This window comes from Ranitomeya variabilis, chromosome 3, assembly GCF_051348905.1.
Source record: "Ranitomeya variabilis isolate aRanVar5 chromosome 3, aRanVar5.hap1, whole genome shotgun sequence".
NCBI lineage: Eukaryota > Metazoa > Chordata > Amphibia > Anura > Dendrobatidae > Ranitomeya > Ranitomeya variabilis.
In genome coordinates, this window is record NC_135234.1 from 109436905 (window position 1) to 109508993 (window position 72089).

The 72089-nt window shown below is 44.8% G+C and overlaps 1 long non-coding RNA gene across 1 annotated transcript; it reads left to right on the forward strand.

Annotated features, from left to right (window-relative positions):
• The first annotated feature begins 26519 nt into the window (after window positions 1–26519).
• LOC143817987 (uncharacterized) lies at window positions 26520–54848 on the forward strand. The gene is made up of 3 exons (XR_013224242.1): window positions 26520–26553; window positions 46390–46597; window positions 54095–54848. It is a non-coding gene; the product is annotated as an uncharacterized LOC143817987 (long non-coding RNA).
• The last annotated feature ends 17241 nt before the right edge of the window (window positions 54849–72089 follow it).

A 72089-nucleotide genomic window follows, 5' to 3' on the forward strand; every position in this document is an offset into this window, starting at 1 on the left:
AGCACAGCCCCCATAGAGTGTAATACAGCCAGCCCCATAGAATGTAATACAGCACAGCCCCCATAGAATGTAATACAGCACAGCCCCCATAGAATGTAAAGCAGCCAGCCTCCATAGAATGTAATGCAGCACAGCCCCATAGAATGTAATGCAGCACAGCCCCATAGAATGTAATAATGCAGCCAGCCCCCATAGAATGTAATGCAGCACAGCCCCATAGAATGTAATGCAGCACAGCCCCATAGAATGTAATGCAGCCAGCCCCCATAGAATGTAATGCAGCACAGCCACCATACAATGTAATGCAGCACAGCCCCATAGAATGTAATGCAGCACAGCCACCATACAATATAATGCAGCCAGCCCCCATAGAATGTAATGCAGTCCAGCCCCATAGAATGTAATGCAGCCCAGCCCCATAGAATGTAATGCAGCACAGCCCCATAGAATGTAATAATGCAGCCAGCCCCCATAGAATGTAATGCAGCACAGCCCCATAGAATGTAATGCAGCACAGCCCCATAGAATGTAATGCAGCCAGCCCCCATAGAATGTAATGCAGCACAGCCACCATACAATGTAATGCAGCACAGCCCCATAGAATGTAATGCAGCACAGCCACCATACAATATAATGCAGCCAGCCCCCATAGAATGTAATGCAGTCCAGCCCCATAGAATGTAATGCAGCCCAGCCCCATAGAATGTAATGCAGCCCAGTCCCATAGAATGTAATGCAGCCCCCCCCCCAATAGCCCCACAATCCAGTTATCACTCAGTCAATGATATATAATAATAATAAAAAAACAAAAACACTCTACTCACTTTTCCTCTTGCCCCGTGCTGTGCGCAGTGCGCCTCTAAAGCCAGGATGTGTACACCCACAGGGCCAAAGGCACATGATGACATGCTGAGTGGGACAACTAGTCCGGGGAAACAAATGCCTCATAGACTAATCAAAAGATTATTTGCATATTAACCCCTTCATGACCGGAAGTTTTTCTGTTTTTGTTTTTTGCTCCCCTTCTTCCCAGAGCCATAACTTTATTATTTTTCTGTCAAAATGGCCATATGAGGGCTTGTTTTTTGCGGAACAAGTTGTACTTTTGAATGACACCATTGGTTTTAACACATCCTGTACTGGCAAATGTGAAAAAAAATTCCAAGTGCGGAGAAATTGCCAAAAAGTGCAATTCCAAAGTTGTTTTTCGGTTTTCTTTTACTATGTGCACCAAATTCTATTTTTATATTGATAGATCGGGCGATTCTGAATGCGGCGATACCAAATATGTTTATGTTTGATTTTTTTTATTGTTTTATTTTGAATGGGGCGAAAGGGGGGTAATTTGAATTTTTATATATTTTTTAAATATTTTTTTATTACTTTTTGCATGCTTCAATAGTCTCCATGGGAGACTAGAAGCTACATTTGTCTGATCGGCTCTGCTACATAGAGGCGATAATCAGATTGCCTGTATGTAGCAGAAATGTCACTTGCTATGAGCACCGACCACTGGGCAGCGCTCATAGCAATCCAGCTATGACAACCATAGAGGTCTGCTGGAGACCTCTGGTTGTCATGCCAATCCATCAGTGACCTGCGATCACATGATGGGGTCACCGATGGGTGGGATTTCTGGCGCGCTTACTGGAAGTGCGAGCTAAATGCCGCTGTCAAAGATTGACAGCAGCATTAAACAGGTTAACAGCCATGGGAGGATCGTGAATCCACCCGTAGCTGTTAGAGGCACATGTCAGCTGTTCAAAACAGCTGACGTGCTGGGAAAGATGTGGGCTCAGCGCCGGAGCCCACATCAAATGGAGGGATTCTGACATGGGTGTACTATTACGTCCAACGTCTGAAAGAGGTTAAAAACAGATTTTAAAAACACTTTTTTTTTAGAAACATCTGTTAATGTGTCATCCAGAATAAAAGTCTTGTTAAGTGGGGTATTTATAAAGGAATATATAAATGCTGGTGGATTGGAGGCATGGGGAACCTGATAAAATTCTCCAACATGATTTCTTAGATTCTGTGTTCTGATGTTATGCCTACTGAATACCTTTGAATAAAATGACAACTACAACTAGGAGTTCCATTTACTTTTGTCAAAGGGGTGTTTCCCTACGTGGACTGATACTAGCAGTCCTAAATGGACACTGTCAGTTTGCACGGGTATAGACTCTAGTGGTGACATTCAGTTGTCATTTTATTGATAAACCACTAGAAGGAGTAAAACATGGAACCACAGAGCAGAGTTCGAATGTGTTCCAGAATTCTTAGCTCATGAAGAAGTGAGACAGACGTCAGTAAGACTGTCAGGCTCACTTTAAATGGTACAATCCAGGGTGAGTGCATTGATCACCAAGTGCAGCTCATGTTTGGGTTTATACAATGGAATGGTACATGATCATTGATATTCTGATAATAAGGAACATTCAATTTGCATCAAATAACTTCAATACAAATCGAATGTCCTTGATAAAATTGTGTGATTTGCCGAATGTGGATCTTAGTAGAACCACTCACCTCTGGTCTCCATGTTTTGGTGCGGGACTGCTTGATCTGAATGAGCTTTTAGACTTCTTGAGAAGTGGGGAAATACAATCTAAGAATCCAGTGCAGTATTCTGCAGGCATCCATTGTCCTTGAGCAGTAAAATGGACATATGAGTTACCACCTGTGCAACTCAGTAAGCTAGCGGTTCTGCCACAATCTGTAAAAACCGTGTCGTCAAAAGAAGAACTCAGTATATACAAACCTCAAGGTTTTTAACCCTTTCAGAGGATAAAAATATAAGATGATAGTATAACACACATTTATTACTCTTGACATAGGTATATGACTGTTACATGCTACATGATGTATCAGAAGAATGATATATATGTCATCTGTGCACATGACCTTGGATGTGTGTTATAAGCTGAGTGCACATATTATCAATCTGAGCATCAGTTGTGTCACTTGTGAAGGTTAAAGCTGGAATTGCATCGGACAGAATATTCTGCATCTCACTGTCTCACATTTAGATGCACTTTCAACTTCCAACATCATTTTACAGTTAGAACAAATCATCTGCATAAAAAGTCAGAGAACTTTGTAAATGCCGTACGTTAATGGTTCCGAGTTGTAGGAAATCTGTCTGCTGTCATTGCTGGTTCAGTTTCTGTGCTGGCGATTTGCATTCCAGAAGTGCTCTCCAGGCAATTCCTAACACTGAAGTGATGTCTCCTGTAAGTACATCACAACCCTTCTCCTCTTAAAGGGTTTGTCCTTTTTAATTATTCTTAAAGGGAGTCAATCTGTAGGACCAACCCTACTAATCCATCTATATGGACATGCAGGTCATAGAAAGTTGAGTAAAATTATACCTTAATATCTACGATCCCATGTCTTATTCCAGACAAATCCACATTTTTCTTAATATTTCAATAAGCTGTTAAAATCTGTGCGTGGGACATAAATCTCCATAAGAATCTGCTTCCAGAGCTTATTTTAAATAAAACAGGGCATTACCAGTGTGAGACATTTAGATCAGGAGAGCAGACTGTCAGTCATTACATGTCTCACACTGGTAAATCTCCTTTCAGTTACAATTAGCTCTGGAGGCAGACTCTCAGGGAGATCTATGTCCAGCTTATTTACATATAAGAAAAATGTGGATTACCTTAGGATAGGTCATTTGATTACAGATATCAAAGTATAATTTTATTTTCTGGAATAAGACATGAGATCGCAGATATCATGGTATAATTTTATTCAAATTTCTATGACCTGCATGTCCATATAGACGGCTTGTGATGGTTGATACATTTACTTTAAGATTAATTAAAATGACTTTTAAACTAGTTGGGCGCTGTTTTTAGAAGAAAGCAACCATTTTTTTAAGTTGTGTGCAACCCGTTTTAAATTAAACATTTTAACATTAAATATTTTTTTCTAACCAACTTCATAATAATTTGTCTAATTACAAGAATGTAAAACCATTGTCTGCTGTCCTAAGAGTGCATTTCCACTATCTTTGAGACTAATGGCCATTTATTGTACCACTATCGCAGTTGACTGTCATTTTGAGTAGCACAGCTGTGTGGCTGTTTAACTAAGAAAAATCAATCCATAAGTCATCACTTTATGTCGCTTCAAGTGACATGTTGAATCAAGTTTCAGTCAACTGCTGAGGCTCCGGCACGTGCAGGTTCCCATTGTGTAACCTACCACTTCACAGCTGAGATGTTGTTGCTTTATTATTCCCATTTCACAATAACAGCACTTTCCATTGATCAGGTAGTATCTAGCAAAATCAGATAACTAGGAATGTGATATAATGACAGTGCCATAATCAAATAGATTGAGCTCTCCAGAATGACAAATATCACTGCTAAATACTAGTATATCCAGCCATCGAGAGCTACCTAGTATATACATGCAATGAACAGCAAGGCAAGTGTAGAAGAGGGAGAACATAGATCTGTGTTGTGCAGCTCGCTCAGACTTATTTGCACAGACCAGAGTCTACCATAGAAATGTTACCATTAAGATTTTGAGAATGATCCAACAGTCCACAGCTGTCAGGACTTGAGCCCAGCAGCTTCTGTGCAGCAGGTGGCACCTCTTTCCTCTGAGCTATTCAGCACGCTGGACAATTCCATGTTGACCCAAATACTTGTACCTGTGTTGTTTCTGATTGACTCCACCCTGAGTTCCTGATTGTCTCCACCCTGAGTTTCTGATTGTCTCCACCCTGATTGATTACCCTATTTAAACCTGGTATTGCACTCCCTTACTTGTGAGATTATTGGGTTTCCAGCCTCTAGTCAAGCTTTCTTTCACCTGCTCCTTCATTCTAAGATTATACTGCTGCTTCCGTGTACCAACTCCTTGGCTGTCCCTGACTACACTATGTACTGCTTCTTTAAACTACATTGCTGCTCATCTGTAGCGGCTCCTTGGCTATCCCTCACTATGCTACCTGTCGCCCCTAGTGGTTGCAATCCCACTATTCCACCCAGGTCAGTGCATAACAACAGCCAGTAGCTGAGTGCTACTCAGATTCCTTCTGACTACCTTGCTCCCAGTCCATCCAGGACAAGCTAAGTTTTGTTTGCTCATTTTTTGATCAGCAGTGTTTATCATGTTTTCTTGTCCTGCTTGCTAAAATGTGATTCCCTCGCTTGCTGGATGCTCTAGTGGACTGAGTTTCTCCCCACACACCATTAGTTGGTGCGTGGGTTCTTGAAATCTCAGGATGGATATTTTGTAAGGGTTTTTTATTGATCGCATAGACCCCTGCTCTATTTTCTGCTTTCTAGTACTAGTGGGCCTCTTTTGCTGAATCTGATTTCATCCCTACGTATGTGCCTTCTTCTTACTTCACCGTTAATATTTGTTGGGGGCTTCTATATCTTTGGGGATTATTTTTCTGGAGGCAAGCGAGGTCTTTCTTTCTCTTTAGGGGTAGCTAGTTCCTCAGGCTGGCTCGAGACGTCCAGGAATTTTTTAGGCACGTTCACCGGCTACCTCTAGTTGTGTTGGATAGGTTCAGATTTGCGATCAGTCCAGTTACCATCTCCCTAGAGCTTGTCCTTAGTTTATTCACTTGCTGGTCTATTCGTGATCCTCAGCCACTAAGGATCATAACACTTCTCTGGCCAACAAAAGTAAAATGTTACATTTTTTCATGAAATAATTAAAATGGAAAACTACTCTATATTCTAATGCTATAATTTAAAAAATATTTCCAAATTCAATAGTAGGCTACGTTCACATGATTGTATATTAGGTACAAGTGCTGTCCATGGGAAAACATGACATTGCATGGACTTTCACTAAGCCCAATTTTATTCAATTGGGCTTGAACTGTCAAGAGTTTTTATTTAAATGGACCAAGCATGCATGAAAATTTCAGCAGGTGCTAGTTTCTTCTACATTTCGGATGAGACTTGCCAATTCTAGTCTATGGTTGCACAAAAAAAAATCAGATCCCAAACGGATCAATCATATAGCATCCGATTTTTAATAGTGTCATTGCCATTGTTAATATAGAAAAAAGTTTTGGTCTTGTAAATTTTATTCACCTCTGATGTATAAAAATGAAGACCACATGGATAACTATACAGATGGAAAGACCATCCCTTTTTTCTGAATGAAAATTGGACAAATTTTTTATGTACTTTAGTGAACTTATCTGTACTGTAATGTAATTTCCAAGACTGCCCGCCTTCTCCAATATTTGGGCTTTTGCACAGACAAAGTAGGATACAAAACCTCACCCAAAACTAGAAACTATGAAGTTCAGGACTAAAGTACCAACCAATAGTCTTCATATATTAGTCTGAAGAGCCATTGGAAACCAGGATAACACCGTCAATCTACCATCATACACATACATGCTGGCATACTAGGGAGAAGAACGTTTAGCTGTTCATCTTGTGAGTGACCCAAAAGACCTTCCCCTGACAAAGCATATAAAGCAGACGGAGCCCACCATGAAATGTGACTATATTTCTCAACATTTTCTGTTATGCATGTAATTTTATGTCAAATACATTTAGTTAGGTGACTAATGTTTTGTATCTCATCCTAGAATACAATGAATTTTAAATAGCCCATAGGTAAAATCAAGTGGGCTGAGATCTAAATACCTTGGGGGCCACTCAGTAAAGCACAGCGACCTATTCGGGTACCCAAAGACCCATTATTTTGTACAGTAGTTTAAAGGTTAACATTTGAAGACTAGGTTTATGAAGCCCATTATTCCCCAAAGTATGGAGACCTCTGAATCACGGGGTAGATTGTAAAGGTTGTATTTTTTGAGTCCATATAGTACTAGAAAGGATTAGAGAGTTTTGAGAAGCTGAAATATCTTGAAGAAATGCAATCATATTCAGAAAAATCATATCAACTTTCAACAGATGTCAACCCTGGCAAATTATAACTCTGTTGTCCCTTTTGATGAAATGCAACAGAACTATTATTAACCACTACTACTGTAGATGGTGGCCCGATTCTAACGCATCGGGTGTTCTTGCGTATGTATGTATGTATGCATAGGCAGCATCAATAGTAAAAAGTTGGTCACACAGGGTTAATAGCAGCGTTAACGGAGTGCGTTACCTGCGGCATAACGCGGTCCGTTAACGCTGGCATTAACCCAGTGTGAGCGGTGACCAGAGGGGATTATGGAGCAGGCGCCGGGCACTGACTGGACGGAAGTAGGGAGGGACTAATTCTCGGCCGGACTGTGCCCGTCGCTGATTGGTCGCAGCCTGGCGGCCACGACCAATCAGCGACGTGGGATTTCCGGGACAGAGAGACAGAAAGACAGACAGACGGAAGTGCCCCTTAGACAATGATATAGTAGATGAAAGTGCTAGGTATAGCAGAACTGAGTGTGTGACACGGTAGAGCTGATTATGCAGGCATGCTACTAGATGCAGTAGAGTTGGATGTGTGGACAGCAAGTTGAATTTATAGAGGTAAGCAGACAGGCAAGTAGCTTTATGCAGCAAAGTTGCATGTGTGGATAGCACTCAGGAATAGCAGAACTGAGTAGAAAGTCAGGCACTTTGTTGTGGCAGATTTTGATGTGTGGTTAGCCCCCTTTAAAAGCACAGCTGAGTAAACAATCAGCCACCTTGTAGTAGAAGAGTTGAACATGTGGATAACATTTAGGAACAGTAAAGTTGCAAAGGAAATCAGGCAACTAGTTATAGCAGTGCTGAGCAGGACATGTGACTAGACTACTGGGTAGCATGACGGAGCAGGTTGAGCTTATTACCTCAATAACTCAAAATCCGACTGAGTCTGCCTTAAAAGGCATTGGATTCATAATATCCGAGGTGCGCACTTGTTTAGAGCAGCAGCACAAAGGGAGACGGAAAATGGGAACAGAGGAAGCAAAGCCCGCCACTGGAGTCAGGACAGGTCAGTAACAATGGCACCTAAAAAAGGGAGTCTGACTGGGGAATACTTGCAAGCAGTGTTTAGTATAAAGAAAATTAACATTACGAGGCGTAAATGTAGCGCCCCCACTGCCGCAGGGCCGAGGGGTACCCGGTACCGGGCCTCGGAGTCTCTGTTCTGGGGTTGTCACGGTGGCTAGACATGGTCCGTGACCCTGCTGAGGGGCGCCCAATGAAAGGTGTGGGTGGTGATGATGTTATGGTGCGGTGCAGGTCGCAGTAAATAACGAGGACACCAGGTTGCAGTCTCTTTACCTCTTTACTGAAGGCTTCAGGATCCTCAGTCCGGAATACGGTTAACCGGGCTGCGCAAGTCCGGCCGGTCCGATGGCACCTCCAGAGTTCCCTTTGCAGGTGGAAATCTGTGCCTACCTTCTAGCGCTTGTGTGTTGTGGTCCTCCCCTGCTGTACTTACGGGATAGTCCCCACAACTGTTGTGTCTGTTTCTGAAGTTCCCTCACAACTTGATTCTGATGTTCTTCTTCGTCCCCCAGATGATATGGCTAGGACGCACCCGTATGACGGGTAGGCTCGGAGCTCTTCCTGGACCCTAGTGTCGCCCCTCTCCTGTTGTTGCCCCCTATATCTTCTTAGGTGATTTGGGTGAGACAGCCCGCCTATAACTGACTGTCCTGCCGTAGGTTTGAAGTTAGGCCTGGAGCTCTATACTTCCTCGGCGTTCCGGCCACCGACTGCGCGCCTCAGTAGGATGTTGCCTCGTCTTACAGCACGACTCCTACTGGTGTTTCTCCTTGTTGCGTTGATCTCGTTTCTCACTCAGCACAATAAACCTCGCTTCTTGTCCTTTCTTAGGGTACCGCTGCGATCAGGTGCAGGTGCGGTCCCGTAACGTTCTCTCTGTTCGCTAGGCCTCTGTCAGGATCCCACCCCTGACAGGGACCCACCTGAATCTTCCCCTGCAACACCCTCTGCCACAGGATGTTGCCTGGATCCAACCCAGTCAGCTTCTGACTAACTTCCTATCCAACCCCCAGTTTTACCAGATTGTGAGGAGTGGCCTAATACATAGTACCCTTAGCTCCCCCTGGAGGCCAGACTGTGAAGTGTATTGGTGTCTGTGATACCTGGTCAGGTGAACTCCTTCAGTGCCATCAGACGTACCCCTTAGCGGCGGAGCATCAGTACTGCAACGACCAGGACTCTGGGGCGCTGCACTCCCCCCCGGTTAAATCCAGTACTCCTGGACTGGGAAGAAAACAACAATACATGTCAGCAAAAAGACATACAATTTTGAAATGCAATAACAATAAGTAAATTTGAACAGAGCTTCCCTTTATGGGAGGTGAGGACACTTGAACGTTACAAACATGGTTAATTACTTTAAATAACATATTATAAATAACTTTTCTTACCCAACCGGGTATTCTACTAAGTGCAAATTTATTTTTTTTTGAACAATAATTTAACATTGCCTTTAAGGACGTACACGCTGAATCCACTAAAGACCTTCTTATAAAACACTATAAGGCTAATCAACTTTTCTTCATTTTCCATCTTTACATCTGCAGGACCGCCTGTCTATCTGCCCCAGGCCTACTGCCTCTCGTTCTGTTGCAGGACCGCCCCTTTCCGCCCGGGCCTTCTGCCTTTCTGCTACTATACACAGTATAGAACGTATCATCCATCTCTCAGTTCAGGATCACCGAGCCATCTCTGTATGGCTCCTAGGAGGACTCACCAACTAACCCCATACGGGTTCACTTCTTGTCCTCATTCTCTACCACATTATTAAACATTCCTTACAATTAACTAGCTAATTACATATAACTGTTACATGTCAGCATTATTACTTATTCTTTTAAAGTATTATCATTCTCTAAGTGCTATCGATGAACGTCCCCTTTAAGAAGGGACCAAGTCTCTATGAGGTAGTGCAACTTCTCAAGCTGCAAGTCCGTATGCAGTTAGGACTCCGGTGCTGTTTCCAGGAACAGTTTCTTCGCAAAGAGTCCTTTCTTTTGTAAAACCAGTAGAGGGCACCTTTAAGAAGGTGCAAACTATTTACAATGAGTTTGTAATCATGCAGTGTTCATGATCCAGCAGTTCTTTCAGCAATGATAAACGAGAAACAAAAACAAAAGCAGAAGAAGGGATCCCGGGTAAACAAAGGGACCCCTTTAAGAGTAACCCTGATCGGGTCATAGCAGCAAAACAGCAAAAAGGCAAACAGTTAACTATTTACATGTTCAGAAGATTAGGATATTTACTTGAACCACTCAGGAGGCAGCACCGGCGGGGGCAACCCCTTTGGATATTGCCTACCGCCTGGTACTGCGTAAGGGGGTTCGTTGTCCCATCTGGGGGTCTGCGTACCCACTGTCCTCAGTTCTGGGGCAGCAGAGGCACCGACCACCTGAGGAGGCGCCTCCTTGGCCACGACGGTGGTTGAGGTGACGATGCTGCAGGTCGTGGTTTTGACAATGGTGCACGTTGGAGTGACCACGGTGGTCTTGGTGATGATCGTGGGCTGACCACAAGGGGGCACCTTCGCTACGGGGGACAGCTTCGCCGGCACCTTAGTCAGGGGTGTCGCGGGGTTTTGCTTCTTAAGGACATTCAGGGCGAACCACCCCTTTTCCCCAAAATGCCGGGTGTAAGTGACTTCATCCCCCGGGTAGAGATCCCGGTCTGGATGGCCTTCCCTGAGATGAGACTCCACATCCTGCCGGTTGACGAAGACTTCGGGGTACAGGCCCGGCACTTTTATAAAGCCCCAGCCTCCACGGAGCTTGAAGGCGATGACGGTGCCCTGCCTGCGCGGGGCCTGGTGAGCGGTGGGGTCCTTGCAGGCCCGCTCCTTGACCGCCAGGTCTTTTTGGTGGTAGGCCTCTAGTCCGGCCTGGTACGCCTTTTCCTTCTCCTCCCACTGCTGTTCCAGCTGGGCCTGGTATTCCTCCCAGCTCAGGGCCTGCACCATCTCCCCTTCCTGTGTCTTCACCCCGGGGAACCCCATGAGGTTGGATCCTGGGTTCACCCAGCAGCACACTGTGCACTCCGCATGGACCTCACACAGAAGGGTAGTTGGTGGAATCGGGGCTTTCAGGAAGTGTTCCATACCCGTCGCCTCCTCCCATGGTAACAGGCGCTGGAGTCTATGGGTCCCAGGGAGAGGGGGTGCCATGACGGGGCCTATTAACAGACCCTCAGCCAGCCGGACAGGGTCGGCGGACTCACCAGTCGGTGTAGGCCCCTCCTCCTTGGTCGGCTCCACTGGTGATATGGTCGATGGGGACGTCGGCTGGAGTTCCAGCGGCAACGCAGGTTCAGACGTGAGAGGGTCCGGAGCCGGCGCTTCCATCGGCAGCTGGAGGAGTTGTTCGATCAGGCCTTCCATTTCAATCTGCAGGAGGCCGGTCCCAATCGTGGAGAGCTGACCACTGTGCTCGTCCGGGTGGCTGGGGGAGTCCTCGGCTCCGAACCCGCATTCCTGGTCTGAGTGGCTGGTCATGGCGTCCTCCACGTGGGTCGCTTCCTGGTCTTTTTCCCGCTCTCTCCGTCGTGGGCGGTTCCGTTTTCATTGTCTCCGCCCTCCATTGAGGATTAGGAGGCGGATCTCGGCTGCTGACGGACACGTCCTCACGGTGCAGAAATATTTAGACTGCGCGGCCATTGTCTTTCGCGCTCTTCAGCTGGTCTACGCCTACTCCACGCCCCTCTTCTCCTCCTGCGCTCTCCTCAGCGCTGTAATGGCGGCTGATTTTGGCGGCAAATGGCACTCCACAGTCTTTGCAATAAGTCACAGTCCAAGTATAATAAATCACAGTTCCAAGGCACACATGACCTGATTCTTCAGGCTTAAGTAGATCCTGTTTGTGACGCCAAGTTGTAGCGCCCCCACTGCCGCAGGGCCGAGGGGTACCCGGTACCGGGCCTCGGAGTCTCTGTTCTGGGGTTGTCACGGTGGCTAGACCCGGCCCGTGACCCTGTTGAGGGGCGCCCAATGAAAGGTGTGGGTAGTGATGATGTTATGGTGCGGTGCAGGTCGCAGTAAATAACGAGGACACCAGGTTGCAGTCTCTTTACCTCTTTACTGAAGGCTTCAGGATCCTCAGTCCGGAATACGGTTAACCGGGCTGCGCAAGTCCGGCCGGTCCGATGGCACCTCCAGAGTTCCCTTTGCAGGTGGAAATCTGTGCCTACCTTCTAGCGCTTGTGTGTTGAGGTCCTCTCCTGCTGTGCTTACGGGATAGTCCCCACAACTGTTGTGTCTGTTTCTGAAGTTCCCTCACAACTCGATTCTGATGTTCTTCTTCGTCCCCCAGATGATATGGCTAGGACGCACCCGTATGACGGGTAGGCTCAGAGCTCTTCCTGGACCCTAGTGTCGCCCCTCTCCTGTTGTTGCCCCCTATGTCTTCTTAGGTGATTTGGGTGAGACAGCCCGCCTATAACTGACTGTCCTGCCGTAGGTTTGAAGTTAGGCCTGGAGCTCTATACTTCCTCGGTGTTCCGGCCACCGGCTGCGCGCCTCAGTAGGATGTTGCCTCGTCTTACAGCACGACTCCTACTGGTGTTTCTCCTTGTTGCGTTGATCTCGTTTCTCACTCAGCACAATAAACCTCGCTTCTTGTCCTTTCTTAGGGTACCGCCGCGATCAGGTGCAGGTGCGGTCCCGTAACGTTCTCTCTGTTCGCTAGGCCTCTGTCAGGATCCCACCCCTGACAGGGACCCCCCTGAATCTTCCCCTGCAACACCCTCTGCCACAGGATGTTGCCTGGATCCAACCCAGTCAGCTTCTGACTAACTTCCTATCCAACCCCCAGTTTTACCAGATTGTGAGGAGTGGCCTAATACATAGTACCCTTAGCTCCCCCTGGAGGCCAGACTGTGAAGTGTATTGGTGTCTGTGATACCTGGTCAGGTGAACTCCTTCAGTGCCATCAGATGTACCATAGCCCCCCTTAGCGGCGGAGCATCAGTACTGCAACGACCAGGACTCTGGGGCGCTGCATAAAATTAGAGTAATTTTTAAGATATACTAATAAATGACAAAAATATACATACAGCTAGAAGAGACATAGTATGTTTTCATTCTATATGCAAAAAGGCTAAAAATACCCAAATGAAGGAAATCCTCATGTAACATGCTATATATACATTAGTACTAAAGTTGTGAAATGATGAGTCTCACACATTAACTAATGTGATAACTTTCTGAACATTCTTAGTGAAGCATCAATGTAAGCAGAAACCTTCGGTTTAGCGAGTAAATTCCAAGCTTTTTCTGCTCTACGCATTCAGCTGCATGACTCGGATGACGGATAAGAATAGATTAGAATTAACAGCAAGGTGGGAGGATAGAAAAGATCTGGGGACTAAGTTTTCATATGATACTATCATTCAAAGAAAAATTGTGATTCACCAAGGGATCAGCAGACCTAAAACATACAGCTCCAAATTATGGTTTTATTTGACGTCTACTTTTTTCTCTCTATAAAATGTAGAAAGGATGTTTTGCAATATATTTGGATTTAAAAGATCTATGAGAATTAATTTTTGACACATTGAAACAGAATAATGTTAATTTTACAGCACCTTCTAAATACTGCTCCTATAGTCAAGTAAAGCATCTCTGCAACAAAAAGTGGCGTTTTTATCTCAAGAAGAGGATTTTCCAGGCATCTAATATTAGTGATTTATCCTTAGGATTTCAATACCAGTTTTACGATGGTCTGATACTCTGCCCCTCCAGTAATCAGCTGTTAGGGGCTCCGATGACCGGATGTAAACATTGAGTGCAGCTGAACAACACAGCTCCGTTCGATGTGTAGCGGACAGCGCTGAGAGCTGCAGATTGAGGCCAGCGTCACACTACTGTAGAATACGGACGAGTGCTATGTGAGAAAACATCGCATAACACTCGGCCCAGTGTTAATCTATGGGACAGCTCACATCACCGTTTATTTTCTTGGGCGTATTCAGCATGCGTGCAAAATCACAGCATGCTGCAATTGGCACCGAGACTCAGCCGAGACTCGCCAATGCAAGCCTATGGGTGCTAGAAAAAAATTGCACAGCATTCGAACCATGCGAGTGCTGTCCGATTTTTACGCATGGGTGTCCTTTCAAAAGCCAGCAATTCATGTGCCGCATACAGTATAATCACACTGACAGGTTAGAATAGAATAGAGAGAATAGATATATACACATAGAATACATAGATATATAGATATCAGTGACACACACATATATATAGTTGTATTTATATTATATAGATACATAGATAGAAGAGAAGCTGGTAATTCATCTGCCGTGTTCTGTAAAATCACTGCAGGAGCCGACAGGATAGAAGAGATGGATTACATACAGTAGATACATATAGAATAGATAGATATATAGATGTCAGTGACAAATATAATTAGTATAGTGTGTGTGCAAATTACTGGCCATGTATTTATGGTAATTATTAAAATATTATTATTCAGAAAAAATGGCGTGGGCTCCCGTGCAGTTTTTGTAACCAACAGAGGGAAAGCTGATGGCTGGGGGCAGATGTTTATAGCCTGGGAAGGAGGTAATACCCAGGGAGCTTCCCAGGCTATTAATATCAGCTCACAGCCATATAATTAGCCTTTACTGGCTATTAAAATGGGGGACTCTAAAAAAACTGACAGCGGTACCCCTATATTTAATAACCGGCAAATGCTATGCAGACAGCTGCAGGCTGATATTAATAGCCTAGGAAGGGGCCATGGACATTGGCCCCCCCAGGCTAAAAACATCAGCTTTCAGCCGCCCAATCTCTAAGATGCGCCAATTCTGGCACTTAACCTCGCTCTCCCCACTTGCCCTGTAGCAGTGGCAAATGGGGTGATAATTGGGAGGGTTGATGTCACCTTTGTATTGTTAGGTAACATCAAGCCCCGAGGTTAGTAATGGAGAGGCACCAATAAGATGCCCCCATTACTAACTCCATAGTCACATTGTAAGAAAACACAGACACTCAGAAAAAAGTCCTTTAATTGAAAGAACGACACAGACTCCTTTAATATTCTTAATTAAACCATACTTACGACCTTGCCCATTCATCTGCAAAAGATGTAAAATGTTTTTTTTCCATGTATAGTGTGACTTCGGCCTTAAAGGGAAAGTGTTAGTAGGATCAACCCTCCGAAACTGTCTATTTGAGCATGTAGGTCATAGGAAGCTGACTAAAAAGATACTTTGATAACTTCAATCTAATGTCTTATTCCAGAGAAATACACGTTATTGTTAATATGTAAATTAGTTGTTAAGATCTATGGGTGGGAAACAGAGCTTATTTCAAATAAAAGGGTGCATGACCAGTTTGATACATGTAATGACTGCCAAAAAAACCCAAAACTGACATACCAAATAACTAACCAAATACCTTAAGTTTTTAACGTTTGCAGTAATATTGGAGTTCGGAGTGTGGGCCCTATTTTTTTTTTTTGCTGTATACATTGGAGGGTGTAGCCCACTCCAGGGTTTAGCATCTTTATCTACACATCCTTCACAGATGAGGTTTTAATTGGGAGCTATGGCTGGATTTCTTTCACTATCCATTCAGTAGAGGCTGGACTGGCACATGGAGGGGTAGGACATTAGTGATAGAGACCATCCCTATTTAGGTACACCTTGACATGGTTGGATGGCTTTTGCTCATTTTGATAAAAAAAAAAACGCTAAGTACCGTGTGTTTTTAACAGTTACAGCAAGAGTGGAGTTTACTACACGTATTCATTAATCTCAGTGTGATGACGCATCGTGTATGTACTGTATATGTATGTAATGATTGACAGTCTGCGATCCTAGTATACATGTCTCACACTGGTAATGCCACTTTTTATTTAAAATATGCTCTGGAGGCAGATTTTCAGGAAGAGCAGTGTCCAGAGATCTTAAAAGCTCATTTACATACAGTACAGACCAAAAGTTTGGACACACCTTCTCATTTAAAGATTTTTCTGTATTTTCAGGACTATGAAAATTGTAAATTCACACTGAAGGCATCAAAACTATGAATTAACACATGTGGAATTATACACTTAACAAAAAAGTGTGAAACAACTGAAATTATGTCTTATATTCTAGGTTCTTCAAAATAGCCACCTTTTGCTTTGATGACTGCTTTGCAGACTCTTGGCATTCTCTTGATGAGCTTCAAGAGGTAGTCACCGGGAATGGTTTTCACTTCACAGGTGTGCCCTGTCAGGTTTAATAAGTGGGATTTCTTGCCTTATAAATGGGTTTGGGACCATCAGTTGTGTTGAGCAGATGTCTGGTGGATACACAGCTGATAGTCCTACTGAATAGACTGTTATAATTTGTACTAGATGGTGGCCCCGATTCTAACGCATCAGGTATTCTAGAATATGTATGCGTAGTGTATAGCACAGCCCACGTAGTATATTGCACAGCAACGCAGTACATTGCGCAGCCCACGCAGTACATTGCGCACCCCATGCAGTACATTGCGCAGCCCACATAGTACATTGCGCAGCCCACGTAGTACATTGCGCAGCCCACGTAGTACATTGCGCAGCCCACGTAGTATATTGCGCAGCCCACGTAGTACATTGCGCAGCACACGTAATACATTGCGCAGCCCACGTAGTACATTGCGCAGCCCACGTTGTACATTGTGCAGCCCACGTTGTACATTGCGCAGCCCACGTAGTACATTGCGCAACCCGCGTAGTACATTTTGCAGCCCGCATTGTATATTGCTCAGCCCACTGTTATGATCCGGTGACCTTGGAGCCGCATGAGACTTTCTCAGGAGAAGGTGGGACCTGTACTGACCGCAAACCCTAAACTGACACCGCAACTAGAAGTAGCCATGGGGTGTACCTAACACATCCTAGACACCTCGACACAGCCGGAGGACTAAATACCCCTATAGATGGAAATGGGAATTCTATCTTGCCTCAGAGCAGAACCCCAAAGGATAGGCAACCCCCCACAAATATTGACTGTGAGTATAAGAGGAAAGACAAACGCAGGCAGAAATCAGGATTTAGCAAAAGAGGCCATGCTAGCTAAATAGGAAAGGATAGGACAGAATTCTAAGCGGTCAGTATTAAAACCCTAAAAATATCCACAGCAGAAAATACACAAATTCCACAATCTAACTAAAGTCATGGAATGTATCTCTGCATCTCCTGAGAATCCAACTGGACTCAAAATATCCAAACACAGTCTAAGCTGGACAAGAAAAACAATGAATAGCACTGAATTGTAAAGCACACCGCATGTGTGCAGAGAAACAAAACCAGACACTTATCTTGGCTGATTTGGCAGCAGGGCAGGAGGAACCAGACAGAGATGAATAACCTCCAAGAACAATGTACAACTGGCAATGGCTAATGAATCCTGCACACCTAAATACCCCAGTCAGAGCTGCAATCAGCAGGAACACCTGCCCAGGATTGCAACCCACGGACAACTGCATTACCACCAGCATCCACCGGGGGGAACCCAAGAGCAGAATTCACAACAGCCCACGTTGTATACTGCGCAGCCCATGTAGTATATTGCACAGTCCACGTAGGATATTGCGCAGTCCACATAGTATATTGCGCAGCCCACGTTGTATAGTCACGTAGTATATTGCCCAGCCACATAGTATATAGCACAGCCCATGTAGTATATTGCCCAGCCACGTAGTATATAGCACAGCCCATGTAGTATATTGCCCAGCCACATAGTATATAGCGCAGCCCATGTAGCATATTGCCCAGCCACGTAGTATATTGCGCAATGTGGGCATCATATACCTGTTAAAAAAAGAAATAAAATAAAAAATAGTTATATACTCACCTTCTGGTGCCGCCGGATCCAAGCGAAGCGGTTACCGACGCTGCTCGTGCGCTCCGGTCTCAAGAGTGCATTGCGGTGTCGCGAGATGATGACGTAGCAGTCTCGCGAGACCGCTATGTCATCATCTCGCGAGATCGCAGCATGGACCGGTTACCGGAGCGTCGTGAGCGGGAAAGGCCTGTTGTCGATCCGGGGGCCGACAGACGGTGAGTATGTAACGATTTTTTATTTTCTTTATTATTTTTAACATTAGATCATTTTACTATTTATGCTGCATAGGCAGCATGAATAGTAAAAAGTAGGTCACACAGGGTTAATAGCAGCGGTAACGGAGTGCATTACACCACGGCATAACGCGGTCCGTTACCGCTGCCATTAACTCTGTGTGAGGGCTGACTGGAGGGGAGTACGGAGCGGGCACTGACTGCGGGGAGGAAGGAGCGGCCATTTTTCCGCCGGACTGTGCCCATCGCTGATTGATCGTGGCTGTTTTGCCACGACCAATCAGCGACTTGGATTCCATGACAGACAGAGGCCGCGACCAATGAATATCCGTGACAGACAGAAGGACAGACAGAAGGACAGACAGACAGACAGATGGAAGTGACCCTTAGACAATTATATAGTAGATTATGGCAAGAAAAAAGCAGCTAAGTAAAAAAAAACAAGTGGCCATCATTACTTTAAGAAATGAAGGTCAGTCAGTCTGAAAAATTGGGAAAACTTTGAAAGTGTCCCCAAGTGCAGTTGCAAAAACAATCAAGCGCTACAAAGAAACTGGCTCACATGATGACCGCCCCAGGAAAGGAAGACCAAGAGTCACCTCTGCTTCTGAGGATAAGTTTATCCGAGTCACCAGCCTCAGAAATCGCAGGTTAACAGCAGCTCAGATTAGAGACCAGGTCAGTGCCACACAGAGTTCTAGCAGCAGACACATCTCTACAACAACTGCTAAGAGGAGACTTTGTGCAGCAGGCCTTCATGGTAAAATAGCTGCTAGGAAACCACTGCTAAGAACGGGCAACAAGCAGAAGAGACTTGTTTGGGCTAAATAACACAAGGAATAGACATTAGACCAGTGGAAATCTGTGCTTTGGCCTGATGAGTGCAAATTTGAGATCTTTGGTTCCAACCACCGTGTCTTTGTGCGATGCAGAAAAGGTGAACATATGGACTCTACATGCCTGGTTCCCACCGTGAAGCATGGAGGAGGAGGTGTGATGGTGTGGGGGTGCTTTGCTGGTGACACTGTTGTGGATTTATTCAAAATTGAAGGCATACTGAACCAGCATGGCTACCACAGCATCTTGCAGCGGCATGCTATTCCATCCAGTTTGTGTTTAGTTGGACCATTGTTTATTTTTCAACATTACAATGACCCAAAACACACCTCCAGGATATGTAAGGGATATTTGACTAAGGAGGAGAGTAATGGGGTGCTACGCCAGATGACCTGACCTCCGCAGTCACCAGACCTGAACCCAAACGAGATGGTTTGGGGTGAGCTGGCCCGCAGAGTGAAGGCAAAAGGGCCAACAAGTGCTAAGCATCAAGATTGTTGGAAGACCATTTCCCGTGACTACCTCTTGAAGCTCATCAAGAGAATGCTAAGAGTGTGCAAAGCAGTCATCAAAGCAAAAGGTGGCTACTTTGAAGAACCTAGAATATACAGTAAGACATATTTACAGTTGTTTCACACTTTTTTGTTAAGTATATAATTCCACATATGTTAATTCATAGTTTTGATGCCTTCAGTCTGAATTTACAATTTTCATAGTCTTGAAAATACAGAAAAATCTTTAAATGTATAGGTGTGTCCAAACTTTTGGTCTGTACTGTATTAAGAAAAACATAGATTTCTCAGGAATAAGACATTTAATCACTATATTTTGCACAACACACAGTTGTTAAAAATTGCTACTTTTGGCTTTTTCAAACAAGTTTCACCACTTTTGTGTAGTTGGGTGCGACGACGGAGGTGTGAAGCCACAGTTTGTTCAATTGAAGCTGTGTTGTTCTTTACACCAGAAATCTCACTCCAGTGGCTGACTGCAGTACAATTTCTGGATAGGCACACCACTTGTCAGGCGCTCCTGGTTTATTAGGAGGCGGGCATCTATTGATAAATCTGGAGTACCTGACTTCAACACCCCCTCATCAACACCAGCATGAACATCTCTGGTCTTGGTAAATCTTTGGAACATTTAGCATACAAATCTTGTGACAGGGTATCATAAATCATGTTTTGTTTCTTTGGTGAATCATTTTGCACCACATATGTTGGGATTTGTTGAGAAGGACAAAACTGTATAAATTTGTTTACTTATTCCTTACTGCTTATCTGCACCACTACATTTTCTGTGTAAATATGTCCACTGTGATATTTCTACATACTGTATATACTCAAGTATAAGCTTAGTTTTTCAGTACATTTTTTTGCTGAAAAGGCCCCCCTCAGCTTATACTCGAGTGAGGGTCCCACAAGATGGAGGGGGAGTGGCGGGTCACAGGAGGCAGGAGCCGACTGCTGCGGATAACACCTGTGCCTGCTGCTAAAGAGAAATGAACATACCTCCCAACCATCCCGGATCGAGCGGGACTGTCCCGATTTTGACAGTCAGCCCCGTGATCCCGGGCGGGACATTAGTTGTCCCGCACTGGTTGGGAGGTGTGTATATCACCCGGTCAGCTCCCTGAGCCCCTGCACCCGCAGAGCAGCATATTGGCTGCTCTGTGCACACAGGACCTGTGATGAAGTCCCAGGATGGGAGGAGTCAGGGGTCACATGATCGGGAGGACCTCCGTGTACAGGACTCTGCTGGTTGTCATGGCGCTGGAGGAAGGTAAGCGTATGTGTGAGGTCAGGAGGTGTTTACAGTGTGGATGTAGCATAGCCGTGTGTGTACAAGGTGTATGGATCGGAGCAGCGTGTGAAACGTGTATGGAGCGGAGTCGTGTGTGTAAGAGGTGTATGGAGCGGAGCCACGTGTGTACGAGGTGTACAGAGTAGAGCCGTGTGTGTACGAGGTGTGCAGAGCAGAGCCATGTGTGTACAAGGTATATGGAGTGGAGCAGCATGTGCAATGTCTATGGAACGGAGCCGTGTGTGTACGAGGTGTGTGGAGCAGAGCGATGTGTGTACGACGTGTATGAAGCGGAGCCGTGTGTGTACGAGATGTATGGAGAGGAGCCGTGTGTGTATGAGGTGTACGGAGCAGAGCCGTGTTTGTATAAGGTGTATGGAGCAGAGCCGTGTGTACGAAGTGTACGGAGTGAGCCGTGTGTGTACGAGATGTATGGAGAGGAGCCGTGTGTGTATGAGGTGTACGGAGCGGAGCCGTGTGTGCAAGGTATATGGAGCGGAGCAGCATCTGCAATGTGTATGGAGCGGAGCTGTGTGTGTACGAGGTGTACGGAGTGGAGCCGTGAGTGTATGAGGTGTATGGAGGGGGTCCGTGTGTGTATGAGGTGTACGGAGTGGAGCCATGTGTGTATGAGGTGTATGGAGCGGAGCCGTGTGTGTACGAGGTGTACGGAGTAGTGCCGTGTGTGTACGAGGTGTATGGGGAGGAGCCGTGTGTGTATGAGGTGTACCGAGCGGAGCCATGTGTGTATGAGGTGTACGAGAGGAGCCGTGTGTGTACGAGGTGTACGGAGTGGAGCCGTGTGTGTACGAGGTGTACAGGGCGGAGCCGTGTGTATGAGGTGTATGGGGAGGAGCCGTGTGTGTATGAGGTGTATGGAGCAGAGCCGTGTGTGTACGAGGTGTACAGAGCGGAGCCGCATGTGCAAGGTGTATGGAGCAGAGTCGTGTGTGTACGAGGTGTATGGAGCGGAGACGTGTGTGTACGAGGTGAACGGAGCGGACGCTCGCTGTGTCGGATCGGAGCAGATATTGCTCCTCGCTCTGACACTGACTGGCACAGGAGACACAGAGAGGTCTTTATCAGTGGCGTATCACAGCTGCAGCGACGTGAGCAGTCAGCGGCGCAGCTGGATGACACCATTCAGCGCCATGGGAGTGGAAGCTGCCAGCTGCTGTGAAGGAGCACGGTGAAAGGTGTGTGTGTGTAGTGATGGAGAAGGCAATGATGGGGGTGAGGTAACCATGTGTGGCCATTATACTGCACCCAGCATTGTGTGGGGCCATTATACTGTATGGAGCATCGTAAGGGGCCATTATACTGTACACAGCATTATGTGTGGCCATTATACTGTACCCAGCATCATGTGGGGCCATTATACTGTGCAAAGCATCATGTGGGGCCATTATACTGTATGGACCATCACGTGGGGCAAGTATACTGTACGCAGCATCATGTGGGGCCATTATACAGTATGGAGCATAATGTGGCCATTATACAGTATGGAGCATTACTTGTGGCCATTATACAGTATGGGGCACTGTGTGGCCACTATACAGTATGGAGCATCATGTGTGGCCATTATACAGTACGCAGCATCATGTGTGGCCATTATACAGTACGAAGCATCATGTGGGGCTATTATACAGTATGGAGCATAATGTGGCCAATGGCCATTATACAGTATGGAGCGTCATGTGTGGCCATTATACAGTATGGAGCATCATGTGGCCATTATACAGTATGGAGCATCATGTGCAGCCTTATACAGTATGGAGCATCATGTGTGGCCATTATACAGTATGGAGCATCATGTGTGGCCATTATACAGTATGGAGCACTGTGTGGCCATTATACAGTATGGAGCACTGTGTGGCCAATATACAGTTTGGAGCATCATGTGGAGCCATTATACAGTATGGAGCATCATGTGTGGCCATTATACAGTATGGGGCATCATGTGGAGCCATTATACAGTATGGAGCATCATGTGTGGCCATTATACAGTATGGAGCATAATGTGGCTATTATACAGTATGGAGCATCATGCGAGACAATTACCTTTCACAACTGGTTCAGGACCCAACAAGAAGGGGGGCACTGCTAGACCTAATATTAACCAACAGGCCAGACCGCATATCAAATATAAGGGTTGGGGGTCACTTGGGGAATAGTGATCACAAAATAATAAGTTTTCATGTCTCCTTTAATAAGATGTGTAGTAGAGGGGTGACAAGGACACTAAACTTCCGGAGGGCAAATTTCCAACGGATGAGAGAGGATCTTGGTGCAATTAACTGGGACGATATCCTGAGACATAAAAGTACACAAAGAAAATGGGAGACATTTATTAGCATCCTGGATAGGACCTGTGCACAGTATATACCGTATGGGAATAAACATACTAGAAATAGGAGGAAACCAATATGGCTAAATAAAGCTGTAAGGGGCGCAATAAGTGACAAAAAGAAAGCATTTAGAGAATTAAAGGAAGTAGGTAGGGAGGAGGCATTAAATAAATACAAAAAATTAAATAAATTATGTAAAAAGCAAATCAAGGCAGCAAAGATTGAGACAGAGAGACTCATTGCTAGAGAGAGCAAAAATAACCCCCAAAATATTCTTTAACTACATAAATAGTAAGAAACTAAAAAATGATAGTGTTGGCCCCCTTAAAAATAGTCTGGGTGAAATGGTGGATGAGGATGAGGAAAAAGCCAATATGCTAAATGACTTTTTTTCATCAGTATTTACAAAAGAAAATCCCATGGCAGCCAATATGACTAGTGATAATAATTCCCAATTTAATGTTACCTGCTTAACCCAGCAGGAAGTACGGCGGCGTCTAAAAATCACAAGAATTGACAAATCTCCGGGCCCGGATGGGATACACCCCCGAGTACTGCAGGAATTAAGTACAGTCATTGATAGACCATTATTTTTAATCTTTAAAGAGTCCATAATTACAGGGTCTGTACCACAGGACTGGCGTATAGCAAATGTGGTGCCAATATTCAAAAAGGGGACAAAAACTGAACTCGGAAATTATAGGCCAGTAAGTTTAACCTCTACTGTGGGTAAAATCCTGGAGGGCATTCTAAGGGATGCTATACTGGAGTATCTGAAGAGGAATAACCTCATGACCCAGTATCAGCACGGGTTTACTAGGGACTGATCATGTCAGACTAATTTGATCAGCTTCTATGAAGAGGTAAGTTCCGGTCTGGACCAAGGGAACCCAGTAGATGTAGTGTATATGGACTTTTCAAAAGCTTTTGATACGGTGCCACACAAAAGGTTGATACATAAAATGAGAATAATGGGGATAGGGGAAAATATGTGCAAGTGGGTTGAGAGTTGGCTCAGGGATAGGAAACAAAGGGTGGTTATTAATGGAGCACACTCGGACTGGGTCACGGTTAGTAGTGGGGTACCACAGGGGTCAGTATTGGGCCCTCTTCTTTTTAACATATTTATTAATGACCTTGTAGGGGGCATTCAGAGTAGAATTTCAATATTTGCAGATGACACTAAACTCTGCAGGGTAATCAATACAGGGGAGGACAATTTTATATTACAGGCTGATTTATGTAAACTAGAAGCTTGGGCTGATAAATGGCAAATGAGCTTTAATGGGGATAAATGTAAGGTCATGCACTTGGGTAGAAGTAATAAGATGTATAACTATGTGCTTAATTCTAAAACTCTGGGCAAAACCGTCAATGAAAAAGACCTGTGTGTAAGGGTGGATGACAAACTAATATTCAGTGGCCAGTGTCAGGCAGCTGCTACAAAGGCAAATAAAATAATGGGATGCATTAAAAGAGGCATAGATGCTCATGAGGAGAACATAATTTTACCTCTATACAAGTCACTAGTGCGACCACACTTAGAATACTGTGCACAGTTCTGGTCTCCGGTGTATAAGAAAGACATAGCTGAACTGGAGCGGGTGCAGAGAAGAGCAACCAAGGTTATTAGAGGACTGGGGGGTCTGCCATACCAAGATAGGTTATTACACTTGGGGCTATTTAGTTTGGAAAAAAGAAGACTAAGGGGTGATCTTATGTTAATGTATAAATATATGAGGGGACAGTACAAAGACCTTTCTGGTGATCTTTTTAATCATAGACCGGTGACAGGGACAAGGGGGCATCCTCTACGTCTGGAGGAAAAAAGGTTTAAGCATAATAACAGACGCGGATTCTTTACTGTAAGAGCAGTGAGACTATGGAACTCTCTGCCGTATGATGTTGTAATGAGTGACTCATTGCTTCAATTTAAGAGGGGACTGGAAGCCTTTCTGGAAAAGTATAATATTACAGGGTATATATATGAGATTCCTTGATAAGGCGTTGATCCAGGGAACTAGTCTGATTGCCGTATGTGGGGTCGGGAAGGAATTTTTTTCCCCATGATGGAGCTTACTCTTACCACATGGGGTTTCTTTGCCTTCCCCTGGATCAACATGTTAGGGCATGTTAGGTTAGGCTATGGGTTGAACTAGATGGACTTAAAGTCTTCCTTCAACCTTAATAACTATGTAACTATGTAACTATGTGCAGCCATTATACAGTATGGAGCATCATGTGGCCATTATACAGTATGGAGCATCATGTGTGGCCATTATACAGTATGGAGCACTGTGTGGCCATTATACAGTATGGAGCACTGTGTGGCCAATATACAGTATGGAGCATCATGTGGAGCCATTATACAGTATGCAGCATCATGTGGGCCCATTATACTGTATGGCGCATCACGTGGGGCCAGTATACTGTACGCAGCATCATGTGTGGCCATTATACAGTATGGAGCGTCATGTGTGGCCATTATACAGTATGGAGCGTCATGTGTTGCCATTATACAGTATGGAGCGTCATGTGTGGCCATATTTTTTTGTTTATAATTATTGTTTACGAAACATTGTGATCAGAAGTGCTAAATGGGTATGGTTGGGGTGTGACTAGTTGTGAAATGGGTGTGGTCAGAGGTGTGGCCTAAAGTTTGCCACGGCGCGCTGACTTTGTCCCTCTTTCCCTTCCTCGAAAATTGGGAGGTATGGAAATGAATATTCACTGCTCTCCACTCCTAAGGACGTGGAGAGCAGTCAATATTCATTCGCTTTAGTAGCAGGCACACGTGATCGCCCAGTCACTACAGCAAGCCAGTGGCTGCAACTACTGTGCCCGCTACTAAAGAGCAATGAATATTCAATACTCTTCACTCCCATAGTCCCGGTGTGGTGAGCAGTGAGTATTCCGGCAGCTGTCCTCTGCTTGTAGGCAGCGCATGAAGTCATATCCATGCTCTGCTTACAAGCATGAACCAGCTGCTGTCATCAGAACAAGATCCTGCGATGGAGCGCAATAAGGTAAGTAGGATGGTTTAACTTTTTGAATGTTTTTCTGATGGGGGCCATGCATACCAGGATAGGGATATGGGGGTCATGCATATCAGTAAAGGGATGAGAGTGCCATGTATACAATGATGGCGATGAGGGGGCTATGCATACCAGGATAGGGATGAGGAGGCCATGCATACCAGGATAGGGATGAGTGGGCAATGCATACTAGGCTTATACTCGATTCAATACGTTTTTTTGTGGTAAAATTTAGGTGCCTAGGCTTATACTCGGATCGGATTATACTCAAGCATATACGGTAATCACTTTACAATGATATATACAGTGGCGATCAAAAGTTCTGTATTTTTTTAAAAGTATGATCACTTTTGTTTGGTTGAAATTGTGTTTGACATTGTTTTATCCCTTTATATGTTAGTTTTCAACATTTGCTGAGCCAAATGTTTTGCACATTTTGTCATTGGTAGTCAAATTTTGCCTAAAATTTTTTTTTTGTTGTGTGTGTGTGTGTTTTTATCACCAGATGTCCAGAAGCTTATTATTCTGAGAGTGAAATCAGGTAAAAGCCAAAAAGAGGTAGCTATGGAATTCAACTGCTTTTAGAGTCAAGTGTCATGTATGATAAAAAGAAAAAGATTATGAAACAGCTGACAAACCTAGAAGTGGACAACCATGGAAAACTTCCTCTAAAATTGATCACATTATTAAGAAAAAGTCAGTATCTGATGTCCATAAAAGTGCTGTAAAGATTTCACATGAAATTAATGAAGAATATAGGTTCAAAGTGAGTTGCCAAACTGTGGTGCGATGGCTAAGAGCAGTAGGGTTGAATGCACGAGTTCCAGTCAAGAAGTCTTCATCTCTGTAAAGAAGCTAATGTCCTACTTGCGTTTGCCAGAGAACACGGTCAATGGAAAGAGTCAGATTGGTCTAAGGTGTTTTGGGTGGATGAATCCAAGCTCAATCTGTTTGGTAATGATGGCAAGCATTATATATACCGCCCAATTGGAAAACGTAATGATGTAAGGTACCGAACACCTACAGTGAATCATGGTGGTGACAATGTCATGGTTTGGGGCTGCTTTTCTGCTTCTGTCATTGGCCCTCTGCATAGAACCAAAGTAGACAGGGGCTGGAAATTCCAGCAAGACAATGATCCTAAGCACAAATCCAATTTAGTCAAAGAAGCAAAGAAAAATGTTGCAATGGCCAAGCCAATCACCTGATATAAATGCAGCACCCCAGAGTTCTGGTTGTTGCAGTACTGTGGCTCCGCCACTACGGGGAGCTATGGTACGTCTGATTGCACTAAGGAGTTTCTCTGATCAGGTACACTCACACCACACTTCACACTCCGGCCACCAGGGGGGGTGGTCCTATCTAGTAGGCCACTCCTCACAACTCTGGTAAAACTGGGGGTTGGACAGGAAGACGGGGAGAAGTAGCTGGGAAGAGCTAGTGAGAGGACCTGTCAGGGATGGGATCCTGGCAGACTCCTCAGAGCAGAACTAACCAGTAAACAACGGGAATACAGAAAAGGAGAAATACCAGAAGGGGTCTTGCTGTTAGACCGAGGCAACATCCTTCTGAGGCGCAAACAGTCGGTGGCCGGAACGCCGAGCAAGTAAGAGACTTTAAGTACATTGCAAACCACGGCAGGGCAGCTAACTACAGGTTGGCTGTCTCACTTAACACCTAAGCAGACAACGGAGGCAGCTGTGGGAGAGGGGCGACTCTAGGGTCCCGGAAGAACTCCAGGCCTACCCCGTCATACGGGTGCGTCCTACCATATCAACTGGAGGACGGAGAAGGAACAGTAGATACAGAAAGAAACAGTTGTGAGGACTATCCCGGGAGCTCAGCAGGGAAGAACTACAACACACAGCGCTAGAAGGTAGATACTGATTCCCACCTGTAAAGAGAGCTCCTGATGTGTCGTTGGACCGGCCGGTCTCTGAAAACCCAGTTAACAGCGCTCGGGACTGAGGTCTCCCACATCTTCAGTAAAGAGGTAAAGAGACTGCAACCTGGTGTCCTCGTTATTTACCGCGACCTGCACCGTTAACAGCACCTACTTCACCGGACGTCCCCCCACTGACGGACAGGGCCACGGACCGGGTCTAGCCACCGTGACAACCCCAGGACTGAGACCTAGAGGCCCGGCTCCGGGTACCCCTCGGCCCTGCGGCGGTGTGGGGGCGCTCCAACTTGGCGTCACGAACAGGATCTACTTAAGCCTGAAGAATCAGGTCATGTGTGCCTAGAGACTGTGATTTACTGTACTTTATTGAGAGAACTGTGTGCTACTGCTTGCCGCGGAAAGTTACCGCCAAAATTCGCCATTGCCGCGCGCGGAGGGAGGAGCCTTAGCTACGTGGGCGGAATCGGCCAAAAGAAGCGCGGAACGGAAAGCGCGGTGAGACGCCAATCCCGGAAGAGGAACTCCGACCTCCAGCAGGTTAGTGGGAGGAAGGGACGGCCATGTCCGAGTCGGGAGGAGAGGAGGTGGCGGTCGCAGCCGCGGACGCAGGGGCAGCTCCGGTCCCCGCAGCGGGCGAAGCCGCGGCCCTAATACCGCCACTGGCTGCCGCAGAGCCCGCTGCCCCCATCAGCCAGTCGGACACCGCCGCTAACGCAAAAGCCATAATGCCCTTCTCCATGCCCTACCTGCCCGGAGCGACCTGGCTCCCACGATACTCTGGGGAGGCGCATACATTCACTGACTTTAAGGAAGGGCTCTGCAGCCTGCTCGAGTTCTATCCCCTAACCGAGCCTCAGAAGGTCCATATGATAACCGGTCAACTCTTTGGGGCGGCTCTGAGAGAAGTGAAATCCTGGCCCGCTGAGGATAAAGGAACTGCACAACAGATTTTCGCCAAGCTTAAAGCCACCTTTGATACTCGCACTGCCACAGAGATTAAACTGACTTTCTATGGATGCAAACAGAGGTTGCAGGATAGCTTACGGGACTATGCCCTTAATCTCCAGGAAGCGATGCGGGCCATTAAGCAGAGTGACCCCGGCAGCATGCAGGATGAGGATAAAACCCTGAAGGAGCGGTTCATCGAGGGGCTCCTGTGCAGTCACCAGCGGGGCCAATTGCACTTCCTGGCCATGCAAAATCCAGACTTGACTTTTGCGCAGTTTAAAGATAGAGCTATCCAGGCATTGCAGGAGCGGCAGCCCAGCCGCGCAGTGCCACCCAGGCGCCCCGCTCTCACCTACCACCAGGGGGTGGCATCGGATACCCCAGTTGCCGCGGAGGCCGACGCCCAGAGCTTCGAGGACGACTCCCCTGCAGGACTCCGTCTCCAGATGCAAGAGCTAACCAAGAGCGTTGCTGCCCTGGCCCGGACGGTGCAGTCCCTACAGGAGGCCCCCAAAGAGAAGATCCAGTTGGCTTCCAGCCCGGAGGATGTCCCTTGGATGCGACGGAGGAGGACTCCGCCGACCAGGAGCCGGCCCGACGATCGCTTCCACCAGGATGGACGACCCATCTGCCGCCGCTGTCATCAGGTGGGCCATCTTGCAAGGTACTGTCCTTTAAACGAGCAACCCCTGGGGCAAAGGGCCAACCCCCAGGAGTAGGACGGTCAGGCCCGCAGCATTGGAGAACCAAGTATATTGGAGGACGACCAGTTCTCCCTGTAGTGATTGATGGAATCCCCTTGAATGCTTTGCTGGACACCGGTTCTCAGGTGACGACTATACCTTACGTGCTCTACAAACGGTATTGGGAGGACGCTGATATTACTCGTGGCCCTGACGATGATTTCACCATAATCGCCAGTAATGGTCAGCCGTTGCCACAAGTGGGGTATAAGGAGGTCACCATCAAAGTGGGGCGGGTGGAATTGAAAGCCCAAGGGATTGTGATTGTAGATATTGATCGTCGAGAATGTAATCCCATGATGACTCTTGGTACTAATGTTATAGAAAATTGTCTTGCAGAAGTGATTGTTTTGTTGCAACAGGTGGCAGAAAACGCTGGCCACAGTGAGCAACGTGCCCTGCAGAAGGAAATCAGAGCTCTGATGCAGAGACAGCAGGTAGAGCTGACTGGTGGTGAGATTGGTCGTGTCACTGTAAGTGATTCAAACCCCATCGCGATACCTCCCAAGAGTGAAATGTTAATATGGTGTCGAGCAGCCATAGGCCTCAGGGGTAAGGACTACCAGGCCTTGGTGGAACCTGTATATTCAGACAATAGGCCTACTGTTCTGACAGCCCGGGGGGTGGTTGACGTCCGACAGGGGAGAGTGCCCGTACGTGTCCTCAATTGTGGGGAGGAAGAGGTCCACCTAACCAAGTATACCACGCTTGCCAAATTGTTCACTGTCAATAATAGTGTAATACAGACACCTGAACCCTTGGTCCCGTCAAACGTGGCGGAGAACAAAGGTTCTGCAGAGCACTCGAAAGACTGGTGTTGGGAACTGCATGTGGGCACTGACTCCACCCCGTCTCATCAAATACAGGGGGCTTACAGGGTGGTACACGAGTACGAGCAGGTATTCAGCAAACACCCCTCAGATTTTGGGCAGGTGAAAGGGATCCAACATCACATCCCCACGGGAGATCATCGACCCATAAAAGAGAGATATCGCCCTGTACCCCCAGCTCATTACCAGTGTGCCAAGGACATGTTGCGGGAAATGAAGGAGGCTGGGGTGGTGAGAGACAGCTGTAGCCCCTGGGCAGCTCCGTTAGTCCTCGTTAAAAAGAAAGATGGTACAATGAGGATGTGTGTTGATTACAGGCAGTTGAATCGCATTACACATAAGGACGCATACCCACTGCCCAGGATAGAGGAATCTCTGGCTGCTTTAAAATCTGCTAACTACTTCTCTACCTTAGATCTCACCAGTGGGTACTGGCAGGTTCCTGTAGCGGAGGCGGACAAGGAGAAGACGGCCTTCACGACACCAATGGGTCTCTGCGAGTTCAACTACATGCCCTTCGGACTGTGCAATGCTCCAGGAACGTTCCAGAGGATGATGGAGTGCTGCCTAGGACACATGAACTTTGAAACTGTGCTGCTGTATTTGGATGATGTCATTGTCTTCTCTAAGACCTACGAAGACCATCTGAAGCACCTGGCCGAGGTGTTCGAAGCCCTGTCCAAATTCGGCTTAAAGGTGAAACCGTCCAAGTGTCATCTGCTCAAACCTAAAGTGCAGTACCTGGGCCATGTGGTGAGCGCTGAAGGAGTGGCCCCAGACCCCGACAAGGTCACAGTGATCAAGGACTGGCCAAAGCCTAGTGACCTCCACGAAGTCCGGCAGTTCCTCGGGTTGGTAGGTTACTATCGGAGATTCATTAAGGATTTCACCAAGAAGGCCGCACCCTTGCAAAATCTGCTGGTGGGCCAACCAAAGAAGACCAAGGGGAGGAAAACCCCCTTTGATTGGAATGAAGAGCTGGAGGAATCCTTCACCTGTTTGAAGTCGGCACTGACGGGAGAAGAGATACTGGCTTACCCCGAATACGATCAACCGTTTGTGCTGTACACAGATGCCAGTAATGTGGGATTAGGAGCCGTGCTGTCCCAGGTTCAGAACGGCAAAGAAAGGGTGATCGCTTACGCCAGCAGGAAACTCCGTCCCACGGAAAGGAACCCTGACAACTATAGTTCCTTTAAGCTGGAATTCCTGGCCCTCGTCTGGGCAGTGACAGAGAGGTTTAAGCACTACCTGGCCTCCGCGAAATTCACCGTCTTCACGGACAACAATCCGCTAACGCATCTGGGTACTGCCAAACTCGGGGCTTTGGAACAGCGGTGGATGGCCCGGCTGTCCAACTATGATTTCACCATCAAATATCGGGCAGGACACCAGAATGCCAATGCCGATGCTCTGTCCCGAATGCCCAATCTACCAGAAGTGGGAGAAGACCCGGAGGCACTTGAAGAGGTGGAGCTGCCTGCCTTCCATCGCCCCAAAGCCACTCAGAACTCTCACCATGTGAAGAACAGGCACAAGAACCAACCGGATGCCACGCTGAATCCCCTGCCCCACCACGGATGGGCAGAAACCCAGGATAGTGACCCCGCGGTCCGTCAGGTGAAGGAACTCTTGACGCAGGCTGGGTTGCACCCTGGCCCAGATGATCCACAAGAAACTCAACAGCTGTGGAAGGGGAGAAGCAAACTGTTTATCCATGATGGCAAGTTGTGCAGGAGGAGCATCGACCCACGTACTCATGAATTGGTGTGGCAGATAGTGGTGCCAAGGCGAGATGCGCCCATGGTTCTGGGAGCCTACCATGATGGAGCCGGACACTTCGGATGGAGGAAGCTGGAGAAGCTGCTCCGAGGGAGGTTCTATTGGATTGGCATGAAGAGAACCATTGAGAAGTGGTGTCGAGAGTGTGGTCCGTGTAGTCTGCGAAGGAAGGACCGTGACAGTCAACGGGCTCCCCTGCGGCCTATCATCACCAAACGGCCGCTCGAACTGGTCGCGCTGGATCATGTGAAGCTGATGCCTAGCCGGTCGGGCTATATCTACGCCCTTACCATCGTGGACCACTACTCCAGGTTTTTGGTGGTTGTGCCTGTCAAGGATCTAACAGCTAGGACTGCCGCCAGGGCCTTCCAGCAGCACTTTTGTAGACCCCATGGCTACCCAGAGAAAGTACTGACCGATCAGGGGCCTGCATTCGAAGCGGAAGTGTTCCAAGAATTCTGCCAGTTGTACGGGTGTAAGAAGATCAGAACTACACCGTACCACCCCCAAACCAACGGGATGTGCGAGAAGATGAACCAGGTAGTAATCGATTTATTGAAGACCTTGCCTGTGGAGGAACGGAACCTGTGGCCGACAAAGTTGCCTGACTTGGTGGATATGTACAACCACATCCCAGTAAGTTCCACCAACTGTACTCCAGCGTACCTGATGCGAGGAAGGTCTAGTCGGTTACCCGTTGATCTGGACATGGGGGTCCTAGTACCCGAAGATACCTCGCCGGAGGCAGATTGGGATACAGAAAGGCAGCGAAGATACCGCGAAGTACAGGAGTGTGTGGAGAGAAGTCTTGCCCAGGCTAGGCAGAAACAAGAAAGGGACTACAATCAACACGCTCCTGCGATTCCCCTGTCACCTGGTGAGCAAGTGCTTAAACGAAAGAGGAGGTTACACAAGCTTGATGACCAATGGGAAGCGAAACCGTATACCATCTTGCCATCCGACTTCGACAACACTAAGGTCTGTCTCATCAGCAAGGACAGAGGGGAGACCTCGACAGCGGTATCCAGGGATCACCTTAAGGTCTGCCCCGATAAGTTGAAAGAGAGGGGCCCGGCCCCAGAAATCTCCCCGCCGGTGGAAAAGGAGAAGATGTTCCATACTGTCCTTGGTGACTTTCCCCAGTCCTGGACTCAGATAAATCAGGCCATCGCGGTACCTGTTCTAACGTTTCCACAGCCGGACCCACCAGAAACAATGGTGGTACCAGATCATCCGGTCCCGCAACCTCAACAAGCCTTGCCTGAAGAAGCCATGCCAACCGTTGAACCGGCAAATCCTCCCTCTGTTATCAGTGAGCCTGCCGTACCCACTGTTGATAGCAGCAGCTCTGAGAGCCCCAACCTGCCAGTGCTACCCAGACTCACTAGAAGTGTAGTTAGAAAACAGCGCACTACACCAGCGGTAGCAAGCATAGCGGGCCCTGTTAGACCAATAGCAACCCCTGCGCTGCGAAGGTCCACACGCAGCACTCAAAATCAAACTCCCCTCCGTTACAAAACTTGGAGGAATTGATAGGGCTGCTATGTAATTGAAAATGTTTGTATGCATATCCTTTTGTTACAGGTTTTTAAATGGACACTAGAGTAATGGACGGTGAATTGCTCAAAAACTTCCACAAGGGGGGCCCCTTTGTTTACCCGGGGTCCCCGCTGTTTCAACCACTGAACTGAGAGTCATAAACTGTGCATGACCTAACTTTTGCAACGTTCAAGAATCCTCACCTCCTGTAAAGGGAAGCATTGTTATGTTCAATTGTTATGCTATTTCAAAAATTTGTGTGTTTTCTGTTAACATGTATTATTGTTCTTGTTTTCCCAGTCCCGGAGTACTGGATTTAACCGGGGGGGAGTGCAGCACCCCAGAGTTCTGGTTGTTGCAGTACTGTGGCTCCGCCACTACGGGGAGCTATGGTACGTCTGATTGCACTAAGGAGTTTCTCTGATCAGGTACACTCACACCACACTTCACACTCCGGCCACCAGGGGGGGTGGTCCTATCTAGTAGGCCACTCCTCACAACTCTGGTAAAACTGGGGGTTGGACAGGAAGACGGGGAGAAGTAGCTGGGAAGAGCTAGTGAGAGGACCTGTCAGGGATGGGATCCTGGCAGACTCCTCAGAGCAGAACTAACCAGTAAACAACGGGAATACAGAAAAGGAGAAATACCAGAAGGGGTCTTGCTGTTAGACCGAGGCAACATCCTTCTGAGGCGCAAACAGTCGGTGGCCGGAACGCCGAGCAAGTAAGAGACTTTAAGTACATTGCAAACCACGGCAGGGCAGCTAACTACAGGTTGGCTGTCTCACTTAACACCTAAGCAGACAACGGAGGCAGCTGTGGGAGAGGGGCGACTCTAGGGTCCCGGAAGAACTCCAGGCCTACCCCGTCATACGGGTGCGTCCTACCATATCAACTGGAGGACGGAGAAGGAACAGTAGATACAGAAAGAAACAGTTGTGAGGACTATCCCGGGAGCTCAGCAGGGAAGAACTACAACACACAGCGCTAGAAGGTAGATACTGATTCCCACCTGTAAAGAGAGCTCCTGATGTGTCGTTGGACCGGCCGGTCTCTGAAAACCCAGTTAACAGCGCTCGGGACTGAGGTCTCCCACATCTTCAGTAAAGAGGTAAAGAGACTGCAACCTGGTGTCCTCGTTATTTACCGCGACCTGCACCGTTAACAGCACCTACTTCACCGGACGTCCCCCCACTGACGGACAGGGCCACGGACCGGGTCTAGCCACCGTGACAACCCCAGGACTGAGACCTAGAGGCCCGGCTCCGGGTACCCCTCGGCCCTGCGGCGGTGTGGGGGCGCTCCATAAACCCTACAGAGCACCTTTGAGATTAGTTAGGGTGATGAGTTGGGGCCTGTACCCATAGCAATAAAGATGAATTGTTGGCAGATTTGCAAATGGAATGGAGCAAGGTCCTTCAGGATGTCTTGAATACCCTAGTGGCTTCAATGCCCTGTTGGTGTGGTGCAGTAATTAAAGCAAGAGGTATGAAATACTAGGTTATGGCATTGTAAACAATAAATTACTCTCTATGTTGTGATCAATGAATACAGTTGTGCTGAAATGTTTACATACCCTGGCAGAATTTTTGCTTTCTTGGCCTTTTTTCAGAGAATATGAATGAAAACACCAAAACTTTTTCTCCACTCATGGTTAGTGGTTGGGTGAAGCCATTTATTGTCAAAATACTGTGTTTTCTCTTTTTAAATCATAAAGACAACTCAAACATCCAAATGACCCTCATCAAGAGTTCACATACCCCATTTCTTAATGCTGTGTTTTGCCCCCTCTAACATCAATGATAGCTTGAAGTCTTTTGTGGTAGTTGTGGATGAGGTTTTTTATTTTCTCAGATGGTAAAGCTGCCAACTCTTCTTGGCAAAAAGCCTCCAGTTCCTGTAAATTCCTGGGCTGTTTAGCATGAAGTGTGCACTTCAGATCTCCCCAGATATCCCAGAGGGCTAGGGTTAGGGTTGGCTAGGGTTAGGGTTGGGGCTAGGATTAGGATAGAGGTTAGACTTAGGGTTAGAGTTAGGGTTGGGCCTAGAGTTAGGGTTAGGGTTGAGCTAGGGTTAGGGTTGGGCTAGGGTTAGGGTTGTGTTGGGGCTAGAGTTGTAGCTAGAGTTATGGTTGCATTTATTTTTGTGATTACGGTTAGGGTTAGGGGTGTGTTAGGGTTAGGGTTGTGGTTAGAGTTATGGTTAGGGTTGGGATTAGGGTTAGGGGTGTGTTGGGGTTAGGGTTATAGTTAGAGTTGCGATTAGGGTTAGGGGTGTGTTGGGGTTAGGGTTGGAGTTGGAATTGAGGGGTTTCACTGTTTAGGTATGTCAGGGGGTCTCCAAATGCGACATGGTGCCCACCATTGATTCCAGCCAATTTTGCATTCAAAAAGTCAAATGGTGATCCCTCCCTTCTGAGCCCTGCCATGCGCCTAAACAGTAGCTCTGTCCCACATACGGCATATTGGCAGACTCAGGAGAAATTGCACAACAAATTTTTTGGTCTATTTTCTCATGATATCCTTGTTAAAATAAAAAAAATGGTTCCAAAGTAATTTTTGGGGAAAAAAGTAAAATGTTCATTTTTTTCCTTCCAAATTGTTTTAGTTCTTGTGAAGCACCTGAAGGGTTAATAAACTTCTTGAATGTGGTTTTGTGCACTTTGAGGGGTGCAGTTTTTAGAATGGTGTCACTTTGGGGCATTTTCTGTTATATTGACCCCCCAAACTCACTTCAAATATGAGGTGGCCCCTAAAAAATGGTTTTCTAAATTATGTTGGAAAAATGAGAAATCAACTTTTAACCCTTATAACGCCCCAACAAAAAAAATTATGTTTCCAAAATTGTGCTGATGTAAAATTGAGATGTGGGAAATGTTATTTATTAACTATTTTGTGTGACATCACTCTCTGATTTAAGGGTAGAAAAATAAAAAGTTTGAAAATTGCAAAATTTTCTAAATTTTTGCAATTTTTTCTTTTTTTCATAAATAAACACAAGTTATATTGAAAATGTTTTACCACTAACATGAAGTACAATATGTCATGAAAAAAACAATCTCAGAATCAGTGCGATACGTTGAAGCGTTCCAGAGATTTAACTTCATAAAGTGACAGTGGTCAGAATTGTAAAAATTGGCTTGGTCATTAAGTACCAAATTGGTTCTGTCACTAAGGGGTTAACCATTTAGACTCCAATGTCTTTAACATCAGCATTTAAATAGTTGAGAACCATGTGGCTGTAGCCAGGTACTGGTGGGTCACCATGGCAGCTGTGGGCCTACTAAAGGCCATCTTTGTACTCCAATGTGCCTAGACTTTTTTTTAACTATATTTTGTACTACAAGAGCTTCTGCCAACTGAGATTTTGGTTTTGGCTTTTATCCTAAGTCATGTGGCAAGGCTTGTTAACCCCTTCACCCCCGGAGCTTTTTCCGTTTTTCCGTTTTCGTTTTTCGCTCCCCTCCTTCCCAGAGCCATAACTTTTTTATTTTTCTGTCAATTTGGCCATGTGAGGGCTTATTTTTTGCGGGACGAGTTGTACTTTTGAACGACATCATTGGTTTTACCATGTCGTGTACTAGAAAACGGGAAAAAAATTCCAAGTGCAGTGAAATTGCAAAAAAAGTGCAATCCCACACTTGTTTTTTGCTTGCCTATTTTGCTAGGTTCACTAAATGCTAAAACTGACCTGCCATTATGATTCTCCAGGTCAGTACGAGTTCATAGACACCTAACATGACTAGGTTCTTTTTTACCTAAGTGGTGAAAAAAAATTCCAAACTTTGCAAAAAAATAAATAAATAAAATTGCGCCATTTTCCGATACCCGTAGCGTCTCCATTTTTCGTGATCTGGGGTCGGGTGAGGGCTTATTTTTTGCGTGCCGAGCTGGCATTTTTAATGATAGCATTTTGGTGCAGATACGTTCTTTTGATCGCCCGTTATTGCATTTTAATGCAATGTCGTGGCGACCAAAAAAACGTAAATCTGGCGTTTCGATTTTTTTTTTCATTACGCCGTTTAGCGATCAGGTTAATGCTTTTTTTTATTGATAGATCGGGTGATTCTGAACGCGGCGATACCAAATATGTGTAGGTTGGGTTTTTTTTTTATTGATTTATTTTGATTGGGGCGAAAGGGGGGTGATTTAAACTTTTATATTTTTTTTATTTTTTTCACATTTTTTTTTACTTTTTTTTTTTACTTTTACCATGCTTCTATAGCCTCCATGGGAGGCTAGAAGCAGGCACAGCCCGATCGGCTCTGCTACATAACAGCGATCATCAGATCGCTGTTATGTAGCTAAAATGCAGGTGTGCTGTGAGCGCCGACCACAGGGGGGCGCTCACAGCCACCGGCGATCAGTAACCATAGAGGTCTCCAGGACCTCTATGGTTACCTTCCTGACACATCGCCGACCCCCGATCATGTGACGGGGGTCGGCGATTCGCTCATATCCGGCCGCACGGCCGGATGCGGTAGTTAAATGCCGCTGTCTGAGTTTGACAGCGGCATTTAACTAGTTAATAGCGGCGGGTGATCGCGATTTCACCCGCCGCTATTGCGCGCACATGTCAGCTGTAAAAAACAGCTGACATGTCGCGACTTTGATGTGCGCTCACCGCCGGAGCGCACATCAAAGCGGGGGTCCCGACATGTGACGTACTATCCCGTCACATGTCGGGAAGGGGTTAAAGGGTGATATTGCTACTTCCAATAGTTGGGACTAGAGTTCTAGTCCTCTTCCTCTCTGAAGAGGCAATTTGTATATTTAATTTCCCAGAGGAGATTTGCAAGGCTTAAAAGTCTCCTCACCTTGGCATGCAAGGTTTGGCTTGTCACTCTTCACAAGGAGAAATGTTACCCCTTGGATCCCAATACAAAAGGTCCAAATTCTGTAGTGGGACAAAAAAAAATGATGTAAATGTTAATTTAAAAAAAAAAAAAGTTTTGAAAAACAAAACAAAAAAGCAAAATAAAATGTAAAAGTTTAAATCATCTTTGTTTCCCAGTCCAAAATAGAAAGAAATAAAATAAACAAATCTTTACCACATCTGGGATAGTCTGATAAATAAAAACAGGTTAGAATGAACACATACTGAACGTAGCAAATAATATACGTCAACTTGGGAAAATTAAATAAACCACAATGTGGAACATGTGACAAATATTTGCTAGGTGGATGAATGGTAAGCCATTCGGAAAATCACTGAAAACGAAAGGGAGAACAACGAAATATGGTCCAAAAGGAAGAAATCTTGAACAAATGATAGAAGGATAAAAATATCTTTATTGGACAAGAATGGTATACAGGTTGCACTACATGCAAAGGGATGCCCGCACTTGCATAAATAACTGCACAATTACTGCACATAAGAGGGCAGTAAATTATCGGGAACATCCTTCCCCCGGCATGCAGAGGGTTAATTGCACTACTGACACCTGGCCTGCCCACTCTGCCACTGAGGCCCTGGACGTAACAAATAAATGTTGTGCACAAAGCCTCTATTTATAAAAAAATGTGTAGCAGACAATGTGCATAAAATTAAACATAGAGGAGTGGAACACGGGGGGGTGTTATTTGTGTGTGCATATAGCAAGGTAAGTATATGTCTAGGTTAACTGTAGAAATATATATATACTTTAAGGGAAAAATACTCGTTTAACAAAAAAGACCCCCCGTATAAAACTATGATGCTTTATTATTAAATATTAAATACAAAAACCCCACATATAAGAAACAGACCCTATCAAAAAAAGTCAGCTCAGAAAAGGGGGAGTAAATACCCCCCACAGATTATAAATATGTAATTAGGTAGTACACATTATACAAAAAATGTCACACATTAGCGGTGATTAGCACACGTGACAACTGATATTTGCTAGAAGGGTGTATAGATATACGTGGACTATCCCTTCAAACTGCAAAAAATACCCTAGAGTTCAATCTGCCTAGGTGCGGAGGTTGGCACCCTAAGAGGTATCGAGAATGGCGCCCCCGCTCGTGCGATGGCTGCCCCTACTCTCCTACCTCTTCCCTATAAGACAATAGGGCAGAAACAGAAGGCCAGATGGCTGATATTAACTTGTAGCAGTATGTGAACAATCTACATTACATCTCAGGCCCTCCCCCTCCAATGTGCTGTAAGACAGAAAGACAGGGATTCTATATACACTCAGTATATCAACCACAATATTTTGGGGTAAAGCAAAAAAATGAATGTGCACCTATTCCTAATATGAAGCTGACTGATAACAATATAGTATAAAAGATATATTTGCCATAAATATGTTAAGGTGCCACCACGTCTATCTAGGAAAGATAATGACCAAACACAGCAGGATAGCCCAATGCCATAATTGCAGATACACACTCAATTGATAATATACTCATCTGCTGTGTTCATAGTCCCTAGATGGATGACTAATCCCGATACCGTGGCTCAGACACCGGTTAATAAATGAAGAAACCTTCAGAAACACTCTCGACGCGTTTCCCCCACATATCTGGGTTCATCAGGAGAGACTGGATAGAGATATGGCAGTATGGAGTTGTCCACAAAAATAAGGCTGCATTTCATTACCTCTGGGTCCCACTTAAATATCCGCGCACACATGTCCTGACTTCCTGTTTAGTGATCAATATAATACCTCCATCTTAATCCTACAGAGAGGCCAAGGAAGCGCAATCCCCGCACACGGCATCGCCATGATGGTGGAGTCCATATATGCCCCCACACAGACCAAGCATACTCACATGCACTAGCCGCCGTAAAAAGCGGAAATACGGCACACAGCCGACTGGCAAAGCGCATGCGCCAATCACTAAAGGGCTGGTGAGACGGCAAATCACTACCGCGCACGCGCAGCCATCTCATCTGTGAAGAGAGGAAGATTAGTATAACGCGCACGCGCATAAAGCAAATGCGCAAGGAAAGATGAACCAGAGCGCAAGCGCACAGCAGCCATCTACACAGAAGGTGCTACGATATATAATGCTACTAGCGCATGCGTGAACATGATGGGATAATACATATATTCACCCAATTCAATCACCAAAAGGCAGGGGGCATCGCAAAATTCTTTTGGCATATTAATAAATCTAACAGGAACATGCATAGATAGACACATGTAGTGACACAAAGTGTCAGATGAAAAATAGTCTACATCATATTCATCATATTACATTCTGATTACCCAAGGCGGACTATTGCATTACCAGCTTATAAGAAGTTAGGACCCAATCGGGGCTACAGAATTACATATACAATATATGATAAAATAAAAAAATAAGTGATGAAAGGAACCGGGATAAAATACCTCGGTTATAAGGTCTGGCTAGTGATAATGGATTACTGAATCATAGAAAACAGCAAAAGTTTTGCTGTTCATTCAGACCATCCGGTACAAGAGTTCGCAGTTTGAAAATCCATTGACACTCTTTTTGTAGAAGTAATTTATTTAAATTGCCACCCCGTGGGTTGCGCCGCACAACTTCAAGGACGCAGAAGGAGATGGCTCGATTATCATTCAGGTGGGACAATCTGATATGCTTAGCCACCGGTGTATCCCGCTTATGCTTTATATCACCCAAATGCTCGCCAATGCGTCTCCGTAACTCCCTTTTAGTTTTCCCAATGTAGTTAAGGGGACATAAGCAGGTGGCCATGTATACCACCCCCTCTGTTTTACAATTCGCGAAATCCCTCATATAGTAGATTCTAGCTAGTGTGGTACTCTTAAAGGTTTTCTCTTTTCTCACCCACAAGCAAAATTTGCAATCTCCACACTTAAAGGTACCGCAGGGTTTACGATCTAGCCAAGTGCCAGCTGCTTTTGGGCGATCATAGAAACTATGAACTAGTCGATCCCTGATGGATCTCCCCTTTTTATATGTAATTTTTGGGGTAGGTGGAACGAAATCTTTGAGATCGGGGTCAGCTCTCAAAATCCCCCAGTGCTTTTTTAAAATATTCTGTACCACACTCGATTTATTGTCGAACATACCAATGATTCTCGGGATCTCAGGTGCATTAACCTTGGGTTTTGGGTGAAGTAAATCATGGCGAGTACACTCTGCTGCATGCTTCCACGCTCCATCAAGGACCGCTCCAGGGTATCCCCTCTGGCCGAATCTACACTTAAGATCATAGGCCTGTGTAGTGAACTCACGGTTATCAGAACAGTTTCTTCTGATGCGCAGAAACTGACCCTTGGGGATACCCTTGCGTAATGTACCTGGATGGAAACTATCCCACCTGAGGAGACCATTGGTGGATGTTGGCTTCCTAAAGGTCCTGGTGGTAATACCACCCCCATGATTCTTACTAATGTTCAGATCAAGGAAATTAATAGACTTCTCATGTATCTCCGATGTGAATCTCATGTTGATTTCATTCTCGTTAATACACAGGATGAAGCGATTGAATTCATCAACAGTACCAGTCCACAACATGAACACATCGTCGATAAATCTCAACCAAAATAAAATCTTAGGGAACCACCAGGCCTCCTCCACAAAAATAATGGTCTCCTCCCACCAGCCCAGGAAGAGGTTAGCATACGATGGGGCACAGGGGCTCCCCATCGCCGTCCCCCTGAGCTGGTGGTAGGTCCTTCCATAGAAAAGGAAACAATTATGATTCAGAATAAATGCCATGAGTTCAGCCACAAAGTTGTTATGTGGAATACAATGAGTAGCCCGGGTCTTGAGGAAGAATTCCATCCCCCTGATGCCTGCCTTATGTGGGATATTGCTGTATAATGATTCTACATTGATAGATGCTAGGTAAGTACCAGTCCCAATCTCCATATTCTCAAGTTTAGTAAGTAAATCCATAGTGTCTCTCAAATATGAAGGTAATGAGACCACGAATGGACGGAGAACTCTATCAATGTATATCCCCACATTTTGACCCATAGAGTCAATACCTGACACTATGGGGCGTCCTTTCAAGGGAACAAGTCCCTTGTGTATCTTAGGGAGACAATAAAAGGCAGGCACCAGGGGAAGGGAGGGGGAGAGAAAATCAAACTCATCCTTAGTTATTAATCTGAGGTCAAGGCCTCTGACCAAGATGTCCATTAGAGTATCCATATATTGTGGGGTTGGATCTTTTTTAAGAACTTCATATGTCTCTTTGTCATTTAATATCAATTGACACATACCCATATATTGTTCATGATTCATTATTACCAAATTGCCCCCCTTATCGGAGGGCTTAATAATGATCTCTCTGTTGTTCTCCAGCCCAGTTAAGGCTGTAAGCTCCGATCCTGCGAGATTAGATGGTGAGTCATATCCCATAGTATAGGGTTTGATCCTTAATAACTCCTCCTCCACAACCTTGAGAAAGATGTCCACAGAATCTAGTCCCCCCCCCCCGGAGGCATTCTGGTACTTTTACATTTAAGAGACGTAAAGGGACCCAATCCATCATTGCGTTCATTGTCCCCCAACAGATCTGTCAATATATCAACAGCCTCAAGATCCTCCACCGAAATACCCAAGTTCTCACACCTTTCCTTATCCTTCTGTACGTAAAACTTATGCCATTTGAGTTTGCGTGCAAACAAGTTAACATCTTTAACCCAACCGAATGCATCAAATCTAGTTGTGGGAACAAAATTAAGGCCCTTCAATAACACATTGTATTCATCATATGATAGCTTATAATTACTAAGATTGATAATCTGACTTGACCCCACCGGATTTAGACCATTCTGTTTCTCAGTGGATATCCAAGTGGGGCCCTTTGTTCCAAAAAAGACGACGAGGAAGGTGAGGGAGATGAGTGCATAGACATTGGCATTGGTAGGGATGGCTCTCCTGTATTGTTGGCAAAATTGTTTGTATGGGAACCTCCCTGTATCTGTGTGCCTGACGTAGGTCCCATAGGGGCATTTGTAGATGTGCTGTAATTTTGCCATCTACGTCTTTGTCCTCTGCCTCGTGTTCTCCCCCTTTGTCTCCACCTACCTCTTGAATTGGATCTATCCCTGTCAGAATTATCTGTTTCTGATGATGAAATCTCACTGCGGTTATCTCGTTGGGAATTCAAAAAATTATACGCCCTATTCTCTTTGAATTCAGTATAATCTCTCGTAAATTGAAAATGTTTTCTCTCTTTAATATTGGCTTGAAATTTCTCCACAGAGGTCTGTAACAGAGACTCCCTCCTTGTAAATTCAGGATCTGATTTAAATACCAGGGCTTTTTCTATGAGTTCTCCTAGTGTTTTCCTAGTGCGTTCAAAATTTATTTTTTCTTCTTCAATCAGGACTTTCATGAATCTACACGAGGACGCTATTGATTCTCTCTGCCAGACTTGCAAAAATTGTGGACTAATCAGTCTGGGCGATGGAGAAAGGTTGATTCTCAAACCACTAGGAACAATGTTATTTTTAAGATAATTTTCAAGGGCCTTAATTTCCCAGAATGACTTAATATTATTCTTGTATCCCACAAATAATTCATTAAATAAATTCTTAATGGACATCGAACTGTTAATTCCTGACGGACCATTGTCTGTGGAGAAGGCTAAATTAGCATCCTCAATCCATTGATCAGTATTTATCGGTCCAGATAAAAAGCCAGCCATAAAGAACAAAAAAAGGGACGGTTAACTGTAGAAATATATATACTTTAAGGGAAAAATACTCGTTTAACAAAAAAGACCCCCCGTATAAAACTATGATGCTTTATTATTAAATATTAAATACAAAAACCCCACATATAAGAAACAGACCCTATCAAAAAAAGTCAGCTCAGAAAAGGGGGAGTAAATACCCCCCACAGATTATAAATATGTAATTAGATAGTACACATTATACAAAAAATGTCACACATTAGCGGTGATTAGCACACGTGACAACTGATATTTGCTAGAAGGGTGTATAGATATACGTGGACTATCCCTTCAAACTGCAAAAAATACCCTAGAGTTCAATCTGCCTAGGTGCGGAGGTTGGCACCCTAAGAGGTATCGAGAATGGCGCCCCCGCTCGTGCGACCCTTTTTTTGATAGGGTCTGTTTCTTATATGTGGGGTTTTTGTATTTAATATTTAATAATAAAGCATCATAGTTTTATACGGGGGGTCTTTTTTGTTAAATAAGTATATGTCTACAATGGAAGTCATGCAGAAGAAATGAACAGTCAACAGGAAATTGCCTAAGCGGCCTGCGATCCAAGTGCAGCACACACCCGGATGCGCCTTTTGCAATGTGTCCTTCGTCAGGTATGACATACAATATGAATCGGGAGATTTAAAAACAGCACGGTGGCTCAGTGGTTACCACTGTTGCTTTGCAGCGCTGGGGTCCTGGATTCAAATCCCACCAATGGTAACATCTGCAAGGAGTTTGTATATTCTCCCCATGTTTGCATGGATTTCCTCCAGGTTCTCTGGTTCTTCCCACACTCCAAAGATCTACTGATAGGGAATGTAGATTATGAGCCCCAATGGGGACAGTGAATAAGATAGTGCTATATAAGCAAATCATCATAAATAATAAAGTAAAATATTACCCCTTCACCCCAAAGCCTGCTTTCACATTCCTGAAATAATTCATGATAGTGGTAAAATTTGTTCAATATGACTTTTTATTTGTGAAATTTGGTGAAAATTTTGTAAATTTTTAAATTTTCAAACTTTTAATTTTTATGTCCTTAAACCAGAGAGTTATGTCACACATAATAGTTAGCAAATAACATTTTCCACATGTCTACTTTACATCAGCACAATTCTTGAAACATATTTTTTTTATATTAGAAAGTTATATCAGGTAAAAGTTGACCAGCAGTTTCTCGTTTTTGCCACATAATTTACAAAACCTTTTTTTTAGCAACCACATCACATTTGAAGTGACTTTGAGTGGTATATATGACAAAAAAGACTGACACCATTCTAAACATAAACCAAAAAGAAGTATTCACAGAAATACTTGATGGTTTATGCTTTGTATTGTATGGTATTCATGGTACTATTTAATTGATTCTTTTTTATGGGATTTATTTTCTATATAGGTTTTTGTTTGACACCATTCAAAAAACTGCACCCTGCAAAGTGTTCAAAACCACATTCAAGAAGTTTATTAACCTTTCAGGTGCTTCACAGGAATTAATGGAATGTGGAAGGAAAAAATTAACAGTTAACTTTTTTCACAAAAATTTTAATTTAGACCCAGAGTTTTTATTTTTCGAAATAGTAACAAGAAAAAATGGACCCTAAAATTTGTTGTGCAATTTCTCCTGAGTACGCCGATACCCCATATGTGGGGAAAAATAACTGGCATGGCAGAGCTTGGAAGGAAGGAGCACCATTTGACTTTTTTTAATGTAAAATTTGTAGGAATCATTTGTCAAGATTGGAGAGCAACTGATGTGCCTAAAGAGAGGAAACCCCCCACAAGTGACCAAATATTAGAAACTAGATCCCTCAAGGAACTTATCTAGATGCATGGTGAGCATATTGAACCCCCAGGTACTTCACAGAAGTTTATAATGTTGAGCCGTGAAAATAAAAAATCACATTTCTCCCACAAAATTTTTGTTTAGCCCCAATTTTTTTTATTTTCACAAGGCTAATAGGAGAAAATGCACCATAAAATTTGTTGTACAATTTCTCCTAGGTACGCTGATTCCCAAAATGTGGAGGAAAACTGCTGTTGGTGCGCACGGCAGAGCTCAAATGGTACGCCATTTGACTTTTGAATGCAAAATTTGCTGGAATCATTTGTCAAGTTTGGAGAGCACCTGATGTGCCTAAAGAGTGGAAACCCCCACAAGTGAAAAAAAGGTTAGAAACTAGATCCCTCAAGGAACTTGTCTACATGTATGGTGAGTACCTTGAACCCCCAGGTACTTCATAAAAGTGTATAACATTGAGCTGTGAAAATAAAAAAGCACATTTTCCCCACAAAAATGTTTTTAGCCCCAGATTTGGAATTTTCAAATGGACCCAAAATTAGTTGTGCAATCTCTCCTGAATATGCAAATACTCCATGTGGGGAAAACTACTGTTGGGGAGCACATCAGAGCTCAGAGAGGACGAAGTGATATTTTGGAACGCAGATTTTGATAAACTGTTCTGCCAGTGGCATGTTTCATTTGGAGAGCCCCTATTGTGCCTAAACAGTGGAAACCCCCCACAAATGACACCATTTTGGAAGCTATACCCCTCAAGGAATTTATCTAGTTGTGTGGTGAGCTGTTATGACCTGGTGGTTAAGAGGCCACACTGATATGACCTGGTGGCTAAAACGCAACATGGAACGAGCTCTGAGAAGGTGGTATCTCTACTGACCGCAGTCCCTAATCCTAACAACAACACTAGTAATAGCCGTGGGATGTTCCTGACTCTCCCTAGACACCTCTTCACAGCCTAAGAACTAACTACCCCTAAAGAAGGAAATAGAAAGCTATCTTGCCTCAGAGAAAACCCCAAAAGGAAAGACAGCCCCCCACAAATATTGGCTGTGAGAGGAGAGGGAAATGACGTACACAGAAATGAAATCAGATTTCAGCAAAGGAGGCCAATACTAAACTTGATAGACAGAGAGAAAAGGATACTGTGCGGTCAGTATTAAAAACTACAAAATCCACGCAGAGTTTACAAAAATGAACTCCACACCGACTCACGGTGTGGAGGGGCAAATCTGCTTTCCCAGAGCTTCCAGCTAGCCTGAATAATACATAATGACAAGCTGGACAAAAAGAGACATATTTGCAGAGCAATAGAGTCCAAGCAAATGGACAAACAAGAACTAGCAAAAACTTATCTTTTGCTGACAAGGACAGGCCATATGAGAAATCCAAGGAGAGAACCAAATCCAACCAAGAACATTGACAGCTGGCATGAACTAAAGCCCAGAGGAGGTTTAAATAACAAACCCAGGCAAGGAGATTAGTGAAGGCAGCTGCTACAGCTACCTAAAGGAGCAGCAGTTCCACTCGAAACCACCAGAGGGAGCCCAAGGGCAGAACTCACAAAAATACCATTAGCAACCATAGGAGGGAGCTCCAGAACGGAATTCACAACAGTACCCCCCCCCTTGAGGAGGGGTCACCGAACCCTCACCAGAGCTCCCAGGCCGATCAGGACGAGCCAAATGGAAAGCACGAACCAAATCGGCAGCATGAACATCGGAGGCAACAACCCAAGAATTATCCTCCTGGCCATAACCCTTCCACTTGACCAGATACTGAAGCTTCCGCCTCGAAAAACGAGAATCCAAAATCTTCTCCACCACATATTCTAATTCCCCCTCAACCAACACCGGAGCAGGAGGATAAACGGAGGGAACCATAGGTACTACATATCTCCGCAACAAGGATCTATGGAACACATTATGAATGGAAAAAGAAGCTGGAAGGGCCAAACGAAAAGACACCTGATTGATAATTTCAGAAATCTTATAAGGCCCAATAAAGCGAGGCTTGAAATTAGGGGACGAAACCTTCATAGGAACATGACGAGAAGACAACCAGACCAAATCCCCAACACAAAGCCGGGGACCAACACACCGACGACGGTTAGCAAAACGTTGAGCCTTTTCCTGAGACAACGTCAAATTGTCCACCACATGAGTCCAAATTTGCTGCAACCTGTCCACCACAGAATCCACACCAGGACAGTCAGAAGGCTCAAGCTGCCCCGAAGAAAAACGAGGATGAAAACCAAAGTTACAAAAGAAAGGCGAAACCAAGGTAGCCGAACTAGCCCGATTATTAAGGGCAAACTCGGCCAACGGCAAAAAGGTCACCCAATCATCCTGATCAGCAGACAAGAAGCATCTCAAATAGGTTTCCAAGGTCTGATTGGTTCGCTCCGTTTGGCCGTTTGTCTGAGAATGGAATGCTGAAGAAAAAGACAAATCAATGCCCATTCTAGCACAAAAGGACCGCCAAAACCTAGAAACGAACTGGGAACCTCTGTCAGACACAATATTCTCCGGAATACCATGCAAACGAACCACATGCTGAAAAAATAATGGAGCCAAATCAGAGGAGGAAGGCAACTTAGGCAACGGTACCAAATGGACCATCTTAGAAAACCGGTCACAAACCACCCAGATGACAGACATCTTCTGAGAAACAGGAAGATCAGAAATAAAATCCATGGAAATATGCGTCCAGGGCCTCTCAGGAATAGGCAAAGGCAAAAGCAACCCACTGGCACGGGAACAGCAAGGTTTAGCCCGAGCACAGGTCCCACTGGACTGCACAAACGAACGCACATCCCGCGACAAGGAAGGCCACCAAAAGGACCTAGCCACCAAATCTCTGGTACCGAAAATCCCAGGGTGACCAGCCAACACCGAACAATGAACCTCAGAAATTACCCTGCTAGTCCATCTATTAGGAACAAACAGTTTCCCCACTGGACAGCGGTCAGGTTTATCAGCCTGAAACTCCTGAAGTACCCGCCGCAAATCAGGGGAGATGGCAGAAAGAATCACCCCCTCCTTAAGGATCCCAGCCGGCTCAAGAACTCCCGGAGAATCAGGCAAAAAACTCCTAGAAAGGGCATCAGCCTTCACATTCTTAGATCCCGGAATATACGAGACCACGAAATCAAAATGTGAGAAAAACAGAGACCACCGAGCTTGTCTAGGATTCAACCGCTTAGCAGACTCGAGGTAAATCAGGTTCTTATGATCAGTCAAGACCACCACGCGATGCTTGGCTCCCTCAAGCCAATGTCGCCACTCCTCAAATGCCCACTTCATAGCCAACAACTCCCGATTGCCGACATCATAATTACGCTCAGCAGGCGAAAACGTTCTGGAGAAGAAAGCACATGGTTTCATCAACGAGCCATCAGAATTTCTCTGAGACAAAACGGCCCCTGCCCCAATCTCAGAAGCATCAACCTCAACCTGAAAAGGGAGAGAAACATCTGGCTGACGCAACACAGGGGCAGAAGTAAAACGACGTTTAAGCTCCTGAAAGGCCTCAACAGCCGCAGAGGACCAATTCATCACATCAGCGCCCTTCCTCGTCAAATCGGTCAGAGGCTTCACCACACTAGAAAATTTAGCAATAAAGCGGCGATAAAAATTGGCAAAGCCCAAAAATTTCTGAAGGCTCTTTACAGATGTAGGTTGAGTCCAATCATGAATGGCCTGGACTTTAACAGGGTCCATTTCAATAGCCGAGGGAGAAAAAATGAAACCCAAAAAAGAAACCTTCTGAACTCCAAAGAGGCACTTAGACCCCTTCACAAACAACGCATTAGCACGAAGGACCTGAAATACCATCCTAACCTGCTTCACATGAGACTCCCAATCATCGGAGAAAACCAAAATATCATCCAAATACACAATCATGAATTTATCCAGATAATTCCAGAAAATATCATGCATAAAGGACTGAAATACCGGTGGAGCATTAGAGAGCCCGAATGGCATCACAAGATATTCAAAATGGCCTTCGGGCGTATTAAATGCTGTTTTCCATTCATCACCTTGTTTAATACGCATGAGATTATACGCCCCTCGAAGGTCGATTTTAGTAAACCAACTGGCACCCTTAATCCGAGCAAACAAATCAGAAAGTAAAGGTAAAGGGTACTGGAATTTGACAGTGATCTTATTGAGAAGGCGATAATCTATACAGGGTCTCAAGGAGCCATCCTTCTTGGCAACAAAAAAAAATCCCGCTCCCAACGGTGACGAAGACGGGCGAATATGCCCCTTCTCCAAGGACTCCTTTACATAACTCCGCATAGCGGCATGCTCTGGCACAGACAGATTGAAAAGTCGGCCCTTAGGGAACTTACAGCCAGGAATCAAATTAATGGCACAATCGCAGTCCCTATGAGGAGGCAGGGAACTGGACTTGGGCTCATCAAATATATCCTGGAAATCCTACAAAAACTCAGGAACTTCAGAAGAATGGGACGAGGAAATGGACATCAAAGGAATATCACTATGTATCCCCTGACAACCCCAACCAGTTACAGACATAGATCTCCAATCCAGCACTGGATTATGTACCTGTAACCATGGAAAACCCAACACAACAACATCATGCAAATTATGCAACACCAAAAAGCGAATATTTTCCTGATGTGCTGGAGCCATGTACATGGTTAACTGTGTCCAGTACTGAGGTTTATTCTTGGCCAATGGCGTAGCATCAATCCCCCTTAAGGGAATAGGGCTCTGCAAAGGCTCCAAGGAAAAACCACAGCGCTTGGCAAATTCTAAGTCCATTAAGTTCAGGGCAGCGCCAGAATCCACAAATGCCATAACAGAAAAGGACGACAATGAGCAAATCAGGGTGACAGACAAGAGAAATTTAGGCTGTACAGTACTAATGGTAACGGACCCAGGGACCCTCTTAGTACGCTTAGGGCAATCAGAAATAGCATGAGCAGAATCACCACAGTAAAAACACAGGCCATTCTGACGTCTGAATTTCTGCCTTTCTGCTCTAGTCAAAATCCTATCACATTGCATAGGCTCAGGACTCTGCTCAGAGGACACTGCCATATGGTGCACCACCTTGCGCTCGCGCAAGCGCCGATCAATCTGAATGGCCAAAGACATTGACTCATTCAGACCAGCAGGCGTAGGAAACCCCACCATAACATCTTTAAGGGCTTCAGAAAGACCCTTTCTGAAAATCGCTGCCAGGGCATCCTCATTCCATTTTGGGAGCACAGACCACTTTCTAAATTTCTGGCAGTATACTTCTGCTGCTTCCTGACCCTGACACAGAGCCAGCAAAGTTTTTTCTGCCTGATCCACAGAATTAGGCTCGTCATACAGCAATCCGAGCGCTTGAAAAATGCGTCAATATTGAGCAATGCAGGATTTCCTGGCTCAAGAGAGAATGCCCAGTCCTGCGGGTCGCCACGCAGCAAAGAAATAACAATCTTCACCTGCTGAATGGGGTCACCAGAGGAACGGGGTCTCAGAGCAAAAAACAATCTGCAATTATTTTTAAAGTTCAAAAATTTAGATCTATCCCCAGAAAATAAATCAGGAATAGGAATTCTAGGCTCTAATACCGGAGTCTGGACAACATAATCTTGGATACTCTGTACCCTTGCAGCGAGTTGATCCACGCGCAAGGACAGACCCTGAACCTCCATATCGGCACCAAAATCCTGAACCACCCAGAAATTAAGGGGAAAAAAAAGACAAAACAAGCTACAAAGGAAAAAAAAATGACTCAGAACTTTCTTTTCCCTCTTTTGAGATGCATTTAACACATTGTGGGCCAGCTGTACTGTTATGACCTGGTGGTTAAGAGGCCACACTGATATGACATGGTGGCTAAAACACAACATGGAACGAGCTCTGAGAAGGTGGTATCTCTACTGCCTGCAGTCCCTAATCCTAACAACAACACTAGTAATAGCCGTGGGATGTTCCTGACTCTCCCTAGACACCTCTTCACAGCCTAAGAACTAACTACCCCTAAAGAAGGAAATAGAAAGCTATCTTGCCTCAGAGAAAACCCCAAAAGGAAAGACAGCCCCCCACAAATATTAACTGTGAGTGGAGAGGGAAATGACGTACACAGAAATGAAATCATATTTCAGCAAAGGAGGCCAATACTAAACTTGATAGACAGAGAGAAAAGGATACTGTGCGGTCAGTATTAAAAACTACAAAATCCACGCAGAGTTTACAAAAATGAACTCCACACCGACTCACGGTGTGGAGGGGCAAATCTGCTTTCCCAGAGCTTCCAGCTAGCCTGAATAATACATAATGACAAGCTAGACAAAAAGAGACATATTTGCAGAGCAATAGAGTCCAAGCAAATGGACAAACAAGAACTAGCAAAAACTTATCTTTTGCTGACAAGGACAGGCCATATGAGAAATCCAAGGAGAGAACCAAATCCAACCAAGAACATTGACAGCTGGCATGAACTAAAGCCCAGAGCAGGTTTAAATAACAAACCCAGGCAAGGTGATTAGTGAAGGCAGCTGCTACAGCTACCTAAAGGAGCAGCAGTTCCACTCGAAACCACCAGAGGGAGCCCAAGGGCAGAACTCATAAAAATACCATTAGCAACCACAGGAGGGAGCTCCAGAACGGAATTCACAACAGTGAGCACTAGGGTTGAGCGACCTTTAGTTTTTTAGGGTCGAGTCGGGTTTTGTGAAACCCGACTGTCTTAAAAGTCGAGTCGAGTGAAATCGGCCGACCACCGTTAAAAGTCGGGTTTCGGCCGAAACACGAAACCCAATGAAGGAATTTTTTTTTTTTAATTTATTTATTTATTTTTTCCTCCTCCTTCTCCTCCTCCTCCTCCTCCTCCTCCTCCGTCCCAGCACAGAAAATTTCGTATTGCACATTCCAAATCCCTACTGCGCACAAGCGATAACATGACGATAGGCGTTCACTCCCCTAACACCTATGTCATCACTCTGCCCACGCTCATTCATTGGCTGAAAAAATGGCGCTAATCGCGTCATACGAAACGTGACTTTCGCGCCATGATCGCGTACCGCATGGCCGACCCCGCACAGGGATCGGGTCGGGTTTCATGAGATGCCGACTTTGCCAAAAGTCGGCGACTTATGAAAATGAACGACCCGTTTTGCTCAACCCTAGTGAGCACCGTGAACCTCCAGGTGCTTCACAGAAGTTTATAAAGTTGAACCATGAAAATAAAAAAATCACATGTATTACCCAAAAATACCCCCAAATTTGTTTATTTTCACAAGGTTAACGGGAAAATTGACCCCAAAATGTGTAGTGCAATTTCTCCTGAGTACACCAATACAGCACAGCTCAGAAGGGAAGAAGCACCATACTGGAGTTCAGATTTTGATGGACTAGTTTTAGGGTGCCATGTCACAATGGTAGAGCCACTGAGGTGTCATAATAGCAGAACCCCCAATAAGTGATGTCATTTTACAAACTACACCACTCAATTAATTCATCTATGGGTGCAGTGATCATATTGACACCAAAGTTGTGTCACAGAATTTTATACCAGTGGGCAGTGAAAACAAAATAATTACATTTTTACCCAAAAAATTTAGTTTTAGCTCTAGATTTTACATTTTTAGACTGGGAAATGAGTAAAAATGGCACCAAAATTTGTCTCACAACTTATGCTGAATGAGGAAATACCCCATATGTAGCTGTGTAGCTGTACAGTATTGCTTAGTCATAGGCAAGACCCAGGAGTTACGAACACTATTTTCCTCCTGGAGCCCAGATTTAGCTAGAATAATTTGCAGACTCCATATACAGAGTCTCTAAGTGCTAGAAGAGCAGAACCCCCCTTCTAGTGGAAATTAGACCCCTTTGGGAATTTACCTACAGGTGTAGTGACGATTTTTACTTCATGTGTGTTTTACAGGAACAAGCCGTAGTAGTGAAAATTGTAAACTGCCATTGTGAGGACCTGAATCTGATTGAAAACATTTGGGACATCATGTCTCACACCATCCACCAAAGTCATGTTGCACCACAGACTGTCCAGGAGTTGGTGGATGCTTTAGTCCAGGTCTGGGAGGAGATCTCAAAGGAGAACATCTGCCACCTCATCAGGAGCATACCCAGGCATTGTAAGGAGGTCATACAGGCACGTGGAGGCCACACACACTACTGAGCATCATTTCCTTGTCTTGATGCATTTCCACTAAAGTTGGATCAGCCTGTAACTTCACTTTCCACTTTGATTTTGAGCATCATTCCAACTCCAGACCTCCGTGGGATATTAGTTGTGATTAATGTTGTTCATTTTTAGGTTTTATTGTTCTCAACACATTCCACTATGTAAAGAATAAAGATTTACAACTGGAATATTTCATGCAGTGATATCTAAGATGTGGGTTTTTAGTGTTTCCTTTATTCTTTGAGCAGTGTATAATCAGTGCTTTGCGTGTATAATTTTCTGTACTTGTATTTAGCTAATACTTAAATAAATTTAAAAAATGGCGTGGGGTCTCCCATATTTTTAATAGCCAGCTAAGGGAAAGCAGATAGCTGTGAGCTGGCATTATTATTTTTTTAAGTGGCCAATATCCATGGAGCTGATTTGGCTCTTATCCTAAGTCATATTGCAAGACTCGTTAAAGGGTTGTGACATGTAGGATCGCTACTTCCAATAGGTGGCACTATAGAGTTCAAGTCCTCTTTTTCTCTGAAGAGGCTATTTGCATATTAAATTTCCCAGAGGAGAATTGCACGGTAAATAAGCCTCCTTACCATGACAAGCCAGAGGTGGTATGTCACTCTCCACAAGGAGAAACCTTACCCCTTTGACCTTTATTTACATAATAACTATAGAATTAGTACTGGATAGGCGTCTCATAGACGCCTCTCCATTACCAATCCATGGGCTTGATGTCACCGGACAACACAAAGGTGACATCAACCCAACAGATATGAACCCCACTTGCCATCTCCATAGGGCAAATGGGAAGAACCGGGCAGAGCACCAGAATTGGCACATTTGATAGACTGGGAGCTAATATCCAAGACCCTTTACCAGCCTGGACGAAGCAACTCCTTGCGAAACGCGCGTCGGGTGTGGTGGACGCCTGGCTATTTGTCCCACTTGGTAAATATGAGCTGATGTAGTACTATACCTCTATTGTTATGATAGTCTTTGTTTATTTCCCTTATGTGGCGTATTTGGTATATTAGCCCCCTCTGTTGCTAAAATTATATTTGTCAGAGGTATGTAACACTGTGATGTGACTACCTTGCAAGGACTATTATAGTATATGGTAACATACTTCTTTTGCCTACATACAAAGCATATAAAATGTGTACTTCATGTCACTAATTTTTAGGATATTTCTCCATGATTTTGATGCCAGGTGTCTACCCTTTTTTATTCTGTATGTGTTGTCTCTTACCTGCTGCCTATTGTGGGCTATTTTGACCATGTTTGGTGTTTTATGATGTTCAATAAAGTGTTTTTTCTATATCATCAATGTGTGGTGCCTTTTTATAGGTATACATTAGTTATGTGCGGCTAACCACCGTGGGTTACATTATTGGTGTTGTGAGTTCATAAGTGAACCTGACAGCTTTTGAAACTATGTACAACCCCTGGCAAAAATTATGGAATCACCGGCCTTGGAGAATGTTCATTTAGTTGTTTCATTTTGAAGAAAAAAAAGCAGATCACAAACATGGCACAAAACTAAAGTCATTTCAAATGGCAACTTTCTGGCTTTAAGAAACACTAAAAGAAATCAAGAACAAAAAATGTGGTCGTCAGTAATGGTTACTTTTATAACCAAGCATAGGGGAAACATTATGGAATCACTCAATTCTGAGGAAAAAATTATGGAATCATGAAGAACAACCAAACAAAAAAACACTCCAACACATCACTAGTATTTTTTGTACCACCTCTGGCTTTTATAACAGCTCGCAGTCTCTGAGGCATGGACTTAATGAGTGTCAAACAGTACTCTTCATCAATCTGGCTCCAACTTTCTCTGATTGCTGTTGCCAGATCAGCTTTGCAGGTTGGAGCCTTGCCATGGACCATGTTCTTCAACTTCCACCAAAGATTTTCAATTGGATTGAAATCCGGACTATTTGCAGGCCATGACATTGACCTTATGTGTCTTTTTTCAAGGAATGTTTTTACAATTTTTGCTCTATAGCAGGATGCATTGTCATCTTGAAAAATGATTTCATCATCCCCAAACATCCTTTCAATTGATGGGGTAAGAAAAGTGTCCAAAATATCAACATAAACTTGTGCATTTACTGAAGATGTAATGACAGCCATCTCCCCAGTGCCTTTACCTGACATGCAGCCCCATATAATCAATGACTGTGGAATAAAATATAAAATTAGAATATAAATCTCATTGGAACGGCACCAAACAAAAGCTCCAGCATCATCACCTTGCCCAATGCAGATTCGTGATTCATCACTGAATATGACTTTCATCCAGTCATCCACAGTCCACGATTGCTTTTTTCTTAGCCCATTGTAACCTTGTTTTTTTCTGTTTAGGTGTTAATGATGGCTTTCATTTAGCTTTCCTGTATGTAAATCCCATTTCCTTTTGGTGGTTTCTTACAGTTTGGTCACAGACGTTGACTCCAATTTCCACCCATTTGTTCCTCATTTGTTTTGTTGTGCATTTCTTGCTTTGGAGACATATTGCTTTGAGTTTCCGGTCTGGACGCTTTGTCTTTCTTGGTCTACCAGTATGTTTGCCTTTAACAACCTTCCCAAGTTTTTGTATTTGGCCCAGATTTTATACACAGCTGACTGTGAACAACCAACATATTTTGCAACATTGCGTGATGATTTACCCTCTTTTAAGAGTTTGATAATCTTCTCCTTTGTTTCAATTGACATCTCTTGTGTTGGAGCCATGATTCATGTCAGTCCACTTGGTGCAACAGCTCTCCAAGGTGTGATCACTCCTGTTTAGATGCAGACTAGCGAGCAGATCTGATTTGATGCAGGTGTTATTTTTGGGTATGAAAATTTACAGGGTGATTCCATAATTTTTTCCTCAGAATTGAGTGATTCCATAATTTTTCCCCTATGCTTGGTTAAAATAAGTAACCATTACTGACTACCACATTTTTTGTTCTTGATTTCTTTAAGTGTTTCTTAAAGCCAGAAAGTTGCTATTTGAAATGACTTTAGTTTTGTGCCATGTCTCTTATCTGCTTCTTTTCTACAAAATTAAACAACTGAATGAACATCCTCCAAGGCCAGTGATTCCATAATTTTTGCCAGGGATTGTAGAACAATGTTATTCATGCTTTGATCTCAGCAAATATACATTGAAGTAACAAACTAAAATGAATAAAGAAAGTTGGGTTTACAGTCAATCCTAAAGGTTTTAAAAGGGAATAGGTCACTTTTGGAAGGCAGTAGAGTGTGAGTGAGTGGTATGGAGAAAAGAAAAGGAAAGAAAAGAAAAGTTGGTATGTTTATTGAACCGGAATCATAGCAAATAAAAAAAAGTTTGATGATTAAACTTTGATGACTCAGATTATGAAGCCTGGAATTGTGTGACCGAGTGAGCTCACTCAAGTTTTTCTTTTCTATTACAATGATCAATTATTAAAACAGGAACTAGCCTTATTTGTAACAGTTTACATCACTCTGTACCCAGTATTAAAGACTCATTCATAAACATCAATATCCATGTATCACACTACTTAACTGCATTCAGAAAGCGACCCTGGAAACACTGAATTGAATGATCCTTGTACAAATAGTTCTTCAATTGGAAGAAAAACACGTTCTTCACGTTATTCCACAGATATACTGTATAACCTTAGAAAATTAAGCTATGATTCAGTTCGGACATCACCTTCAAAGGGTTCTCCAGTTTAAACAAGTCACCAATTTGCAAGATAGGTGATAACTTGCTGATCAATGGATGTCCAACCGCTGGGACCTGTACTGATAAGCAAAATGGGGAATTTGTATTCCCAAAAGCACATTTTGATCCCCGTTGCAATATTGTGTAATAGAGTGGGAGTCAAACGGTTAATCCAGAAGAGTACTTTTGTAATTTGTAATACTGGGGTCAGAACACATAAAATTGAATAAACTCAGAATAGTCTTCTAGATTACATACAATAACTGTGTCTTCTATTGCACGTTATCACATATTTAAAAATAACTGGTCACCTGATTCATGCTGTTCTAACCGCAGACAGCATGTATTAGAGCCTTGCTGCAGGATTCTAACCAGGAAGCAAAAGAAACTAGTCCAGCTCTAACCTATCATGGTTCCCAATGGCAGGGGAATGTCAGGACACATAAATAAAGAACGAGCTCTTGGGTGATGGAATTTCGAGCTGACCGTGAGCTAAACCTACCACACAACTAATAGTGGCCGGGGGGCGTGCCTACGTTTTATCCCTAGACGTCTCTCGCCAGCCGGAGAACTACCTTACCCTAGTAGAGGAAAAAACAGACCTGGCTTACCTCTAGGGAAATTCCCCCAAAAAGGAGACAGAAGCCCCCCACATATATTGACGGTGAGTTCAGAGGAAAAGACATACGCAGTATGAAGGTAGGTTCAGCAAAGCGAGGTCCGCTTACTAGATAGTAGAAAGATACAAAAGGGAACTGCACGGTCAGCTGAAAACCCTTTTAAAATACCATCCTGAAATTACTTTAACCCCTTCATGACCCAGCCTATTTTGGCCTTAATGACCTTGCCGTTTTTTGCAATTCTGACCAGTGTCCCTTTATGAGGTAATAACTCAGGAACGCTTCAACGGATCCTAGCGATTCTGAGATTGTTTTTTCGTGACATATTGGGCTTCATGTTAGTGGTAAATTTAGGTCGATAATTTCTGAGTTTATTTGTGAAAAAAACGGAAATTTGGCGAAAATTTTGAAAATTTCGCAATTTTCACATTTTGAATTTTTATTCTGTTAAACCAGAGAGTTATGTGACACAAAATAGTTAATAAATAACATTTCCCACATGTCTACTTTACATCAGCACAATTTTGGAAACAAATTTTTTTTTTGCTAGGAAGTTATAAGGGTTAAAATTTGACCAGTGATTTCTCATTTTTACAACAAAATTTACAAAACCATTTTTTTTAGGGACCACCTCACATTTGAAGTCAGTTTGAGGGTTCTATATGGCTGAAAATACCCCAAAGTGACACCATTCTGAAAACTGCACCCCTCAAGGTGCTCAAAACCACATTCAAGAAGTTTATTAACCCTTCAGGTGTTTCACAGCAGCAGAAGCAACATGGAAGGAAAAAATGAACATTTAACTTTTTAGTCACAAAAATGATCTTTTAGCAACAATTTTTTTATTTTCCCAAGGGTAAAAGGAAAAACTGGACCACGAACGATGTTGTCCAATTTGTCCTGAGTACGCTGATACCTCATATGTGGGGGTAAACCACTGTTTGGGCATACGGCAGGGCTTGGAAGGAAAGGAGCGCCATTTGACTTTTTGAATGAAAAATTGGCTCCAATCTTTAGCGGACACCATGTCGCGTTTGGAGAGCCCCCGTGTGCCTAAACATTGGAGCTCCCCCACAAGTGACCCCATTTTGGAAACTAGACCCCCCAAGGAACTTATCTAGAAGCATAGTGAGCACTTTAAACCCCCAGGTGCTTCACAAATTGATCCGTAAAAATTAAACAGTACTTTTTTTTCACAAAAAAATTATTTTAGCCTCAATTTTTTCATTTTCACATGGGCAACAGGATAAAATGGATCCTAAAATTTGTTGGACAATTTCTCCTGAGTACACTGATACCTCACATGTGGGGGTAAACCACTGTTTGGGCACATGGTAAGGCTCGGAAGGGAAGGAGCGCCATTTGACTTTTTGAATGAAAAATGATCTCCATCGCTAGCAGAGACCATGTCACGTTTGGAGAGCCCCCGTGTGCCTAAACATTGGAGCGCTCCCACAAGTGACCCCATTTTGGAAAGTAGACCCCCCAAGGAACTTATATAGAAGCATAGTGAGCACTTTAAACTCTCAGGTGCTTCACAAATTGATCCGTAAAAATTAAAAAGTACTTTTTTTTCACACAAAATTTCTTTTAGCCTCAATTTTTTCATTTTCACATGGGCAACAGGATAAAATGGATCCTAAAATTTGTTGGGCAATTTCTGCTGAGTATGTTGATACCTCATATGTGGGGGTAAACCACTGTTTGGGTGCACGGCAAGGCTCGGAAGGGGAGGCGTGCCATTTGACTTTTTGAATGGAAAATTAGCTCCAATCGTTAGCGAACACCATGTCGCGTTTGGAGAGCCCCTGTGTGCCTAAACATTGGAGCTCCCCTACACGTGACCCCATTTTGGAAACTAGACCCCCCAAGGAACTTATCTAGATGCATAGTGAGCACTTATAACCCCCAGGTGCTTCACAGAAGTTTATAACGCAGAGCCGTGAAAATAAAAAAATAATTTTTCTTTCCTCAAAAATGAGTTTTAGCCCAGGATTTTTTAATTTTCCAAGGGTAATAGGAGAAATTGGACCCCAAATGTTGTTGTCCAGTTTGTCCTGAGTACGATGATACCCCATATGTGGGGGTAAACCACTGTTTGGGCACACGGCAGGGCTCGGAAGGGAAGGCACGCCATTTGGCTTTTTGAATGGAAAATTAGCTCCAATCATTAGCGGACACCATGTCACGTTTGGAGAGCCCCTGTGTGCCTAAACATTGGAGCTCCCTAACAAGTGACCCCATTTTGGAAACTAGACCTCCCAAGGAACTAATCTAGATGTGTGGTGAGCACTTTGAACCCCCAAGTGCTTCGCAGAAGTTTATAACGCAGAGCCGTGAAAATAATAAATGTGTTTCCTTTCCTCAAAAATATTTTTTTAGCCCAGAATTTTTTATTTTTGCAAGGGTAACAGGAGAAATTGGACCCCAAAAGTTGTTGTCCAGTTTCTCCTGAGTACGGTGATACCCCATATGTGGGGCTAAACCACTGTTTGGGCACATGCCGGGGCTCGGAAGGGAAGTAGTGACGTTTTGGAATGCAGACTTTGATGGAATGCTCTGCGGACGTCACGTTGCATTTGCAGAGCCCCTGATGTGCCTAAACAGTAGGAACTCCCCACAAGTGACTCCATTTTGGAAACTAGACCCCCCCAAGGAACTTATCTAGATGTGTGGTGAGCACTTTGAACCCCCAAGTGCTTCACAGAAGTTTATAACGCAGAGCCGTGAAAATAATAAATGTGTTTCCTTTCCTCAAAAATATTTTTTTAGCCCAGAATTTTTTATTTTCACAAGGGTAACAGGAGAAATTGGGCCCCAATGTTTGTTGCCCAGTTTGTTGTGAGTACAGTGATACCCCATATGTGGGGGTAAACCACTGTTTGGGCGCACGTCAGGGCTCGGAAGGGAAGTAGTGACATTTGAAATGCAGACTTTGATGGAATGGTCTGCGGGCGTCACGTTGCATTTGCAGAGCCCCTGATGTGCCTAAACAGTAGAAACACCCCACAAGTGACCCCATTTTGGAAACTAGACCCCCCAAGGAACTTATCTAGATGTGTGATGAGCACATTCAACCCCCAAGTGCTTCACAGAAGTTTACAACGCAGAGCCGTGAAAATAAAAAATCATTTTTCTTTCCTCAAAAAAGATGTTTTAGCAAGCAATTTTTTATTTTCACAAGGGTAACAGGAGAAATTGGGCCCCAATGTTTGTTGCCCAGTTTGTTGTGAGTACAGTGATACCCCATATGTGGGGGTAAACCACTGTTTGGGCGCACGTCAGGGCTCGGAAGGGAAGTAGTGACATTTGAAATGCAGACTTTGATGGAATGGTCTGCGGGCGTCACGTTGCATTTGCAGAGCCCCTGATGTGCCTAAACAGTAGAAACACCCCACAAGTGACCCCATTTTGGAAACTAGACCCCCCAAGGAACTTATCTAGATGTGTGATGAGCACATTCAACCCCCAAGTGCTTCACAGAAGTTTACAACGCAGAGCCGTGAAAATAAAAAATCTTTTTTCTTTCCTCAAAAAAGATGTTTTAGCAAGCAATTTTTTATTTTCACAAGGGTAACAGGAGAAATTGGGCCCCAATGTTTGTTGCCCAGTTTGTTGTGAGTACAGTGATACCCCATATGTGGGGGTAAACCACTGTTTGGGCGCACGTCAGGGCTCGGAAGGGAAGTAGTGACATTTGAAATGCAGACTTTGATGGAATGGTCTGCGGGCGTCACGTTGCATTTGCAGAGCCCCTGATGTGCCTAAACAGTAGAAACACCCCACAAGTGACCCCATTTTGGAAACTAGACCCCCCAAGGAACTTATCTAGATGTGTGATGAGCACGTTCAACCTCCAAGTGCTTCACAGAAGTTTACAACGCAGAGCCGTGAAAATAAAAAATAATTCTTCTTTCCTCAAAAATTATGTCTTAGCAAGTAATTTTTTATTTTTGCAAGGGTAACAGGAGAAATTGGACCCCAACAGTTGTTGCCCAGTTTGTCCTGAGTACGCTGGTACCCCAAATGTGGGGGTAAACCACTGTTTGGGCACACGTCGGGGCTTGGAAGGGAGGGAGCACCATTTGACTTTTTGAATGCAAGATTGGCTGGAATCAATGGTGGCGCCATGTTGCGTTTGGAGACCCCTGATGTGCCCTAACAGTGGAAACCCCTCATTTCTAACTTCAACACTAACCCCAACACACCCCTAATCCTAATCCCAACTGTAGCCATAACCCTAATCCCAACCCTAACCCCAACACACCCCTAACCACAACCCTAACCCCAACACACCCGTAACCCTAATTCCAACCCTAGCCCTAATTCCAACCCTAACCCTAAGGGTATGTGCCCACGTAGCGGATTCGTGTGAGATTTTTCCGCACGACTTTTGAAAAATCTGCAAGTAAAAGGCACTGCGTTTTACCTGCGGATTTACAGCAGATTTCCAGTGTTTTTTTGTGCGGATTTCACCTGCGGATTCCTATTGAGGAACAGGTGTAAAACGCTGCGGAATCCGCACAAAGAATTGACATGCTGTGGAAAATACAACGCAGCGTTTCTGCACGGAATTTTCCGCACCATGGGCACAGCGGATTTGGTTTTCCATAGGTGTACACGGTACTGTAAACCTGATGGAAAACTGCTACGAATTCGCAGCGGCCAATCCGCTGCGGATCCGCGGCCGATCCGCTGCGGATCCGCGGCCGATCCGCTGCGGATCCGCGGCCGATCCGCCGCCGATCCGCCGCCGATCCGCCGCCGATCCGCCGCCGATCCGCTGCGGATCCGCGGCCGATCCGCTGCGGATCCGCGGCCGATCCGCTGCGGATCCGCGGCCGATCCGCCGCCGATCCGCGGCCGATCCGCCGCGGATCCGCCGCGGATCCGCCACCGATCCGCTGCGGATCCGCGGCCGATCCGCTGCGGATCCGCTGCCAAATCCGCACATGCCATAACCCTAACCCTACCCGTAACCCTAACCCTAGTTCTAACCCTAACCCTAGTTCTAACCCTAACCACAGTGGGAAAAAAAAAAATATATATTTTCTTTATTTTATTATTGTCCCTATCTATGGGGGTGATAAAGGGGGGGGTTTATTTATTATTTTTTTTATTTTGATCGCTGTGGTAGAACCTACCACAGCGATCAAAATGTACCTGTAAGGAATCTGCCGGCCGGCGGGCGTACTGGGCATGCGCCCGCCATTTTGGAAGATGGCGGCGCCCAGCGAGGAGACGGCCGGACACCGGGAGGATCGGTAAGTATGAAAGGGTGGTGGGGGGGTGGATCTGAGCACAGGGGGGGTGATCGGAGGACGGGGGGAGCGGACAGCAGGACGGGGGAGCGGGCAGGAGCACGGGGCAGCGGAGCACAGGACGGAGGGGACCGGACCCCATAACGGAGCGGTGGGGGGGCGATCGGTGGGGTGGGGGGTGGTCACTTCAGGTTTTCCAGCCATGGCCGATGATATTGCAGCATCGGCCATGGCTGGATTGTAATATTTCACCTGTTTTTTAGGTGAAATATTACAAATCGCTCTGATTGGCAGTTTCACTTTCAACAGCCAATCAGAGCGATCGTAGCCACGGGGGGGTGAAGCCACCCCCCCTGGGCTGAAGCACCACTCCCCCTCTCCCTGCAGATCGGGTAAAATAGGAGTTAACCCCTTCACCCGATCTGCAGGGACGCGATCATTCCATGACGCCACATAGGCGTCATGGGTCGGATTGGCACGGGTTTTCATGGCGCCTATGTGGCGTCATGGGTCGGGAAGGGGTTAAAACTCATGTGTCAACTCATGACACCGGAGTGGTAATTTCAGCCCACAAGAGCTTCCAGCTACAGAGAATGACTTAACTGTAAACTGGAACAAAAAATGCAAACAAACTTAGGACTAAGAGTCCAACTTAGCTGATCAGTAGTCTAGGAGCAGGAACATGCAACAGAAAGGCTCTAGTTACATTGATGGCCGGCAAGGCAATGACTGAAGAGCAGGATTAAATAGGAACACCCCACTACTAATGAAAACAGGTGAACTGAGAAAGAAAACAGACCCGAGTCACCAGTACCACTAGCCACCACCAGAAGAAGCCCAAAAGCAGATTCACAACAGTACCCCCCCCTCAAGGAGGGGGCACCGAACCCTCACAAGAACCACCAGGGCGATCCGGATGAGCCCTATGAAAGGCACGAACCAAATCAGAGGCGTGAACATCAGAAGCAGTTACCCAAGAATTCTTCTTGACCATAGCCCTTCCACTTAACCAGATACTGTAGTCTCCGTCTGGAAATACGGGAGTCCAAGATTTTCTCTACAACATACTCCAATTCACCCTCAACCAGCACAGGAGCAGGAGGCTCGGTAGAAGGAACAACCGGCACCTCATACCTCCGCAACAACGACCGATGGAAGACATTATGGATAGCGAAAGATGCCGGAAGGTCTAAACGAAAGGATACAGGGTTAAGAATCTCCAAAATCCTATAAGGACCGATGAATCGAGGCTTAAACTTAGGAGAAGAAACCCTCATAGGGACAAAACGGGAAGACAACCACACCAAGTCCCCAACACGAAGACGAGGACCAACACGACGACGGCGGTTAGCAAAATGCTGAGTCTTCTCCTGGGACAATTTCAAATTATCCACCACCTGTCCCCAAATCCGATGCAACCTATCCACCATAGTATCCACCCCCGGACAATCCGAAGACTCCACCTGACCGGAAGAAAAACGAGGGTGAAACCCCGAATTGCAAAAGAAAGGAGAAACCAAAGTGGCAGAACTAGCCCGATTATTGAGGGCAAACTCTGCCAACGGCAAAAAGGCAACCCAGTCATCCTGATCCGCAGACACAAAACACCTCAAATAAGTCTCCAAGGTCTGATTAGTTCGCTCAGTCTGGCCATTAGTCTGAGGATGGAACGCAGACGAAAAAGACAAATCAATGCCCATCCTAGCACAGAACGCCCGCCAAAATCTAGACACGAACTGGGTCCCCCTGTCAGAAACGATATTTTCCGGAATACCATGCAAGCGAACCACATTTTGAAAAAACAGAGGAACCAATTCGGATGAAGAAGGCAACTTAGGCAAGGGTACCAAATGAACCATCTTTGAAAAACGGTCACACACCACCCAGATGACAGACATTTTCTGAGAAGCAGGGAGATCAGAAATAAAATCCATAGAGATGTGAGTCCAAGGCCTCTTCGGAATAGGCAAGGATAACAACAATCCGCTAGCCCGAGAACAACAAGGCTTGGCCCGAGCACAAACATCACAAGACTGCACAAAAACTCGTACATCTCGAGACAGGGAAGGCCACCAGAAGGACCTAGCCACCAAATCCCTAGTACCAAAAATTCCAGGATGACCTGCCAATGCAGAAGAATGAACCTCCGAGATGACTCTGCTGGTCCAATCATCAGGAACAAACAGTCTACCAGGCGGGCAACGATCAGGTCTATCCGCCTGAAACTCCTGCAAAGCCCGTCGCAGGTCTGGGGAAACAGCAGATAATATCACCCCATCCTTAAGGATACCTGTAGGTTCAGAATCACCAGGGGAATCAGGCTCAAAACTCCTAGAAAGGGCATCTGCCTTCACATTTTTAGAACCTGGTAGGTATGAGACCACAAAATTAAACCGAGAGAAAAACAACGACCAGCGCGCCTGTCTAGGATTCAGGCGCTTGGCAGACTCAAGATAAATCAGATTCTTGTGATCGGTCAATACCACCACCTGATGTCTAGCCCCCTCAAGCCAATGACGCCACTCCTCAAAAGCCCACTTCATAGCCAAAAGCTCCCGATTACCAATATCATAGTTTCGCTCGGCGGGCGAAAATTTTCGAGAAAAGAACGCACAAGGTCTCATCACGGAGCAGTCGGAACTTTTCTGCGACAAAACCGCCCCAGCTCCGATCTCGGAAGCGTCGACCTCAACCTGAAAAGGAAGAGCAACATCAGGCTGACGCAACACAGGGGCAGAAGAAAAGCGGCGCTTAAGCTCCCGAAAGGCCTCCACAGCAGCAGGGGACCAATCAGTAACATCAGCACCCTTTTTAGTCAAATCAGTCAAAGGTTTAGCAACATCCGAAAAACCAGTTATAAATCGACGATAAAAATTAGCAAAGCCCAAGAATTTCTGCAGGCTCTTAAGAGAAGTAGGTTGCGTCCAATCACAAATAGCCCGAACCTTGACAGGATTCATCTCAATGGAAGAAGGGGAAAAAATGTACCCCAAAAAAGAAATCTTTTGAACCCCAAAAATACACTTAGAACCCTTCACACACAAGGAATTAGCCCGCAAAACCTGAAAAACTCTCCTGACTTGTTGGACATGAGAGTCCCAGTCATCCGAAAAAATCAAAATATCATCCAGATACACAATCATAAATTTATCCAAATATTCACGGAAAATATTATGCATAAAGGACTGAAAGACTGAAGGGGCATTTGAAAGACCAAAAGGCATTACTAAATACTCAAAATGGCCCTCGGGCGTATTAAATGCGGTTTTCCACTCATCCCCCTGCTTAATTCGCACCAAATTATACGCCCCACGAAGATCAATCTTAGAGAACCACTTAGCCCCCTTTATTCGAGCAAACAAATCAGTCAGCAGTGGCAAAGGATACTGATATTTGACTGTAATTTTATTCAAGAGTCGATAATCAATACACGGCCTCAAAGAGCCATCTTTTTTAGATACAAAGAAAAAAACAGCTCCTAAGGGAGATGAAGAAGGACGAATATGTCCCTTTTCCAGAGACTCCTTAATATACTCTCGCATAGCAACATGTTCAGGTACGGACAAATTAAACAAACGACCCTTTGGAAATTTACTGCCTGGAATCAGATCTATGGTACAATCGCAATCTCTGTGAGGAGGGAGTGAACCAAGCTTAGGCTCCTCAAAAACATCACGATAATCAGACAAAAATGCCGGAATCTCAGAGGGAATAGATGATGAAATGGAAACCAAAGGTACGTCCCCATGAGCCCCCTGACAACCCCAGCTTAACACAGACATTGCTTTCCAGTCAAGGACTGGGTTATGAGATTGTAACCATGGCAATCCGAGCACTATAACATCATGTAGATTGTACAACACAAGGAAGCGAATCACCTCCTGATGGTCTGGAGTCATACGCATAGTCACTTGTGTCCAGTATTGTGGTTTATTACTAGCCAATGGCGTAGAATCAATACCCTTCAGAGGTATAGGGACTTCCAGAGGCTCTAGATTAAACCCACAGCACCTGGCAAAGGACCAATCCATAAGACTCAAAGCGGCGCCAGAGTCGACATAGGCGTCCGCGGTAATTGACGATAATGAACAAATCAAGGTCACAGATAGAATAAACTTAGACTGTAAAGTGCCAATTGAAACAGACTTATCAACCTTCTTTGTGCGTCTAGAGCATGCTGATATAACATGAGTTGAATCACCACAATAGAAGCACAACCCATTTTTTCGCCTAAAATTCTGCCGTTCGCTTCTGGACAGAATTCTATCACATTGCATATTCTCTGGCGCCTTCTCAGAAGACACCGCCAAATGGTGCACAGGTTTACGCTCCCGCAAACGCCAATCAATCTGAATAGCCATTGTCATGGACTCATTCAGACCTGTAGGCGCAGGGAACCCCACCATAACATCCTTAATGGCATCAGAGAGACCCTCTATGAAATTCGCCGCCAAAGCGCACTCATTCCACTGAGTAAGCACAGACCATTTACGAAATTTTTGGCAGTATATTTCAGCTTCATCTTGCCCTTGAGATAGGGCCATCAAGGCTTTTTCAGCCTGAATCTCTAAATTAGGTTCCTCATAAAGCAACCCCAAAGCCAGAAAAAATGCATCCACATTGAGCAACGCAGGATCCCCTGGTGCCAATGCAAAAGCCCAATTTTGAGGGTCACCTCGCAGCAAGGAAATTACAATCTTAACCTGCTGTGCGGGATCTCCAGCGGAGCGAGGTCTCAGAGAAAGAAATAATTTACAATTATATTTGAAATTCAGAAAACGAGATCTATCTCCGGAGAAAAACTCTGGTATAGGAATTCTAGGTTCAGATATAGGAGCATGTATAACAAAATCCTGTAAATTTTGAACTTTTGTGGCAAGATTATTCAAACCTGTAGCCAAACTCTGAGGATCCATTTTAAGCAGGTGAGATCAGAGCCATTCAAGGGTTAGAAGGAGAGGGAGACAAAGACTGCAATTAGAGCTGAAATGCAACTGATTCAACTATAGAGCAAACACAGAAGAAAAAAAAAAAACAAAAAACTTTGCAGACTTCTTTTTCTCTCCTTTCTTCTGCCAACAGTTTTAACACGGGGCCGGCCATACTGTCATGGTTCCCAATGGCAGGGGAACGTCAGGACACATAAATAACGAACGAGCTCTTGGGTGATGGAATCTCGAGCTGACCGTGAGCTAAACCTACCACACAACTAATAGTGGCCGGGGGGCGTGCCTACGTTTTATCCCTAGACGTCTCTCGCCAGCCGGAGAACTACCTTACCCTAGTAGAGGAAAAAACAGACCTGGCTTACCTCTAGGGAAATTCCCCCAAAAAGGAGACAGAAGCCCCCCACATATATTGACGGTGAGTTCAGAGGAAAAGACATACGCAGTATGAAGGTAGGTTCAGCAAAGCGAGGTCCGCTTACTAGATAGTAGAAAGATACAAAAGGGAACTGCACGGTCAGCTGAAAACCCTTTTAAAATAACATCCTGATATTACTTTAAAACTCATGTGTCAACTCATGACACCGGAGTGGTAATTTCAGCCCACAAGAGCTTCCAGCTACAGAGAATGACTTAACTGTAAACTGGAACAAAAAATGCAAACAAACTTAGGACTAAGAGTCCAACTTAGCTGATCAGTAGTCTAGGAGCAGGAACATGCAACAGAAAGGCTCTAGTTACATTGATGGCCGGCAAGGCAATGACTGAAGAGCAGGATTAAATAGGAACACCCCACTACTAATGAAAACAGGTGAACTGAGAAAGAAAACAGACCCGAGTCACCAGTACCACTAGCCACCACCAGAAGGAGCCCAAAAGCAGATTCACAACACTAACCCTTCTCTTTCCAGTGTCTCTGCAGGTGATTGACAAGTATCTCCCTTGTGTCTATGTAAGGATGGTGGACTGTGCTGTCAGATTACTTCCCCCAATTGCGTTATGTGTATTATGTCTTGCATCTCTGTATATATAGGGATGTAATGTGTGATGTTAATAATGTACAGTACAGCATGTGATAATATAATGCATATAGTAAAGTAAAAGTTAGGTAGAATAGGGCTGAATACTTGACTGTATTAAAAGTAGCAATTAAAGGGTAATTTAGGATATAGTTAATGTTTGGGACTAGCCTATAGTGGTGAGGTTAGTGTTAGGGAAAGTGACTGTGTTCCTGTTAGTTGATCAGATAGGGTCTGGTGTGTAAACTGAGCAAAGCTGCATGAACGGGTGACCCTAAGTGAGGAGAGACTAAAGATGAGGGATAGTGTGATCCTGAATAGAAGTGAATGACGAGACAGAGTGGCCTTCTGGTCAGGGGTTCTTAGATTGTACGATGAATCATGAACCCCAGAGCTTGTACCACAGAAGGTAATGGACCTAAGCAGGACTGACTGCAATGGACTAGTGGGGATCCCAAATGCAAGAGTTCCAGGGCACCAGTAGTGGAAGAAATAGGATGCAGATCTGAAAAAGCAAGTAAGGAAACTTGCTAATCGGGACTGTAGCATTAAAGCTGGATTGTGGTGGGGTAGAGAAAAACAGTGTGCCTCACTAGCCCTGAATTAAACTACGGAGGCAGGATATTGAAAGTGGAAAATGCTTTATACTGTAAAAGAAACGTCCATAAGAATTTGTACCTGATATCTCTTGTATATAACCTTTACCAAGTTACCATTCAGTAAAGAGTTTGCTTTGGAACAGAAGTCTCCCTCATTGAATTGTAAAACACATGGTCCCGGCCAGCCCACACCACTGGTTACATGCAGCCTAAACGAGCGTAAGGCCCTCACAGCACAAGTCCACACACCCAGCCAGGAGGCACATCTTCATGTAGTACCAGGGAGTAAAAAGAGACAAGTGTTTCGCCCATGGCTCCCGCCCCGCGCCGCACTACTTATACATAGAGATTTGACAATCCCCTTGAGTGGCGCTGGCAAGAGCCAGACTGGGGCACTGCCAGACTACTCTCATCCAGCTGTGGTATTCATTTGGATCAATAAAGTTTATGTCCTCTAAAACGTTGGAGCATTTCAGAGAGAAGTTTACCTGTCTGCAATCATACAGCCAGGATATGATTTATGCTTCCCACGGTTTGAGCAGCATAAATTACCTAATAGTTTACATTTAAGTGACTAGCAAATAAAGTGCAGTAGCCAGAACTGGCTACTAAACAAAGTAGGAGTCAACTGTGTTCTGCCAAAACTTTGCTTACAGTCATAGCTAAAAGTATTGGCACCCTTGAAATTTTTTCAGAACATCAAGAATTTCTCTCAGAAAAGTATTCCAATTACACATTTTTTGTTGTACACGTTTATTTTATTTGTGTATATTTGAACAACACAAAAACAGAAAAAGCGCACATTGGGCATAATTTCACCCAAAACTCAAAAAATTGGCTTGTTAAAAATGTAGGCACCCTCAAAGGAATGTTTGTTTGCACACCCTTTGAAATAAATAACTGCAATCATTCATTTCTGTAACCATAAGCAAGCTTCTTACACCTCTCAACTGCAATTTGGAACCACTCTTCTTTTGCAAACTGCTCCAGGTCTCTCAAATTTGAAGGCGCCTTCTCCCAATAGCAATTTTAAGATCTCTCCACATGTGTTCAATGGATTTAGATCCAGACACATTGCTGGACACTTCAGAACTCACCAGCGCTTTGTTTACATCCATTTTTGGGTACATCTTGAAGTATGTTTGGCGTCATTGTGCTTGAAGACCCATGACCTAGGACACAAACCCAGCTTTATGACACTGAGCACTACATTGCGACACAAAATCCTTTGGTAATCTTCAGATTTCATGATGCCTTGCACACAGTTAAGGCACCCAGTGCCAGAGGCAGCACAGCAACCCCAAAACATCTTTGAACCTCCACCATATTTGACTGTAGGGTTTGAATGTAGGTACTGTATTCATTTCTTTGTAGGCCTCATTCCATTTTCAGTAAACAGTAGAATGCTTTACCAAAAAGCTTTATCTTGGTTTCATCTGTCCACAAGATGCTTTCCAAAAAGATTTTGGCTTATTCACATACACTTTGGCAAACTACAGCCTAGCTTTTTTATGTCTGTGTATCAGCATTGAGGTCCTCCTGGGTGTTCGACCATAGGATTTTATTTCATTCAAATGTTGAAGGAT